This window comes from Nothobranchius furzeri, chromosome 13, assembly GCF_043380555.1.
Source record: "Nothobranchius furzeri strain GRZ-AD chromosome 13, NfurGRZ-RIMD1, whole genome shotgun sequence".
Taxonomy (NCBI): domain Eukaryota; kingdom Metazoa; phylum Chordata; class Actinopteri; order Cyprinodontiformes; family Nothobranchiidae; genus Nothobranchius; species Nothobranchius furzeri.
Window position 1 is genome coordinate 4,692,223 of NC_091753.1, and position 70,618 is coordinate 4,762,840.

Consider the following 70,618-nt stretch of genomic DNA (forward strand, 5'->3'; position numbering starts at 1 on the left):
CAAGGTCCAATCAGGCTGAAACGTTACAGGAAGGTAGAATCTATTGAGTTGTAAGTGATCTGAACGTTTAATGATGATAGCACTTTCCTAAGGGGGTCAAACCATGTCCCAAAGGTCACCGGATCTGGTGTCAATTTAAAGAAGTAGTCCAGTTACACATTTATGGGCTTATAACTTGGCTTCTGAAGGTCCTAGAGCGATCAGGTTTGTTTTAGTGTACTCCAATCAACAGCCCCTACAACCACAAAAAGGAATGGAGTCATTAGCACTTATGGCTTTTAAATGGCACCCAGAATTATGTTGCACGAAGCACAATTTCACATCATTCTGGGTTCATTTGTGTGAAAACAAGGTTCAATCAGGCTGAAACGTTACATGAAGGTAGAATCTATTGAGTTGTATGTGATCTGAAGGTTTCATGATGATAGCACTTTCCTAAGGGGGTCAAACCATGTCTCAAAGGTCAGCGGATCTGGCGTCAATTTAAAGAAGTAGTCCAGTTACACATTTGTGGGCTTATATCTTGGCTTCTGAATGTCCTAGAGCAATCAGGTTTGTTTTAGTGTACTCCAATCAACAGCCCCTAGAACCACAAAAAGGAATGGAGACATTAGCACTTATGGTTTTTAAATGGCACCCAGAATTATGTTGCACGAAGCACAATTTCACATCATTCTGGGTTCATTTGTGTGAAAACAAGGTCCAATCAGGCTGAATCGTTACAGGAAGGTAGAATCTATTGAGTTGTAAGTGATCTGAACGTTTCATGATGATAGCACTTTCCTAAGGGGGTCAAACCATGTCCCAAAGGTCACCGGATCTGGTGTCTAAAGAAGTAGTCCAGTTACACATTTGTGGGCTTATAACTTGGCTTCTGAATGTCCTAGAGAGATCAGGTTTGTTTTAGTATACTCCAATCAACAGCCCCTACAACCACAAAAAGGAATGGAGTCATTAGCACTTATGGTTTTTAAAAGGCACCCAGAATTATGTTGCACGAAGCACAATTTCACATCATTCTGGGTTCATTTGTGTGAAAACAAGGTCCAATCAGGCTGAAACGTTACAGGAAGGTAGAATCTATTGAGTTGTAAGTGATCTGAACGTTTCATGATGATAGCACTTTCCTAAGGGGGTCAAACAATGTCCCAAAGGTCACCGGATCTGGTGTCAATTTAAAGAAGTAGTCCAGTTACACATTTGTGGGCTTATAACTTGGCTTCTGAATGTCCTAGAGCGATCAGGTTTGCTTTAGTGTACTCCAATCAACAGCCCCTACAACCACAAACAGGAATGGAGACATTAGCACTTATGGTTTTTAAATGGCACCCAGAATTATGTTGCACGAAGCACAATTTCACATCATTCTGGGTTCATTTGTGTGAAAACAAGGTCCAATCAGGCTGAAACAATACAGGAAGGTAGAATCTATTGAGTTGTAAGTGATCTGAACGTTTCATGATGATCGCACTTTCCTAAGGGGGTCAAACCATGTCCCAAAGGTCACCGGATCTGGTGTCACTTTAAAGAAGTAGTCCAGTTACACATTTGTGGGCTTATAACTTGGCTTCTGAATGTCCTAGAGAGGTCAGGGTTGTTTTAGTGTACTCCAATCAACAGCCCCTACAACCACAAAAAGGAATGGAGTCATTAGCACTTATGGTTTGTAAATGGCACCCAGAATTATGTTGCACGAAGCACAATTTCACATCATTCTGGGTCCATTTGTGTGAAAACAAGGTCCAATCAGGCTGAAACGTTACAGGAAGGTAGAATCTATTGAGTTGTAAGTGATCTGAACGTTTCATGATGATAGCACTTTCCTAAGGGGGTCACACCATGTCCCAAAGGTCACCGGATCTGGTGTCAATTTAAAGTAGTCCAGTTACACATGTGTGGGCTTATAACTTGGCTTCTGAATGTCCTAGAGAGATCAGGTTTGTTTTAGTGTACTCCAATCAACAGCCCCTACAACCACAAAAAGGAATGGAGTCATTAGCACTTATGGTTTTTAAATGGCACCCAGAATTATGTTGCACGAAGCACAATTTCACATCATTCTGGGTCCATTTGTGTGAAAACAAGGTCCAATCAGGCTGAAACGCTACAAGAAGGTAGAATCTATTGAGTTGTAAGTGATCTGAACGTTTCATGATGATAGCACTTTCCTAAGGGGGTCAAACCATGTCCCAAAGGTCACCGGATCTGGTGTCAATTTAAAGAAGTAGTCCAGTTACACATTTGTGGGCTTATAACTTGGCTTCTGAATGTCCTAGAGAGATCAGGTTTATTTTAGTGTACTCCAATCAACAGCCCCTACAACCACAAAAAGAAATGGAGTCATTATCACTTATGGTTTGTAAATGGCACCCAGAATTATGTTGCACGAAAACCTATTTCACATCATTCTGGGTCCATTTGTGTGAAAACAAGGTCCAATCAGGCTGAAACGTTACAGGAAGGTAGAATCTATTGAGTTGTAAGTGATCTGAACGTTTCATGATGATAGCACTTTCCTAAGGGGGTCAAACCATGTCCCAAAGGTCACCGGATCTGGTGTCAATTTAAAGAAGTAGTCCAGTTACACATGTGTGGGCTTATAACTTGGCTTCTGAATGTCCTAGAGAGATCAAGTTTATTTAAGTGTACTCCAATCAACAGCCCCTACAACCACAAAAAGGAATGGAGTCATTAGCACTTATGGTTTGTAAATGGCACCCAGAACTATGTTGCACGAAGCACTATTTCACATCATTCTGGGTCCATTTGTGTGACAACAAGGTCCAATCAGGCTGAAACGTTACAAGAAGGTAGAATCTATTGAGTTGTAAGTGATCTGAACATTTCATGATGATAGCACTTTCCTAAGGGGGTCAAACCATGTCCCAAAGGTCACCGGATCTGGTGTCAATTTAAAGAAGTAGTCCAGTTACACCTTTGTGGGCTTATAACTTGGCTTCTGAATGTCCTAGAGAGGTTAGGTTTGTTTTAGTGTGTTCCAATCTACAGCCCCTACAACCACAAAAAGGAATGGAGTCATTAGCACTTATGGTTTGTAAATGGCACCCAGAATTATGTTGCACGAAGCACAATTTCACATCATTCTGGGTTCATTTGTGTGAAAACAAGGTCCAGTCAGGCTGAAACGTTACAGGAAGGTAGAATCTATTGAGTTGTAAGTGATCTGAACGTTTAATGATGATAGCACTTTCCTAAGGGGGTCAAACCATGTCCCAAAGGTCACCGGATCTGGTGTCAATTTAAATAAGTAGTCCAGTTACACATTTGTGGGCTTATAACTTGGCTTCTGAATGTCCTAGAGAGATCAGGTTTATTGTAGTGTACTCCAATCAACAGCCCCTACAACCACAAAAAGGAATGGAGTCATTAGCACTTATGGTTTGTAAATGGCACCCAGAATTATGTTGCACGAAGCACTATTTCACATCATTCTGGGTCCATTTGTGTGAAAACAAGGTCCAATCAGGCTGAAACGTTACAGGAAGGTAAAATCTATTGAGTTGTAAGTGATCTGAACGTTTAATGATGATAGCATTTTCCTAAGGGGGTCAAACCATGTCCCAAAGGTCACCTGATCTGGTGTCAATTTAAAGAAGTAGTCCAGTTACACATTTATGGGCTTATAACTTGGCTTCTGAAGGTCCTAGAGCGATCAGGTTTGTTTTAGTGTACTCCAATCAACAGCCCCTACAACCACAAAAAGAATGGAGTCATTAGCACTTATGGCTTTTAAATGGCACCCAGAATTATGTTGCACGAAGCACAATTTCACATCATTCTGGGTTCATTTGTGTGAAAACAATGTCCAATCAGGCTGAAACGTTACATGAAGGTAGAGTCTATTGAGTTGTATGTGATCTGAAGGTTTCATGATGATAGCACTTTCCTAAGGGGGTCAAACCATGTCCCAAAGGTCACCGGATCTGGTGTCTAAAGAAGTAGTCCAGTTACACATTTGTGGGCTTATAACTTGGCTTCTGAATGTCCTAGAGAGATCAGGTTTGTTTTAGTGTACTCCAATCAACAGCCCCTACAACCACAAAAAGGAATGGAGTCATTAGCACTTATGGTTTTTAAATGGCACCCAGAATTATGTTGCACGAAGCACAATTTCACATCATTCTGGGTCCATTTGTGTGAAAACAAGGTCCAATCAGGCTGAAACGCTACAAGAAGGTAGAATCTATTGAGTTGTAAGTGATCTGAACGTTTCAAGATGATCGCACATTCCTATAGGGGGTAAAACCATGTCCCAAAGGTCACCGGGCCTGGTGTCACTTTAAAGAAGTAGTCCAGTTACACATTTGTGGGCTTATAACTTGGCTTCTGAATGTCCTAGAGAGGTTAGGTTTGTTTTAGTGTACTCCAATCAACAGCCCCTACAACCACAAAAAGGAATGGAGTCATTAGCACTTATGGTTTGTAAATGGCACCCAGAATTATGTTGCACGAAGCACAATTTCACATCATTCTGGGTCCATTTGTGTGAAAACAAGGTCCAATCAGGCTGAAACGTTACAGGAAGGTAGAATCTATTGAGTTGTAAGTGATCTGAACGTTTCATGATGATAGCCCTTTCCTAAGGGGGTCAAACCATGTCCCAAAGGTCACCGGATCTGGTGTCAATTTAAAGAAGTAGTCCAGTTACATATTTGTGGGCTTATAACTTGGCTTCTGAATGTCCTAGAGAGATCAGGTCTATTTTAGTGTACTCCAATCAACAGCCCCTACAACCACAAAAAGGAATGGAGTCATTAGCACTTATGGTTTTTAAATGGCACCCAGAATTATGTTGCACGAAGCACAATTTCACATCATTCTGGGTCCATTTGTGTGAAAACAAGGTCCAATCAGGCTCAAACGTTACAGGAAGGTAGAATCTATTGAGTTGTAAGTGATCTGAACGTTTCATGATGATAGCACTTTCCTAAGGGGGTCAAACCATGTCCCAAAGGTCACCGGATCAGGTGTCACTTTAAAGAAGTAGTCCAGTTACACCTTTGTGGGCTTATAACTTGGCTTCTGAATGTCCTAGAGAGGTTAGGATTGTTTTAGTGTACTCCAATCAACAGCCCCTACAACCACAAAAAGGAATGGAGTCATTAGCACTTATGGTTTTTAAATGGCACCCAGAATTATGTTGCACGAAGCACAATTTCACATGATTCTGGGTCCATTTGTGTGAAAACAAGGTCCAATCAGGCTGAAACGTTACAGGAAGGTAGAATCTATTGAGTTGTAAGTGATCTGAACGTTTCATGATGATAGCACTTTCCTAAGGGGGTCAAACCATGTCCCAAAGGTCACCGGATCTGGTGTCAATTTAAAGAAGTAGTCCAGTTACACATGTGTGGAATTATAACTTGGCTTCTGAATGTCCTAGAGAGATCAAGTTTATTTTAGTGTACTCCAATCAAAAGCCCCTACAACCACAAAAAGGAATGGAGTCATTAGCACTTATGGTTTTTAAATGGCACCCAGAATTATGTTGCACGAAGCACTATTTCACATCATTCTGGGTCCATTTGTGTGAAAACAAGGTCCAATCAGGCTGAAACGTTACAAGAAGGTAGAATCTATTGAGTTGTAAGTGATCTGAACATTTCATGATGATAGCACTTTCCTAAGGGGGTCAAACCATGTCCCAAAGGTCACCGGATCTGGTGTCAATTTAAAGAAGTAGTCCAGTTACACCTTTGTGGGCTTATAACTTGGCTTCTGAATGTCCTAGAGAGGTTAGGTTTGTTTTAGTGTACTCCAATCTACAGCCCCTACAACCACAAAAAGGAATGGAGTCATTAGCACTTATGGTTTGTAAATGGCACCCAGAATTATGTTGCACGAAGCACAATTTCACATCATTCTGGGTTCATTTGTGTGAAAACAAGGTCCAATCAGGCTGAAACGTTACAGGAAGGTAGAATCTATTGAGTTGTAAGTGATCTGAACGTTTAATGATGATAGCACTTTCCTAAGGGGGTCAAACCATGTCCCAAAGGTCACCGGATCTGGTGTCAATTTAAATAAGTAGTCCAGTTACACATTTGTGGGCTTATAACTTGGCTTCTGAATGTCCTAGAGAGATCAGGTTTATTGTAGTGTACTCCAATCAACAGCCCCTACAACCACAAAAAGGAATGGAGTCATTAGCACTTATGGTTTGTAAATGGCACCCAGAATTATGTTGCACGAAGCACTATTTCACATCATTCTGGGTCCATTTGTGTGAAAACAAGGTCCAATCAGGCTGAAACGTTACAGGAAGGTAGAATCTATTGAGTTGTAAGTGATCTGAACGTTTAATGATGATAGCACTTTCCTAAGGGGGTCAAACCATGTCCCAAAGGTCACCGGATCTGGTGTCAATTTAAAGAAGTAGTCCAGTTACACATTTATGGGCTTATAACTTGGCTTCTGAAGGTCCTAGAGCGATCAGGTTTGTTTTAGTGTACTCCAATCAACATCCCCTACAACCACAAAAAGGAATGGAGTCATTAGCACTTATGGCTTTTAAATGGCACCCAGAATTATGTTGCACGAAGCACAATTTCACATCATTCTGGGTTCATTTGTGTGAAAACAAGGTTCAATCAGGCTGAAACGTTACATGAAGGTAGAATCTATTGAGTTGTATGTGATCTGAAGGTTTCATGATGATAGCACTTTCCTAAGGGGGTCAAACCATGTCTCAAAGGTCAGCGGATCTGGCGTCAATTTAAAGAAGTAGTCCAGTTACACATTTGTGGGCTTATATCTTGGCTTCTGAATGTCCTAGAGCGATCAGGTTTGTTTTAGTGTACTCCAATCAACAGCCCCTAGAACCACAAAAAGGAATGGAGACATTAGCACTTATGGTTTTTAAATGGCACCCAGAATTATGTTGCACGAAGCACAATTTCACATCATTCTGGGTTCATTTGTGTGAAAACAAGGTCCAATCAGGCTGAATCGTTACAGGAAGGTAGAATCTATTGAGTTGTAAGTGATCTGAACGTTTCATGATGATAGCACTTTCCTAAGGGGGTCAAACCATGTCCCAAAGGTCACCGGATCTGGTGTCTAAAGAAGTAGTCCAGTTACACATTTGTGGGCTTATAACTTGGCTTCTGAATGTCCTAGAGAGATCAGGTTTGTTTTAGTATACTCCAATCAACAGCCCCTACAACCACAAAAAGGAATGGAGTCATTAGCACTTATGGTTTTTAAAAGGCACCCAGAATTATGTTGCACGAAGCACAATTTCACATCATTCTGGGTTCATTTGTGTGAAAACAAGGTCCAATCAGGCTGAAACGTTACAGGAAGGTAGAATCTATTGAGTTGTAAGTGATCTGAACGTTTCATGATGATAGCACTTTCCTAAGGGGGTCAAACAATGTCCCAAAGGTCACCGGATCTGGTGTCAATTTAAAGAAGTAGTCCAGTTACACATTTGTGGGCTTATAACTTGGCTTCTGAATGTCCTAGAGCGATCAGGTTTGCTTTAGTGTACTCCAATCAACAGCCCCTACAACCACAAACAGGAATGGAGACATTAGCACTTATGGTTTTTAAATGGCACCCAGAATTATGTTGCACGAAGCACAATTTCACATCATTCTGGGTTCATTTGTGTGAAAACAAGGTCCAATCAGGCTGAAACAATACAGGAAGGTAGAATCTATTGAGTTGTAAGTGATCTGAACGTTTCATGATGATCGCACTTTCCTAAGGGGGTCAACCCATGTCCCAAAGGTCACCGGATCTGGTGTCACTTTAAAGAAGTAGTCCAGTTACACATTTGTGGGCTTATAACTTGGCTTCTGAATGTCCTAGAGAGGTCAGGGTTGTTTTAGTGTACTCCAATCAACAGCCCCTACAACCACAAAAAGGAATGGAGTCATTAGCACTTATGGTTTGTAAATGGCACCCAGAACTATGTTGCACGAAGCACTATTTCACATCATTCTGGGTCCATTTGTGTGACAACAAGGTCCAATCAGGCTGAAACGTTACAGGAAGGTAGAATCTATTGAGTTGTAAGTGATCTGAACGTTTCATGATGATAGCACTTTCCTAAGGGGGTCAAACCATGTCCCAAAGGTCACCGGATCTGGTGTCAATTTAAAGAAGTAGTCCAGTTACACATGTGTGGGCTTATAACTTGGCTTCTGAATGTCCTAGAGAGATCAAGTTTATTTTAGTGTACTCCAATCAACAGCCCCTACAACCACAAAAAGGAATGGAGTCATTAGCACTTATGGTTTGTAAATGGCACATAGAACTATGTTGCACGAAGCACTATTTCACATCATTCTGGGTCCATTTGTGTGACAACAAGGTCCAATCAGGCTGAAACGTTACAAGAAGGTAGAATCTATTGAGTTGTAAGTGATCTGAACATTTCATGATGATAGCACTTTCCTAAGGGGGTCAAACCATGTCCCAAAGGTCACCGGATCTGGTGTGAATTTAAAGAAGTAGTCCAGTTACACCTTTGTGGGCTTATAACTTGGCTTCTGAATGTCCTAGAGAGGTTAGGTTTGTTTTAGTGTACTCCAATCTACAGCCCCTACAACCACAAAAAGGAATGGAGTCATTAGCACTTATGGTTTGTAAATGGCACCCAGAATTATGTTGCACGAAGCACAATTTCACATCATTCTGGGTTCATTTGTGTGAAAACAAGGTCCAATCAGGCTGAAACGTTACAGGAAGGTAGAATCTATTGAGTTGTAAGTGATCTGAACGTTTAATGATGATAGCACTTTCCTAAGGGGGTCAAACCATGTCCCAAAGGTCACCGGATCTGGTGTCAATTTAAATAAGTAGTCCAGTTACACATTTGTGGGCTTATAACTTGGCTTCTGAATGTCCTAGAGAGATCAGGTTTATTGTAGTGTACTCCAATCAACAGCCCCTACAACCACAAAAAGGAATGGAGTCATTAGCACTTATGGTTTGTAAATGGCACCCAGAATTATGTTGCACGAAGCACTATTTCACATCATTCTGGGTCCATTTGTGTGAAAACAAGGTCCAATCAGGCTGAAACGTTACAGGAAGGTAGAATCTATTGAGTTGTAAGTGATCTGAACGTTTAATGATGATAGCATTTTCCTAAGGGGGTCAAACCATGTCCCAAAGGTCACCGGATCTGGTGTCAATTTAAAGAAGTAGTCCAGTTACACATTTATGGGCTTATAACTTGGCTTCTGAAGGTCCTAGAGCGATCAGGTTTGTTTTAGTGTACTCCAATCAACAGCCCCTACAACCACAAAAAGAATGGAGTCATTAGCACTTATGGCTTTTAAATGGCACCCAGAATTATGTTGCACGAAGCACAATTTCACATCATTCTGGGTTCATTTGTGTGAAAACAAGGTCCAATCAGGCTGAAACGTTACATGAAGGTAGAGTCTATTGAGTTGTATGTGATCTGAAGGTTTCATGATGATAGCACTTTCCTAAGGGGGTCAAACCATGTCCCAAAGGTCACCGGATCTGGTGTCTAAAGAAGTAGTCCAGTTACACATTTGTGGGCTTATAACTTGGCTTCTGAATGTCCTAGAGAGATCAGGTTTGTTTTAGTATACTCCAATCAACAGCCCCTACAACCACAAAAAGGAATGGAGTCATTAGCACTTATGGTTTTTAAATGGCACCCAGAATTATGTTGCACGAAGCACAATTTCACATCATTCTGGGTTCATTTGTGTGAAAACAAGGTCCAATCAGGCTGAAACGTTACAGGAAGGTAGAATCTATTGAGTTGTAAGTGATCTGAACGTTTCATGATGATAGCACTTTCCTAAGGGGGTCAAACAATGTCCCAAAGGTCACCGGATCTGGTGTCAATTTAAAGAAGTAGTCCAGTTACACATTTGTGGGCTTATAACTTGGCTTCTGAATGTCCTAGAGCGATCAGGTTTGCTTTAGTGTACTCCAATCAGCAGCCCCTACAACCACAAACAGGAATGGAGAAATTAGCACTTATGGTTTTTAAATGGCACCCAGAATTATGTTGCACAAAGCACAATTTCACATCATTCTGGGTTCATTTTTGTGAAAACAAGGTCCAATCAGGCTAAAACAATACAGGAAGGTAGAATCTATTGAGTTGTAAGTGATCTGAACGTTTCATGATGATCGCACTTTCCTAAGGGGGTCAAACCATGTCCCAAAGGTCACCGGATCTGGTGTCACTTTAAAGAAGTAGTCCAGTTACACATTTGTGGGCTTATAACTTGGCTTCTGAATGTCCTAGAGAGATCAGGTTTGTTTTAGTGTACTCCAATCAACAGCCCCTACAACCACAAAAAGGAATGGAGTCATTAGCACTTATGGTTTTTAAATGGCACCCAGAATTATGTTGCACGAAGCACAATTTCACATCATTCTGGGTCCATTTGTGTGAAAACAAGGTCCAATCAGGCTGAAACGCTACAAGAAGGTAGAATCTATTGAGTTGTAAGTGATCTGAACGTTTCAAGATGATCGCACATTCCTATAGGGGGTAAAACCATGTCCCAAAGGTCACCGGGCCTGGTGTCACTTTAAAGAAGTAGTCCAGTTACACATTTGTGGGCTTATAACTTGGCTTCTGAATGTCCTAGAGAGGTTAGGTTTGTTTTAGTGTACTCCAATCAACAGCCCCTACAACCACAAAAAGGAATGGAGTCATTAGCACTTATGGTTTGTAAATGGCACCCAGAATTATGTTGCACGAAGCACAATTTCACATCATTCTGGGTCCATTTGTGTGAAAACAAGGTCCAATCAGGCTGAAACGTTACAGGAAGGTAGAATCTATTGAGTTGTAAGTGATCTGAACGTTTCATGATGATAGCCCTTTCCTAAGGGGGTCAAACCATGTCCCAAAGGTCACCGGATCTGGTGTCAATTTAAAGAAGTAGTCCAGTTACATATTTGTGGGCTTATAACTTGGCTTCTGAATGTCCTAGAGAGATCAGGTCTATTTTAGTGTACTCCAATCAACAGCCCCTACAACCACAAAAAGGAATGGAGTCACTAGCACTTATGGTTTTTAAATGGCACCCAGAATTATGTTGCACGAAGCACAATTTCACATCATTCTGGGTCCATTTGTGTGAAAACAAGGTCCAATCAGGCTCAAACGTTACAGGAAGGTAGAATCTATTGAGTTGTAAGTGATCTGAACGTTTCATGATGATAGCACTTTCCTAAGGGGGTCAAACCATGTCCCAAAGGTCACCGGATCAGGTGTCACTTTAAAGAAGTAGTCCAGTTACACCTTTGTGGGCTTATAACTTGGCTTCTGAATGTCCTAGAGAGGTTAGGATTGTTTTAGTGTACTCCAATCAACAGCCCCTACAACCACAAAAATGAATGGAGTCATTAGCACTTATGGTTTTTAAATGGCACCCAGAATTATGTTGCACGAAGCACAATTTCACATGATTCTGGGTCCATTTGTGTGAAAACAAGGTCCAATCAGGCTGAAACGTTACAGGAAGGTAGAATCTATTGAGTTGTAAGTGATCTGAACGTTTCATGATGATAGCACTTTCCTAAGGGGGTCAAACCATGTCCCAAAGGTCACCGGATCTGGTGTCACTTTAAAGAAGTAGTCCAGTTACACATTTGTGGGCTTATAACTTGGCTTCTGAATGTCCTAGAGAGGTCAGGTTTGTTTTAGTGTAGTCCAATCAACAGCCCCTACAACCACAAAAAGGAATGGAGTCATTAGCACTTATGGTTTTTAAATGGCACCCAGAATTATGTTGCACGAAGCACAATTTCACATCATTCTGGGTCCATTTGTGTGAAAACAAGGTCCAATCAGGCTGAAACGCTACAAGAAGGTAGAATCTATTGAGTTGTAAGTGATCTGAACATTTCAAGATGATCGCACATTCCTATAGGGGGTAAAACCATGTCCCAAAGGTCACCGGGCCTGGTGTCACTTTAAAGAAGTAGTCCAGTTACACCTTTGTGGGCTTATAACTTGGCTTCTGAATGTCCTAGAGAGGTTAGGTTTGTTTTAGTGTACTCCAATCAACAGCCCCTACCACCACAAAAAGGAATGGAGTCATTAGCACTTATGGTTTGTAAATGGCACCCAGAATTATGTTGCACGAAGCACAATTTCACATCATTCTGGGTCCATTTGTGTGAAAACAAGGTCCAATCAGGCTGAAACGTTACAGGAAGGTAGAATCTATTGAGTTGTAAGGGATCTGAACGTTTCATGATGATAGCACTTTCATAAGGGGGTCAAACCATGTCCCAAAGGTCACCGGATCTGGTGTCAATTTAAAGAAGTAGTCCAGTTACACATTTGTGGGCTTATAACTTGGCTTCTGAATGTCCTAGAGATATCAGGTTTGTTTTAGTGTACTCCAATCAACAGCCCCTACAACCACAAAAAGGAATGGAGTCATTAGCACTTATGGTTTGTAAATGGCACCCAGAATTATGTTGCACGAAGCACAATTTCACATCATTCTGGGTCCATTTGTGTGAAAACGAGGTCCAATCAGGCTGAAACGTTACAGGAAGGTAGAATCTATTGAGTTGTAAGTGATCTGAACGTTTCATGATGATAGCCCTTTCCTAAGGGGGTCAAACCATGTCCCAAAGGTCACCGGATCTGGTGTCAATTTAAAGAAGTAGTCCAGTTACACATTTGTGGGCTTATAACTTGGCTTCTGAATGTCCTAGAGCGATCAGGTTTGCTTTAGTGTACTCCAATCAACAGCCCCTACAACCACAAAAAGGAATGGAGTCATTAGACTTATGGTTTTTAAATGGCACCCAGAATTATGTTGCACGAAGCAGAATTTCACATCATTCTGGGTTCATTTGTGTGAAAACAAGGTCCAATCAGGCTGAAACGTTACAGGAAGGTAGAATCTATTGAGTTGTAAGTGATCAGAACGTTTCATGATGATCGCACATTCCTATAGGGGGTCAAACCATGTCCCAAAGGTCACCGGATCTGGTGTCAATTTAAAGTAGTAGTCCAGTTACACATTTGTGGGCTTAAACCTTGGCTTCTGAATGTCCTAGAGCGATCAGGTTTTTTTTAGTGTACTCCAATCAACAGCCCCTACAACCACAAAAAGGAATGGAGACATTAGCACTCATGGTTTTTAAATGGCACCCAGAATTATGTTGCACGAAGCACAATTTCACATCATTCTGGGTTCATTTGTGTAAAAACAAGGTCCAATCAGGCTGAAACATTACAGGAAGGTAGAATCTATTAAGTTGTAAGTGATCTGAACGTTTCATGATGATAGCACTTCCCTAAGGGGGTCAAACCATGTCCCAAAGGTCACCGGATCTGGTGTCTAAAGAAGTAGTCCAGTTACAAATTTGTGGGCTTATAACTTGGCTTCTGAATGTCCTAGAGAGATCAGGTTTGTTTTAGTGTACTCCAGTCAACAGCCCCTACAACCACAAAAAGGAATGGAGTCATTAGCCTTATGGTTTGTAAATGGCACCCAGAATTATGTTGCACGAAGCACAATTTCACATCATTCTAGGTCCATTTGTGTGAAAACAAGGTCCAATCAGGCTGATTCCTATAGGAATGTGCGATCATCTTGAAATGTTCAGATCACTTACAACTCAATAGATTCTACCTTCTTGTAACGTTTCAGCCTGATTGGACCTCGTTTTCACACAAATGGACCCAGAATGATGTGAAATTGTGCTTCGTGCAACATAATTCTGGGTGCCATTTACAAACCATAAGTGCTAATGACTCCATTCCTTTTTGTGGTTGTAGGGGCTGTTGATTGGAGTACACTAAAACAAACCTGATATCTCTAGGACATTCAGAAGCCAAGTTATAAGCCCACAAATGTGTAACTGGACTACTTCTTTAAATTGACACCAGATCCGGTGACCTTTGGGACATTGTTTGACCCCCTTATGAAAGTGCTATCATCATGAAACGTTCAGATCCCTTACAACTCAATAGATTCTACCTTCCTGTAACGTTTCAGCCTGATTGGACCTTGTTTTCACACAAATGGACCCAGAATGATGTGAAATTGTGCTTCGTGCAACATAATTCTGGGTGCCATTTACAAACCATAAGTGCTAATGACTCCATTCCTTTTTGTGGTTGTAGGGGCTGTTGATTGGAGTACACTAAAACAAACCTAACCTCTCTAGGACATTCAGAAGCCAAGTTATAAGCCCACAAAGGTGTAACTGGACTACTTCTTTAAAGTGACACCAGGCCCGGTGACCTTTGGGACATGGTTTTACCCCCTATAGGAATGTGCGATCATCTTGAAATGTTCAGATCACTTACAACTCAATAGATTCTACCTTCTTGTAACGTTTCAGCCTGATTGGACCTTGTTTTCACACAAATGGACCCAGAATGATGTGAAATTGTGCTTCGTGCAACATAATTCTGGGTGCCATTTAAAAACCATAAGTGCTAATGTCTCCATTCCTTTTTGTGGTTGTAGGGGCTGTTGATTGGAGTACACTAAAGAAAACCTGATCGCTCTAGGACATTCAGAAGCCAAGTTATAAGCCCACAAATGTGTAACTGGACTACTTCTTTAAATTGACACCAGATCCGGTGACCTTTGGGACATGGTTTGACCCCCTTAGGAAAGTGGTATCATCATGAAACGTTCAGATCACTTACAACTCAATAGATTCTACCTTCCTGTAACGTTTCAGCCTGATTGGACCTTGTTTTCACACAAATGGACCCAGAATGATGTGAAATTGTGCTTCGTGCAACATAATTCTGGGTGCCATTTACAAACCATAAGTGCTAATGACTCCATTCCTTTTTGTGGTTGTAGGGGCTGTTGATTGGAGTACACTAAAACAAACCTGACCTCTCTAGGACATTCAGAAGCCAAGTTATAAGCCGACAAAGGTGTAACTGGACTACTTCTTTAAAGTGACACCAGGCCCGGTGACCTTTGGGACATGGTTTGACCCCCTATGGGAATGTGAGATCATCATGAAACGTTCAGATCACTTACAAATCAATAGATTCTACCTTCTTGTAATGTTTCAGCCTGATTGGACCTTGTTTTCACACAAATGGACCTAGAATGATGTGAAATTGTGCTTCGTGCAACATAATTCTGGGTGCCATTTACAAACCATAAGGCTAATGACTCCATTCCTTTTTGTGGTTGTAGGGGCTGTTGACTGGAGTACACTAAAACAAACCTGATCTCTCTAGGACATTCAGAAGCCAAGTTATAAGCCCACAAATTTGTAACTGGACTACTTCTTTAGACACCAGATCCGGTGACCTTTGGGACATGGTTTGACCCCCTTAGGGAAGTGCTATCATCATGAAACGTTCAGATCACTTACAACTTAATAGATTCTACCTTCCTGTAATGTTTCAGCCTGATTGGACCTTGTTTTTACACAAATGAACCCAGAATGATGTGAAATTGTGCTTCGTGCAACATAATTCTGGGTGCCATTTAAAAACCATGAGTGCTAATGTCTCCATTCCTTTTTGTGGTTGTAGGGGCTGTTGATTGGAGTACACTAAAGCAAACCTGATCGCTCTAGGACATTCAGAAGCCAAGTTATAAGCCCACAAATGTGTAACTGGACTACTTCTTTAAATTGACACCAGATCCGGTGACCTTTGGGACATGGTTTGACCCCCTTAGGAAAGGGCTATCATCATGAAACGTTCAGATCACTTACAACTCAATAGATTCTACCTTCCTGTAACGTTTCAGCCTGATTGGACCTTGTTTTCACACAAATGAACCCAGAATGATGTGAAATTGTGCTTCGTGCAACATAATTCTGGGTGCCATTTACAAACCATAAGTGCTAATGACTCCATTCCTTTTTGTGGTTGTAGGGGCTGTTGATTGGAGTACACTAAAACAAACCTGACCTCTCTAGGACATTCAGAAGCCAAGTTATAAGCCAACAAAGGTGTAACTGGACTACTTCTTTAAAGTGACACCAGGCCCGGTGACCTTTGGGACATGGTTTGACCCCCTAGAGGAATGTGCGATCATCATGAAACGTTCAGATCACTTACAACTCAATAGATTCTACCTTCTTGTAACGTTTCAGCCTGATTGGACCTCGTTTTCACACAAATGGACCCAGAATGATGTGAAATTGTGCTTCGTGCAACATAATTCTGGGTGCCATTTACAAACCATAAGTGCTAATGACTCCATTCCTTTTTGTGGTTGTAGGGGCTGTTGATTGGAGTACACTAAAACAAACCTGATATCTCTAGGACATTCAGAAGCCAAGTTATAAGCCCACAAATGTGTAACTGGACTACTTCTTTAAATTGACACCAGATCCGGTGACCTTTGGGACATGGTTTGACCCCCTTATGAAAGTGCTATCATCATGAAACGTTCAGATCCCTTACAACTCAATAGATTCTACCTTCCTGTAACGTTTCAGCCTGATTGGACCTTGTTTTCACACAAATGGACCCAGAATGATGTGAAATTGTGCTTCGTGCAACATAATTCTGGGTGCCATTTACAAACCATAAGTGCTAATGACTCCATTCCTTTTTGTGGTGGTAGGGGCTGTTGATTGGAGTACACTAAAACAAACCTAACCTCTCTAGGACATTCAGAAGCCAAGTTATAAGCCCACAAAGGTGTAACTGGACTACTTCTTTAAAGTGACACCAGGCCCGGTGACCTTTGGGACATGGTTTTACCCCCTATAGGAATGTGCGATCATCTTGAAATGTTCAGATCACTTACAACTCAATAGATTCTACCTTCTTGTAGCGTTTCAGCCTGATTGGACCTTGTTTTCACACAAATGGACCCAGAATGATGTGAAATTGTGCTTCGTGCAACATAATTCTGGGTGCCATTTAAAAACCATAAGTGCTAATGACTCCATTCCTTTTTGTGGTTGTAGGGGCTGTTGATTGGACTACACTAAAACAAACCTGACCTCTCTAGGACATTCAGAAGCCAAGTTATAAGCCCACAAATGTGTAACTGGGCTACTTTTTTAAAGTGACACCAGATCCGGTGACCTTTGGGACATGGTTTGACCCCCTTAGGAAAGTGCTATCATCATGAAACGTTCAGATCACTTACAACTCAATAGATTCTACCTTCCTGTAACGTTTCAGCCTGATTGGACCTTGTTTTCACACAAATGGACCCAGAATCATGTGAAATTGTGCTTCGTGCAACATAATTCTGGGTGCCATTTAAAAACCATAAGTGCTAATGACTCCATTCCTTTTTGTGGTTGTAGGGGCTGTTGATTGGAGTACACTAAAACAATCCTAACCTCTCTAGGACATTCAGAAGCCAAGTTATAAGCCCACAAAGGTGTAACTGGACTACTTCTTTAAAGTGACACCTGATCCGGTGACCTTTGGGACATGGTTTGACCCCCTTAGGAAAGTGCTATCATCATGAAACGTTCAGATCACTTACAACTCAATAGATTCTACCTTCCTGTAACGTTTGAGCCTGATTGGACCTTGTTTTCACACAAATGGACCCAGAATGATGTGAAATTGTGCTTCGTGCAACATAATTCTGGGTGCCATTTAAAAACCATAAGTGCTAGTGACTCCATTCCTTTTTGTGGTTGTAGGGGCTGTTGATTGGAGTACACTAAAATAGACCTGATCTCTCTAGGACATTCAGAAGCCAAGTTATAAGCCCACAAATATGTAACTGGACTACTTCTTTAAATTGACACCAGATCCGGTGACCTTTGGGACATGGTTTGACCCCCTTAGGAAAGGGCTATCATCATGAAACGTTCAGATCACTTACAACTCAATAGATTCTACCTTCCTGTAACGTTTCAGCCTGATTGGACCTTGTTTTCACACAAATGGACCCAGAATGATGTGAAATTGTGCTTCGTGCAACATAATTCTGGGTGCCATTTACAAACCATAAGTGCTAATGACTCCATTCCTTTTTGTGGTTGTAGGGGCTGTTGATTGGAGTACACTAAAACAAACCTAACCTCTCTAGGACATTCAGAAGCCAAGTTATAAGCCCACAAATGTGTAACTGGACTACTTCTTTAAAGTGACACCAGGCCCGGTGACCTTTGGGACATGGTTTTACCCCCTATAGGAATGTGCGATCATCTTGAAACGTTCAGATCACTTACAACTCAATAGATTCTACCTTCTTGTAGCGTTTCAGCCTGATTGGACCTTGTTTTCACACAAATGGACCCAGAATGATGTGAAATTGTGCTTCGTGCAACATAATTCTGGGTGCCATTTAAAAACCATAAGTGCTAATGACTCCATTCCTTTTTGTGGTTGTAGGGGCTGTTGATTGGAGTACACTAAAACAAACCTGATCTCTCTAGGACATTCAGAAGCCAAGTTATAAGCCCACAAATGTGTAACTGGACTACTTCTTTAAAGTGACACCAGATCCGGTGACCTTTGGGACATGGTTTGACCCCCTTAGGAAAGTGCGATCATCATGAAACGTTCAGATCACTTACAACTCAATAGATTCTACCTTCCTGTATTGTTTTAGCCTGATTGGACCTTGTTTTCACAAAAATGAACCCAGAATGATGTGAAATTGTGCTTTGTGCAACATAATTCTGGGTGCCATTTAAAAACCATAAGTGCTAATTTCTCCATTCCTGTTTGTGGTTGTAGGGGCTGCTGATTGGAGTACACTAAAGCAAACCTGATCGCTCTAGGACATTCAGAAGCCAAGTTATAAGCCCACAAATGTGTAACTGGACTACTTCTTTAAATTGACACCAGATCCGGTGACCTTTGGGACATTGTTTGACCCCCTTAGGAAAGTGCTATCATCATGAAACGTTCAGATCACTTACAACTCAATAGATTCTACCTTCCTGTAACGTTTCAGCCTGATTGGACCTTGTTTTCACACAAATGAACCCAGAATGATGTGAAATTGTGCTTCGTGCAACATAATTCTGGGTGCCATTTAAAAACCATAAGTGCTAATGACTCCATTCCTTTTTGTGGTTGTAGGGGCTGTTGATTGGAGTATACTAAAACAAACCTGATCTCTCTAGGACATTCAGAAGCCAAGTTATAAGCCCACAAATGTGTAACTGGACTACTTCTTTAGACACCAGATCCGGTGACCTTTGGGACATGGTTTGACCCCCTTAGGAAAGTGCTATCATCATGAAACCTTCAGATCACATACAACTCAATAGACTCTACCTTCATGTAACGTTTCAGCCTGATTGGACCTTGTTTTCACACAAATGAACCCAGAATGATGTGAAATTGTGCTTCGTGCAACATAATTCTGGGTGCCATTTAAAAGCCATAAGTGCTAATGACTCCATTCTTTTTGTGGTTGTAGGGGCTGTTGATTGGAGTACACTAAAACAAACCTGATCGCTCTAGGACCTTCAGAAGCCAAGTTATAAGCCCATAAATGTGTAACTGGACTACTTCTTTAAATTGACACCAGATCCGGTGACCTTTGGGACATGGTTTGACCCCCTTAGGAAAATGCTATCATCATTAAACGTTCAGATCACTTACAACTCAATAGATTCTACCTTCCTGTAACGTTTCAGCCTGATTGGACCTTGTTTTCACACAAATGGACCCAGAATGATGTGAAATAGTGCTTCGTGCAACATAATTCTGGGTGCCATTTACAAACCATAAGTGCTAATGACTCCATTCCTTTTTGTGGTTGTAGGGGCTGTTGATTGGAGTACACTACAATAAACCTGATTTCTCTAGGACATTCAGAAGCCAAGTTATAAGCCCACAAATGTGTAACTGGACTACTTATTTAAATTGACACCAGATCCGGTGACCTTTGGGACATGGTTTGACCCCCTTAGGAAAGTGCTATCATCATTAAACGTTCAGATCACTTACAACTCAATAGATTCTACCTTCCTGTAACGTTTCAGCCTGATTGGACCTTGTTTTCACACAAATGAACCCAGAATGATGTGAAATTGTGCTTCGTGCAACATAATTCTGGGTGCCATTTACAAACCATAAGTGCTAATGACTCCATTCCTTTTTGTGGTTGTAGGGGCTGTAGATTGGAGTACACTAAAACAAACCTAACCTCTCTAGGACATTCAGAAGCCAAGTTATAAGCCCACAAAGGTGTAACTGGACTACTTCTTTAAATTGACACCAGATCCGGTGACCTTTGGGACATGGTTTGACCCCCTTAGGAAAGTGCTATCATCATGAAATGTTCAGATCACTTACAACTCAATAGATTCTACCTTCTTGTAACGTTTCAGCCTGATTGGACCTTGTTGTCACACAAATGGACCCAGAATGATGTGAAATAGTGCTTCGTGCAACATAGTTCTATGTGCCATTTACAAACCATAAGTGCTAATGACTCCATTCCTTTTTGTGGTTGTAGGGGCTGTTGATTGGAGTACACTAAAATAAACTTGATCTCTCTAGGACATTCAGAAGCCAAGTTATAAGCCCACACATGTGTAACTGGACTACTTCTTTAAATTGACACCAGATCCGGTGACCTTTGGGACATGGTTTGACCCCCTTAGGAAAGTGCTATCATCATGAAACGTTCAGATCACTTACAACTCAATAGATTCTACCTTCCTGTAACGTTTCAGCCTGATTGGACCTTGTTGTCACACAAATGGACCCAGAATGATGTGAAATAGTGCTTCGTGCAACATAGTTCTGGGTGCCATTTACAAACCATAAGTGCTAATGACTCCATTCCTTTTTGTGGTTGTAGGGGCTGTTGATTGGAGTACACTAAAACAACCCTGACCTCTCTAGGACATTCAGAAGCCAAGTTATAAGCCCACAAATGTGTAACTGGACTACTTCTTTAAAGTGACACCAGATCCGGTGACCTTTGGGACATGGTTTGACCCCCTTAGGAAAGTGCGATCATCATGAAACGTTCAGATCACTTACAACTCAATAGATTCTACCTTCCTGTATTGTTTCAGCCTGATTGGACCTTGTTTTCACACAAATGAACCCAGAATGATGTGAAATTGTGCTTCGTGCAACATAATTCTGGGTGCCATTTAAAAACCATAAGTGCTAATGTCTCCATTCCTGTTTGTGGTTGTAGGGGCTGTTGATTGGAGTACACTAAAGCAAACCTGATCGCTCTAGGACATTCAGAAGCCAAGTTATAAGCCCACAAATGTGTAACTGGACTACTTCTTTAAATTGACACCAGATCCGGTGACCTTTGGGACATTGTTTGACCCCCTTAGGAAAGTGCTATCATCATGAAACGTTCAGATCACTTACAACTCAATAGATTCTACCTTCCTGTAACGTTTCAGCCTGATTGGACCTTGTTTTCACACAAATGAACCCAGAATGATGTGAAATTGTGCTTCGTGCAACATAATTCTGGGTGCCTTTTAAAAACCATAAGTGCTAATGACTCCATTCCTTTTTGTGGTTGTAGGGGCTGTTGATTGGAGTATACTAAAACAAACCTGATCTCTCTAGGACATTCAGAAGCCAAGTTATAAGCCCACAAATGTGTAACTGGACTACTTCTTTAGACACCAGATCCGGTGACCTTTGGGACATGGTTTGACCCCCTTAGGAAAGTGCTATCATCATGAAACGTTCAGATCACTTACAACTCAATAGATTCTACCTTCCTGTAACGATTCAGCCTGATTGGACCTTGTTTTCACACAAATGAACCCAGAATGATGTGAAATTGTGCTTCGTGCAACATAATTCTGGGTGCCATTTAAAAACCATAAGTGCTAATGTCTCCATTCCTTTTTGTGGTTCTAGGGGCTGTTGATTGGAGTACACTAAAACAAACCTGATCGCTCTAGGACATTCAGAAGCCAAGATATAAGCCCACAAATGTGTAACTGGACTACTTCTTTAAATTGACGCCAGATCCGCTGACCTTTGAGACATGGTTTGACCCCCTTAGGAAAGTGCTATCATCATGAAACCTTCAGATCACATACAACTCAATAGATTCTACCTTCATGTAACGTTTCAGCCTGATTGAACCTTGTTTTCACACAAATGAACCCAGAATGATGTGAAATTGTGCTTCGTGCAACATAATTCTGGGTGCCATTTAAAAGCCATAAGTGCTAATGACTCCATTCCTTTTTGTGGTTGTAGGGGCTGTTGATTGGAGTACACTAAAACAAACCTGATCGCTCTAGGACCTTCAGAAGCCAAGTTATAAGCCCATAAATGTGTAACTGGACTACTTCTTTAAATTGACACCAGATCCGGTGACCTTTGGGACATGGTTTGACCCCCTTAGGAAAGTGCTATCATCATTAAACGTTCAGATCACTTACAACTCAATAGATTCTACCTTCCTGTAACGTTTCAGCCTGATTGGACCTTGTTTTCACACAAATGGACCCAGAATGATGTGAAATAGTGCTTCGTGCAACATAATTCTGGGTGCCATTTACAAACCATAAGTGCTAATGACTCCATTCCTTTTTGTGGTTGTAGGGGCTGTTGATTGGAGTACACTACAATAAACCTGATCTCTCTAGGACATTCAGAAGCCAAGGTATAAGCCCACAAATGTGTAACTGGACTACTTATTTAAATTGACACCAGATCCGGTGACCTTTGGGACATGGTTTGACCCCCTTAGGAAAGTGCTATCATCATTAAACGTTCAGATCACTTACAACTCAATAGATTCTACCTTCCTGTAACGTTTCAGCCTGATTGGACCTTGTTTTCACACAAATGACCCCAGAATGATGTGAAATTGTGCTTCGTGCAACATAATTCTGGGTGCCATTTACAAACCATAAGTGCTAATGACTCCATTCCTTTTTGTGGTTGTAGGGGCTGTAGATTGGAGTACACTAAAACAAACCTAACCTCTCTAGGACATTCAGAAGCCAAGTTATAAGCCCACAAAGGTGTAACTGGACTACTTCTTTAAATTGACACCAGATCCGGTGACCTTTGGGACATGGTTTGACCCCCTTAGGAAAGTGCTATCATCATGAAATGTTCAGATCACTTACAACTCAATAGATTCTACCTTCTTGTAACGTTTCAGCCTGATTGGACCTTGTTTTCACACAAATGGACCCAGAATGATGTGAAATAGTGCTTCGTGCAACATAATTCTGGGTGCCATTTACAAACCATAAGTGCTAATGACTCCATTCCTTTTTGTGGTTGTAGGGGCTTTTGATTGGAGTACACTAAAATAAACTTGATCTCTCTAGGACATTCAGAAGCCAAGTTATAATTCCACACATGTGTAACTGGACTACTTCTTTAAATTGACACCAGATCCGGTGACCTTTGGGACATGGTTTGACCCCCTTAGGAAAGTGCTATCATCATGAAACGTTCAGATCACTTACAACTCAATAGATTCTACCTTCCTGTAACGTTTCAGCCTGATTGGACCTTGTTTTCACACAAATGGACCCAGAATGATGTGAAATAGTGCTTCGTGCAACATAATTCTGGGTGCCATTTACAAACCATAAGTGATAATGACTCCATTCCTTTTTGTGGTTGTAGGGGCTGTTGATTTCGGGGCGCGTCTTGCTTGGGCCTCTCTCCTGGAGGCGCTCAGTCAGACCGAGTGCTGACATAAGGCAAGATGCTCCTCGGGGCGCGTCTTGCTGTGGCCTCTCTCCTGGAGGCGCTCAATCAGACCCAGTGGTGACACGTGGCAAGACGCTCCTCGGGGCGCGTCTTGCTTGGGCCTCTCTCCTGGAGGCGCTCAGTCAGACCCAGTGGTGACATGTGGCAACATGCTCCTCGGGGCGCGTATTGCTTGGGCCTCTCTCCTGGAGGCCCTCTGTCAGACCCATTGTTGACATGTGGTAAGACGCTCCTCGGGGCGCTTCTTGCTTGGGCCTCTCTCCTGGAGGCGCTCAGTCAGACTGAGTAGTGACATGTGGCATGACGCTCCTCGGGGCGCGTCTTGCTTGGGCCTCTCTCCTGGAGGCGCTCAGTCAGACCCAGTGGTGACATGTGGCAAGACACTCCTCGGGAGCGTCTTGCTTGGGCCTCTCTCCTGGAGGCCCTCTGTCAGCCCCATTGTTGATATGTGGCAAGACGCTCCTCGGGGCGCGTCTTGCTGGGGCTTCTCTCCTAGAGGCGTTCAGTCAGACCGAGTGCCGACATGTGGCAAGACGCTTCGCGGGACGCGTCTTGCTTGGGCTTCTCTCCTCGAGGCCCTCAGTCAGACTCATTGTTGACATGTGGCAAGACGCTCCTCGGGGCGCGTTTTGCTTGGGCCTCTCTCCTGGAGGCGCTCAGTCAGACCCAGTGGTGACATGTGGCAAGACGCTCCTCGGGGCGCATCTTGCTTGGGCCTCTCTCCTGGAGGCGCTCAGTCAGAACCAGTGGTGACATTTGACAAGACGCTCCTCGGGGCGCGTCTTGCTTGGGCTTCTCTCATGGAGGCCCTCAGTCAGACCCATTGTTGATATGTGGCAAGACGCTCCTCGGGGCGCGTCTTTCTTGGGCCTCTCTCCTGGAGGCGCTCAGTCAGACCGAGTGCTGACATGTGGCAAGACGCTCCTCGGGGCGCGTCTTGCTTGGGCTTCTCTCATGGAGGCCCTCAGTCAGACCCATTGTTGATATGTGGCAAGACGCTCCTCGGGGCGAGTCTTGCTTGGGCCTCTCTCCTGGAGGTGCTCAGTCAGACCCAGTGTTGACATGGTGCAAGACGCTCCTCGGGGCGCGTCTTGCTTGGGCTTCTCTCTTGGAGGCCCTCAGTCAGACCCATTGTTGACATGTGGCAAGACGCTCCACGGACCGCGTCTTGCTTGGGCTTCTCTCCTGGAGGCCCTCAGTCAGACCCATTGTTGACATGTGGCAAGACGCTCCTCGGGGCGCGTCTTGCTTGGGCCTCTCTCCTGGAGGCGCTCAGTCAGACCGAGTGCTGACATAAGGCAAGACGCTCCTCGGGGCGCGTCTTGCTGGGGCCTCTCTCCTGGAGGCGCTCAGTCAGACCCAGTGCTTACATGTGGCAAGACGCTCCTCGGGGCGCGTCTTGCTTGGGCCTCTCTCCTGGAGGCGCTCAGTCAGACCCAGTGGTGACATGTGGCAAGACGCTCCTCGGGGCGCGTCTTGCTTGGGCCTCTCTCCTGGAGACGCTCAGTCAGAACAAGTGTTGACACGTGACAAGACGCTCCTCGGGGCGCGTCTTGCTTGGGCTTCTCTCATGGAGGCCCTCAGTCAGACCCATTGTTGATATGTGGCAAGACGCTCCTCGGGGCGCGTCTTGCTTGGGCCTCTCTCCTGGAGGCGCTCAGTCAGACCGAGTTCTGACATGTGGCAAGACGCTCCTCGGGGCGCGTCTTGCTTGGGCTTCTCTCATGGATGCCCTCAGTCAGAGCCATTGTTGATATGTGGCAAGACGCTCCTCGGGGCGAGTCTTGCTTGGGCCTCTCTCCTGGAGGTGCTCAGTCAGACCCAGTGTTGACATGGTGCAAGACGCTCCTCGGGGCGCATCTTGCTTGGGCTTCTCTCTTGGAGGATCTCAGTCAGACCCATTGTTGACATGTGGCAAGACGCTCCTCGGGGCGCGTCTTGCTTGGACCTCTCTCCTGGAGGCGCTCAGTCAGACCGAGTGCTGACATAAGGCAAGACGCTCCTCGGGGCGCGTCTTGCTGGGGCCTCTCTCCTGGAGGCGCTCAGTCAGACCCAGTGCTTACATGTGGCAAGACACTCCTCGGGGCGCGTCTTGCTTGGGCCTCTCTCCTGGAGACTCTCAGTCAGACCCAGTGTTGACACGTGACAAGACGCTCCTCTGGGCGCGTCTTGCTTGGGCTTCTCTCATGGAGGCCCTCAGTCAGACCCATTGTTGTTATGTGGCAAGACGCTCCTCGGGGCGCGTCTTGCTTGGGCCTCTCTCCTGGAGGCGCTCAGTCAGACCGAGTGCTGACATGTGGCAAGACGCTCCTCGGGGCGCGTCTTGCTTGGGCTTCTCTCCTGGAGGCCCTCAGTCAGACCCATTGTTTACATGTGGCAAGACGCTCCTCGGGGCGCATCTTGCTTGGGCCTCTCTCCTGGAGGCCCTCTGTCAGCCCCAGTGATGACACGTGGCAAGACGCTCCTCGGGGCGCGTCTTGCTTGGGCCTCTCTCCTGGAGGCGCTCAGTCAGACCCAGTGGTGACATGTGGCAAGACGCTCCTCGGGGCGCGTCTTGCTTGGGCTTCTCTCATGGAGGCCCTCAGTCAGACCCATTGTTGATATGTGGCAAGACGCTCCTCGGGGCGCGTCTTGCTTGGGCCTCTCTCCTGGAGGCGCTCAGTCAGACCGAGTGCTGACATGTGGCAAGACGCTCCTCGGGGCGCGTCTTGCTTGGGCTTCTCTCCTGGAGGCCCTCAGTCAGACCCATTGTTTACATGTGGCAAGACGCTCCTTTGGGCGCATCTTGCTTGGGCTTCTCTCCTGGAGGCCCTCAGTCGGACGCATTGTTGACATGTGGCAAGACGCTCCTCGGGGCGCGTCTTGCTGGGGCTTCTCTCCTGAAGGCGTTCAGTCAGACCCAGTTCTGACATGTGGCAAGACGCTCCTCGGGACGCGTCTTGCTTGGGCTTCTCTCCTGGAGGCCCTCAGTCAGACCCATTGTTGACATGTGGCAAGACGCTCCTCGGGGCGCGTCTTGCTTGGGCCTCTCTCCTGGAGGCGCTCAGTCAGACCGAGTGCTGACATGTGGCAAGACGCTCCTCGGGGCGCGTCTTGCTTGGGCTTCTCTCCTGGAGGCCCTCAGTCAGACCCATTGTTTACATGTGGCAAGACGCTCCTTTGGGCGCATCTTGCTTGGGCTTCTCTCCTGGAGGCCCTCAGTCAGACGCATTGTTGACATTTGGCAAGACGCTCCTCGGGGCGCGTCTTGCTGGGGCTTCTCTCCTGAAGGCGTTCAGTCAGACCCAGTTCTGACATGTGGCAAGACGCTCCTCGGGACGCGTCTTGCTTGGGCTTCTCTCCTGGAGGCCCTCAGTCAGACCCATTGTTGACATGTGGCAAGACGCTCCTCGGGGCGCGTCTTGCTTGGGCCTCTCTCCTGGAGGCGCTCAGTCAGACCCAGTGGTGACATGTGGCAAGACGCTCCTCGGGGCACGTCTTGCTTGGGCCTCTCTCCTGGAGGCGCTCAGTCAGACCGAGTGCTGACATAAGGCAAGACGCTCCTCGGGGTGCGTCTTGCTGGGGCCTCTCTCCAGGAGGTGCTCAGTCAGACCCAGTGCTTACATGTGGCAAGACGCTCCTCGGGGCGCGTCTTGCTTGGGCCTCTCTCCTGGAGACGCTCAGTCAGACCCAGTGTTGACACGTGACAAGACGCTCCTCGGGGCGCGTCTTGCTTGGGCTTCTCTCATGCAGGCCCTCAGTCAGACCCATTGTTGATATGTGGCAAGACGCTCCTCGGGGCGCGTCTTGCTTGGGCCTCTCTCCTGGAGGCGCTCAGTCAGACCGAGTGCTGACATGTGGCAAGACGCTCCTCGGGGAGCGTCTTGCTTGGGCTTCTCTCCTGGAGGCCCTCAGTCAGACCCATTGTTTACATGTGGCAAGACGCTCCTCGGGGCGCATCTTGCTTGGGCCTCTCTCCTGGAGGCCCTCTGTCAGCCCCAGTGTTGACATGTGTCGAGACGCTCCTCGGGGTGCGTCTTGCTTGGGCCTCTCTCCTGGAGGCGCTCAGTCAGACCGAGTGCTGACATGTGGCAAGACGCTCCTCGGGGCGCGTCTTGCTTGGGCTTCTATCCTGGAGGCCCTCAGTCAGACCCATTGTTGACATGTGGCAAGACACTCCTCGGGACGCGTCTTGCTTGGGCTTCTCTCCTGGAGGCCCTCAGTCAGACTCATTGTTGACATGTGGCAAGACACTCCTCGGGACGCGTCTTGCTTGGGTCCTCTCTCCTGGAGGCGCTCAGTCAGACCGAGTGCTGACATAAGGCAAGACGCTCCTCGGGGCGCGTCTTGCCGGGGCCTCTCTCCTGGAGGCGCTCAGTCAGACCCAGTGCTTACATGTGGCAAGACGCTCCTCGGGGCGCGTCTTGCTGGGGCTTCTCTCCTGGAGGCGTTCAGTCAGACCGAGTGCTGACAGGTGGCAAGACACTCCTCGGGATGCGTCTTGCTTGGGCTTCTCTCCTGGAGGCCCTCAGTCAGACTCATTGTTGACATGTGGCAAGACGCTCCTCGGGGCGCGTCTTGCTTGGGCCTCTCTCCTAGAGGCCCTCAGTCAGACCCAGTGGTGACATGTGGCAAGACGCTCCTCGGGGCGAGTCTTGCTTGGGCCTCTCTCCTGGAGGTGCTCAGTCAGACCCAGTGTTGACATGGTGCAAGACGCTCCTCGGGGCGTGTCTTGCTTGGGCTTCTCTCATGGAGGCCCTCAGTCAGACCCATTGTTTATATGTGGCAAGACGCTCCTCGGGGCGAGTCTTGCTTGGGCCTCTCTCCTGGAGGTGCTCAGTCAGACCCAGTGTTGACATGGTGCAAGACGCTCCTCGGGGCGCGTCTTGCTTGGGCTTCTCTCTTGGAGGCCCTCAGTCAGACCCATTGTTTACATGTGGCAAGACGCTCCTCGGGGCGCATCTTGCTTGGGCCTCTCTCCTGGAGGCCCTCTGTCAGCCCCAGTGTTGACATGTGTCAAGACGCTCCCCGGGGTACGTCTTGCTTGGGCCTCTCTCCTGGAGTCGCTCAGTCAGACCGAGTGCTGACATGTGGCAAGACGCTCCTCGGGGCGCGTCTTGCTTGGGCTTCTCTCCTGGAGGCCCTCAGTCAGACCCATTGTTGACATGTGGCAAGACGCTCCGCGGGGCGCGTCTTGCTTGGGCCTCTCTCCTGGAGGCGCTCAGTCAGACCGAGTGCTGACATAAGGCAAGACGCTCCTCGGGGCGCGTCTTGCTGGGGCCTCTCTCCTGGAGGCGCTCAGTCAGACCCAGTGCTTACATGTGGCAAGACGCTCCTCGGGGCGTGTCTTGCTGGGGCTTCTCTCCTGGTGGCGTTCAGTCAGACCGAGTGCTGACATGTGGCAAGACGCTCCTCGGGGCGCGTCTTGTTTGGGCTTCTCTCCTGGAGGCGCTCAGTCAGACCGAGTGCTGACATGTGGCAAGACGCTCCTCGGGGCGCGTCTTGCTGGGGCTTCTCTCCTGGAGGCGCTCAGTCAGAACCAGTGCTTACATGTGGCAAGACGCTCCTCGGGGCGCGTCTTGCTTGGGCCTCTCTCCTGGAGGCGCTCAGTCAGACCCAGTGCTGACATGTGGCAAGACGCTCCTCGGGGCGCGTCTTGCTTGGGCCTCTCTCCTGGAGACGCTCAGTCAGACCCAGTGTTGACACGTGGCAAGACGCTCCTCGGGGCGCGTCTTGCTTGGGCCTCTCTCCTGGAGGCGCTCAGTCAGACCCAGTGGTGACATGTGGCAAGACGCTCCTCGGGGCGCGTCTTGCTTGGGCTTCTCTCATGGAGGCCCTCAGTCAGACCCATTGTTGACATGTGGCAAGACGCTCCTCGGGGCGCGTCTTGCTTGGGCCTCTCTCCTGGAGGCGCTCAGTCAGACCCAGTGGTGACATGTTGGCAAGACGCTCCTCGGGGCGCGTCTTGCTTGGGCCTCTCTCCTGCAGGCGCTCAGTCAGACCCAGTGGTGACATGTGACAAGACGCTCCTCGGGGCGCGACTTGCCTGGGCTTCTCTCATGGAGGCCCTCAGTCAGATCCATTGTTGATATGTGGCAAGACGCTCCTCGGGGCGCGTCTTGCTTTGGCCTCTCTCCTGGAGGAGCTCAGTCAGACCGAGTGCTGACATGTGGCAAGACGCTCCTCGGGGCGCGTCTTGCTGGGGCTTCTCTCCTAGAGGCGTTCAGTCAGACCGAGTGCTGACATGTGGCAAGACGCTCCTCGGGGCGCGTCTTGCTTGGGCTTCTCTCCTGGAGGCCCTCAGTCAGACTCATTGTTGACATGTGGCAAGATGCTCCTCGGGGCGCGTCTTGCTTGGGGCCTCTCTCCTGCAGGCGCACAGTCAGACAGAGTGCTGACATGTGGCCAGACGCTCCTCGGGGCGCGGCTTGCTGGGGCCTCTCTCCTGGAGGCGCTCAGTCAGACCGAGTGCTGACGTGTGGCAAGACGCTCCTCAGGGCGCGTCTTGCTTGGGCTTCTCTCCTGGAGGCCCTCAGTCAGACCCATTGTTTACATGTGGCAAGACGCTCCTCGGGGCGCATCTTGCTTGGGCCTCTCTCCTGGAGGCCCTCTGTCAGCCCCAGTGTTGACATGTGTCAAGACGCTCCTCGGGGCGAGTCTTGCTTGGGCCTCTCTCCTGGAGGTGCTCAGTCAGACCCAGTGTTGACATGGTGCAAGACGCTCCTCGGGGCGCGTCTTGCTTGGGCTTCTCTCTTGGAGGCCCTCAGTCAGACCCATTGTTGACATGTGGCAAGACGCTCCTCGGGGCGCGTCCTGCTTGGGCTTCTCTCCTGGAGGCCCTCAGTCAGACCCATTGTTGACATGTGGCAAGACGCTCCTCGGGGCGCGTCTTGCTTGGGCCTGTCTCCTGGAGGCGCTCAGTCAGACCGAGTGCTGACATAAGGCAAGACGCTCCTCGGGGCGCGTCTTGCTGGGGCCTCTCTCCTGGAGGCGCTCAGTCAGACCCAGTGCTAACATGTGGCAAGACGCTCCTCGGGGCGCGTCTTGCTTGGGCCTCTCTCCTGGAGGTGCTCAGTCAGACCGAGTGCTGACATAAGGCAAGACGCTCCTTTGGGCGCGTCTTGCTGGGGCCTCTCTCCTGGAGGCGCTCAGTCAGACCCAGTGCTTACATGTGGCAAGACGCTCCTCGGGGCGTGTCTTGCTGGGGCTTCTCTCCTGGAGGCGTTCAGTCAGACCGAGTGCTGACATGTGGCAAGACGCTCCTCGGGGCGCGTCTTGCTTGGGCTTCTCTCCTGGAGGCGCTCAGTCAGACCGAGTGCTGACATGTGGCAAGACGCTCCTCGGGGCGCGTCTTGCTGGGGCTTCTCTCCTGGAGGCGCTCAGTCAGACCCAGTGCTTACATGTGGCAAGACGCTCCTCGGGGCGCGTCTTGCTTGGGCCTCTCTCCTGGAGGCGCTCAGTCAGACCCAGTGCTGACATGTGGCAAGACGCTCCTCGGGGCGCGTCTTGCTCGTGCCTCTCTCCTGGAGACGCTCAGTCAGACCCAGTGTTGACACGTGGCAAGACGCTCCTCGGGGCGCGTCTTGCTTGGGCCTCTCTCCTGGAGGCGCTCAGTCAGACCCAGTGGTGACATGTGGCAAGACGCTCCTCGGGGCGCGTCTTGCTTGGGCTTCTCTCATGGAGGCCCTCAGTCAGACCCATTGTTGACATGTGGCAAGACGCTCCTCGGGGCGCGTCTTGCTTGGGCCTCTCTCCTGGAGGCGCTCAGTCAGACCCAGTGGTGACATGTTGGCAAGACGCTCCTCGGGGCGCGTCTTGCTTGGGCCTCTCTCCTGCAGGCGCTCAGTCAGACCCAGTGGTGACATGTGACAAGACGCTCCTCGGGGCGCGACTTGCTTGGGCTTCTCTCATGGAGGCCCTCAGTCAGATCCATTGTTGATATGTGGCAAGACGCTCCTCGGGGCGCGTCTTGCTGGGGCCTCTCTCCTGGAGGCGCTCAGTCAGACCCAGTGCTTACATGTGGCAAGACGCTCCTCGGGGCGCGTCTTGCTTGGGCCTCTCTCCTGGAGGCGCTCAGTCAGACCGAGTGCTGACATAAGGCAAGACGCTCCTCGGGGCGCGTCTTGCTGGGGCCTCTCTCCTGGAGGCGCTCAGTCAGACCCAGTGCTTACATGTGGCAAGACGCTCCTCGGGGCGTGTCTTGCTGGGGCTTCTCTCCTGGAGGCGTTCAGTCAGACCGAGTGCTGACATGTGGCAAGACGCTCCTCGGGGCGCGTCTTGCTTGGGCTTCTCTCCTGGAGGCGCGCAGTCAGACCGAGTGCTGACATGTGGCAAGACGCTCCTCGGGGCGCGTCTTGCTGGGGCTTCTCTCCTGGAGGCGCTCAGTCAGACCCAGTGCTTACATGTGGCAAGACGCTCCTCGGGGCGCGTCTTGCTTGGGCCTCTCTCCTGGAGGTGCTCAGTCAGACCGAGTGCTGACATGTGGCAAGACGCTCCTCGGGGCGCGTCTTGCTTGGGCTTCTCTCCTGGAGGCCCTCAGTCAGACCCATTGTTTACATGTGGCAAGACGCTCCTCGGGGCGCGTCTTGCTTGGGCCTCTCTCCTGGAGACGCTCAGTCAGACCCAGTGGTGACATGTGGCAAGACGCTCCTCGGGGCGCGTCTTGCTTGGGCTTCTCTCATGGAGGCCCTCAGTCAGACCCATTGTTGATATGTGGCAAGACGCTCCTCGGGGCGCGTCTTGCTTGGGCCTCTCTCCTGGAGGCGCTCAGTCAGACCGAGTGCTGACATGTGGCAAGACGCTCCTCGGGGCGCGTCTTGCTTGGGCTTCTCTCCTGGAGGCCCTCAGTCAGAACCATTGTTTACATGTGGCAAGACGCTCCTTTGGGCGCATCTTGCTTGGGCTTCTCTCCTGGAGGCCCTCAGTCAGACGCATTGTTGACATGTGGCAAGACGCTCCTCGGGGCGCGTCTTGCTGGGGCTTCTCTCCTGAAGGCGTTCAGTCAGACCCAGTTCTGACATGTGGCAAGACGCTCCTCGGGACGCGTCTTGCTTGGGCTTCTCTCCTGGAGGCCCTCAGTCAGACCCATTGTTGACATGTGGCAAGACGCTCCTCGGGGCGCGTCTTGCTTGGGCCTCTCTCCTGGAGGCGCTCAGTCAGACCGAGTGCTGACATGTGGCAAGACGCTCCTCGGGGCGCGTCTTGCTTGGGCTTCTCTCCTGGAGGCCCTCAGTCAGACCCATTGTTTACATGTGGCAAGACGCTCCTTTGGGAGCATCTTGCTTGGGCTTCTCTCCTGGAGGCCCTCAGTCAGACCCATTGTTTACATGTGGCAAGACGCTCCTTTGGGCGCATCTTGCTTGGGCTTCTCTCCTGGAGGCCCTCAGTCAGACGCATTGTTGACATGTGGCAAGACGCTCCTCGGGGCGCGTCTTGCTGGGGCTTCTCTCCTGAAGGCGTTCAGTCAGACCCAGTTCTGACATGTGGCAAGACGCTCCTCGGGACGCGTCTTGCTTGGGCTTCTCTCCTGGAGGCCCTCAGTCAGACCCATTGTTGACATGTGGCAAGACGCTCCTCGGGGCGCGTCTTGCTTGGGCCTCTCTCCTGGAGGCGCTCAGTCAGACCCAGTGGTGACATGTGGCAAGACGCTCCTCGGGGCACGTCTTGCTTGGGCCTCTCTCCTGGAGGCGCTCAGTCAGACCGAGTGCTGACATAAGGCAAGACGCTCCTCGGGGTGCGTCTTGCTGGGGCCTCTCTCCAGGAGGTGCTCAGTCAGACCCAGTGCTTACATGTGGCAAGACGCTCCTCGGGGCGCGTCTTGCTTGGGCCTCTCTCCTGGAGACGCTCAGTCAGACCCAGTGTTTACACGTGACAAGACGCTCCTCGGGGCGCGTCTTGCTTGGGCTTCTCTCATGCAGGCCCTCAGTCAGACCCATTGTTGATATGTGGCAAGACGCTCCTCGGGGCGCGTCTTGCTTGGGCCTCTCTCCTGGAGGCGCTCAGTCAGACCGAGTGCTGACATGTGGCAAGACGCTCCTCGGGGCGCGTCTTGCTTGGGCTTCTCTCCTGGAGGCCCTCAGTCAGACCCATTGTTTACATGTGGCAAGACGCTCCTCGGGGCGCATCTTGCTTGGGCCTCTCTCCTGGAGGCCCTCTGTCAGCCCCAGTGTTGACATGTGTCAAGACGCTCCTCGGGGTGCGTCTTGCTTGGGCCTCTCTCCTGGAGGCGCTCAGTCAGACCGAGTGCTGACATGTGGCAAGACGCTCCTCGGGGCGCGTCTTGCTTGGGCTTCTATCCTGGAGGCCCTCAGTCAGACCCATTGTTGACATGTGGCAAGACACTCCTCGGGACGCGTCTTGCTTGGGCTTCTCTCCTGGAGGCCCTCAGTCAGACTCATTGTTGACATGTGGCAAGACACTCCTCGGGACGCGTCTTGCTTGGGTCCTCTCTCCTGGAGGCGCTCAGTCAGACCGAGTGCTGACATAAGGCAAGACGCTCCTCGGGGCGCGTCTTGCCGGGGCCTCTCTCCTGGAGGCGCTCAGTCAGACCCAGTGCTTACATGTGGCAAGACGCTCCTCGGGGCGCGTCTTGCTGGGGCTTCTCTCCTGGAGGCGTTCAGTCAGACCGAGTGCTGACATGTGGCAAGACACTCCTCGGGATGCGTCTTGCTTGGGCTTCTCTCCTGGAGGCCCTCAGTCAGACTCATTCTTGACATGTGGCAAGACGCTCCTCGGGGCGCGTCTTGCTTGGGCCTCTCTCCTAGAGGCGCTCAGTCAGACCCAGTGGTGACATGTGGCAAGACGCTCCTCGGGGCGCGTCTTGCTTGGGCCTCTCCCCTGGAGACGCTCAGTCAGTCCCAGTGTTGACACGTGACAAGACGCTCCTCGGGGCGCGTCTTGCTTGGGCTTCTCTCATGGAGGCCCTCAGTCAGACCCATTGATGATATGTGGCAAGACGCTCCTCGGGGCGCGTCTTGCTTGGGCCTCTCTCCTGGAGGCGCTCAGTCAGACCGAGTGCTGACATGTGGCAAGACGCTCCTCGGGGCGCGTCTTGCTTGGGCTTCTCTCATGGAGGCCCTCAGTCAGACCCATTGTTGACATGTGGCAAGACGCTCCTCGGGGCGAGTCTTGCTTGGGCCTCTCTCCTGGAGGTGCTCAGTCAGACCCAGTGTTGACATGGTGCAAGACGCTCCTCGGGGCGTGTCTTGCTTGGGCTTCTCTCTTGGAGGCCCTCAGTCAGACCCATTGTTGACATGTGGCAAGACGCTCCTTGGGGCGCATCTTGCTTGGGCCTCTCTCCTGGAGGCCCTCTGTCAGCCCCAGTGTTGACATGTGTCAAGACGCTACTCGGGGTGCGTCTTGCTTGGGCCTCTCTCCTGGAGTCGCTCAGTCAGACCGAGTGCTGATATGTGGCAAGATGCTCCTCTTGACGCGTCTTGCTTGGGCTTCTCTCATGGAGGCCCTCAGTCAGACCCATTGTTGATATGTGGCAAGACGCTCCTCGGGGCGAGTCTTGCTTGGGCCTCTCTCCTGGAGGTGCTCAGTCAGACCCAGTGTTGACATGGTGCAAGACGCTCCTCGGGGCGCGTCTTGCTTGGGCTTCTCTCTTGGAGGCCCTCAGTCAGACCCATTGTTTACATGTGGCAAGACGCTCCTCGGGGCGCATCTTGCTTGGGCCTCTCTCCTGGAGGCCCTCTGTCAGACCCAGTGGTGACATGTGGCAAGACGCTCCTCGGGGCACGTCTTGCTTGGGCCTCTCTCCTGGAGGCGCTCAGTCAGACCGAGTGCTGACATAAGGCAAGACGCTCCTCGGGGTGCGTCTTGCTGGGGCCTCTCTCCAGGAGGTGCTCAGTCAGACCCAGTGCTTACATGTGGCAAGACGCTCCTCGGGGCGCGTCTTGCTTGGGCCTCTCTCCTGGAGACGCTCAGTCAGACCCAGTGTTTACACGTGACAAGACGCTCCTCGGGGCGCGTCTTGCTTGGGCTTCTCTCATGCAGGCCCTCAGTCAGACCCATTGTTGATATGTGGCAAGACGCTCCTCGGGGCGCGTCTTGCTTGGGCCTCTCTCCTGGAGGCGCTCAGTCAGACCGAGTGCTGACATGTGGCAAGACGCTCCTCGGGGCGCGTCTTGCTTGGGCTTCTCTCCTGGAGGCCCTCAGTCAGACCCATTGTTTACATGTGGCAAGACGCTCCTCGGGGCGCATCTTGCTTGGGCCTCTCTCCTGGAGGCCCTCTGTCAGCCCCAGTGTTGACATGTGTCAAGACGCTCCTCGGGGTGCGTCTTGCTTGGGCCTCTCTCCTGGAGGCGCTCAGTCAGACCGAGTGCTGACATGTGGCAAGACGCTCCTCGGGGCGCGTCTTGCTTGGGCTTCTATCCTGGAGGCCCTCAGTCAGACCCATTGTTGACATGTGGCAAGACACTCCTCGGGACGCGTCTTGCTTGGGCTTCTCTCCTGGAGGCCCTCAGTCAGACTCATTGTTGACATGTGGCAAGACACTCCTCGGGACGCGTCTTGCTTGGGTCCTCTCTCCTGGAGGCGCTCAGTCAGACCGAGTGCTGACATAAGGCAAGACGCTCCTCGGGGCGCGTCTTGCCGGGGCCTCTCTCCTGGAGGCGCTCAGTCAGACCCAGTGCTTACATGTGGCAAGACGCTCCTCGGGGCGCGTCTTGCTGGGGCTTCTCTCCTGGAGGCGTTCAGTCAGACCGAGTGCTGACATGTGGCAAGACACTCCTCGGGATGCGTCTTGCTTGGGCTTCTCTCCTGGAGGCCCTCAGTCAGACTCATTGTTGACATGTGGCAAGACGCTCCTCGGGGCGCGTCTTGCTTGGGCCTCTCTCCTAGAGGCGCTCAGTCAGACCCAGTGGTGACATGTGGCAAGACGCTCCTCGGGGCGCGTCTTGCTTGGGCCTCTCCCCTGGAGACGCTCAGTCAGTCCCAGTGTTGACACGTGACAAGACGCTCCTCGGGGCGCGTCTTGCTTGGGCTTCTCTCATGGAGGCCCTCAGTCAGACCCATTGATGATATGTGGCAAGACGCTCCTCGGGGCGCGTCTTGCTTGGGCCTCTCTCCTGGAGGCGCTCAGTCATACCGAGTGCTGACATGTGGCAAGACGCTCCTCGGGGCGCGTCTTGCTTGGGCTTCTCTCATGGATGCCCTCAGTCAGACCCATTGTTGACATGTGGCAAGACGCTCCTCGGGGCGAGTCTTGCTTGGGCCTCTCTCCTGGAGGTGCTCAGTCAGACCCAGTGTTGACATGGTGCAAGACGCTCCTCGGGGCGTGTCTTGCTTGGGCTTCTCTCTTGGAGGCCCTCAGTCAGACCCATTGTTGACATGTGGCAAGACGCTCCTTGGGGCGCATCTTGCTTGGGCCTCTCTCCTGGAGGCCCTCTGTCAGCCCCAGTGTTGACATGTGTCAAGACGCTACTCGGGGTGCGTCTTGCTTGGGCCTCTCTCCTGGAGTCGCTCAGTCAGACCGAGTGCTGATATGTGGCAAGATGCTCCTCGTGGCGCGTCTTGCTTGGGCTTCTCTCATGGAGGCCCTCAGTCAGACCCATTGTTGATATGTGGCAAGACGCTCCTCGGGGCGAGTCTTGCTTGGGCCTCTCTCCTGGAGGTGCTCAGTCAGACCCAGTGTTGACATGGTGCAAGACGCTCCTCGGGGCGCGTCTTGCTTGGGCTTCTCTCTTGGAGGCCCTCAGTCAGACCCATTGTTTACATGTGGCAAGACGCTCCTCGGGGCGCATCTTGCTTGGGCCTCTCTCCTGGAGGCCCTCTGTCAGCCCCAGTGTTGACATGTGTCAAGACGCTCCCCGGGGTACGTCTTGCTTGGGCCTCTCTCCTGGAGTCGCTCAGTCAGACCGAGTGCTGACATGTGGCAAGACGCTCCTCGGGGCGCGTCTTGCTTGGGCTTCTCTCCTGGAGGCCCTCAGTCAGACCCATTGTTGACATGTGGCAAGACGCTCCGCGGGGCGCGTCTTGCTTGGGCCTCTCTCCTGGAGGCGCTCAGTCAGACCGAGTGCTGACATAAGGCAAGACGCTCCTCGGGGCGCGTCTTGCTGGGGCCTCTCTCCTGGAGGCGCTCAGTCAGACCCAGTGCTTACATGTGGCAAGACGCTCCTCGGGGCGTGTCTTGCTGGGGCTTCTCTCATGGAGGCGTTCAGTCAGACCGAGTGCTGACATGTGGCAAGACGCTCCTCGGGGCGCGTCTTGCTTGGGCTTCTCTCCTGGAGGCGCTCAGTCAGACCGAGTGCTGACATGTGGCAAGACGCTCCTCGGGGCGCGTCTTGCTGGGGCTTCTCTCCTGGAGGCGCTCAGTCAGAACCAGTGCTTACATGTGGCAAGACGCTCCTCGGGGCGCGTCTTGCTTGGGCCTCTCTCCTGGAGGCGCTCAGTCAGACCCAGTGCTGACATGTGGCAAGACGCTCCTCGGGGCGCGTCTTGCTTGGGCCTCTCTCCTGGAGACGCTCAGTCAGACCCAGTGTTGACACGTGGCAAGACGCTCCTCGGGGCGCGTCTTGCTTGGGCCTCTCTCCTGGAGGCGCTCAGTCAGACCCAGTGGTGACATGTGGCAAGACGCTCCTCGGGGCGCGTCTTGCTTGGGCTTCTCTCATGGAGGCCCTCAGTCAGACCCATTGTTGACATGTGGCAAGACGCTCCCCGGGGTACGTCTTGCTTGGGCCTCTCTCCTGGAGTCGCTCAGTCAGACCGAGTGCTGACATGTGGCAAGACGCTCCTCGGGGCGCGTCTTGCTTGGGCTTCTCTCCTGGAGGCCCTCAGTCAGACCCATTGTTGACATGTGGCAAGACGCTCCTCGGGGCGCGTCTTGCTGGGGCTTCTCTCCTGGAGGCGTTCAGTCAGACCGAGTGCTGACATGTGGCAAGACACTCCTCGGGATGCGTCTTGCTTGGGCTTCTCTCCTGGAGGCCCTCAGTCAGACTCATTCTTGACATGTGGCAAGACGCTCCTCGGGGCGCGTCTTGCTTGGGCCTCTCTCCTAGAGGCGCTCAGTCAGACCCAGTGGTGACATGTGGCAAGACGCTCCTCGGGGCGCGTCTTGCTTGGGCCTCTCCCCTGGAGACGCTCAGTCAGTCCCAGTGTTGACACGTGACAAGACGCTCCTCGGGGCGCGTCTTGCTTGGGCTTCTCTCATGGAGGCCCTCAGTCAGACCCATTGATGATATGTGGCAAGACGCTCCTCGGGGCGCGTCTTGCTTGGGCCTCTCTCCTGGAGGCGCTCAGTCAGACCGAGTGCTGACATGTGGCAAGACGCTCCTCGGGGCGCGTCTTGCTTGGGCTTCTCTCATGGAGGCCCTCAGTCAGACCCATTGTTGACATGTGGCAAGACGCTCCTCGGGGCGAGTCTTGCTTGGGCCTCTCTCCTGGAGGTGCTCAGTCAGACCCAGTGTTGACATGGTGCAAGACGCTCCTCGGGGCGTGTCTTGCTTGGGCTTCTCTCTTGGAGGCCCTCAGTCAGACCCATTGTTGACATGTGGCAAGACGCTCCTTGGGGCGCATCTTGCTTGGGCCTCTCTCCTGGAGGCCCTCTGTCAGCCCCAGTGTTGACATGTGTCAAGACGCTACTCGGGGTGCGTCTTGCTTGGGCCTCTCTCCTGGAGTCGCTCAGTCAGACCGAGTGCTGATATGTGGCAAGATGCTCCTCTTGACGCGTCTTGCTTGGGCTTCTCTCATGGAGGCCCTCAGTCAGACCCATTGTTGATATGTGGCAAGACGCTCCTCGGGGCGAGTCTTGCTTGGGCCTCTCTCCTGGAGGTGCTCAGTCAGACCCAGTGTTGACATGGTGCAAGACGCTCCTCGGGGCGCGTCTTGCTTGGGCTTCTCTCTTGGAGGCCCTCAGTCAGACCCATTGTTTACATGTGGCAAGACGCTCCTCGGGGCGCATCTTGCTTGGGCCTCTCTCCTGGAGGCCCTCTGTCAGACCCAGTGGTGACATGTGGCAAGACGCTCCTCGGGGCACGTCTTGCTTGGGCCTCTCTCCTGGAGGCGCTCAGTCAGACCGAGTGCTGACATAAGGCAAGACGCTCCTCGGGGTGCGTCTTGCTGGGGCCTCTCTCCAGGAGGTGCTCAGTCAGACCCAGTGCTTACATGTGGCAAGACGCTCCTCGGGGCGCGTCTTGCTTGGGCCTCTCTCCTGGAGACGCTCAGTCAGACCCAGTGTTTACACGTGACAAGACGCTCCTCGGGGCGTGTCTTGCTTGGGCTTCTCTCATGCAGGCCCTCAGTCAGACCCATTGTTGATATGTGGCAAGACGCTCCTCGGGGCGCGTCTTGCTTGGGCCTCTCTCCTGGAGGCGCTCAGTCAGACCGAGTGCTGACATGTGGCAAGACGCTCCTCGGGGCGCGTCTTGCTTGGGCTTCTCTCCTGGAGGCCCTCAGTCAGACCCATTGTTTACATGTGGCAAGACGCTCCTCGGGGCGCATCTTGCTTGGGCCTCTCTCCTGGAGGCCCTCTGTCAGCCCCAGTGTTGACATGTGTCAAGACGCTCCTCGGGGTGCGTCTTGCTTGGGCCTCTCTCCTGGAGGCGCTCAGTCAGACCGAGTGCTGACATGTGGCAAGACGCTCCTCGGGGCGCGTCTTGCTTGGGCTTCTATCCTGGAGGCCCTCAGTCAGACCCATTGTTGACATGTGGCAAGACACTCCTCGGGACGCGTCTTGCTTGGGCTTCTCTCCTGGAGGCCCTCAGTCAGACTCATTGTTGACATGTGGCAAGACACTCCTCGGGACGCGTCTTGCTTGGGTCCTCTCTCCTGGAGGCGCTCAGTCAGACCGAGTGCTGACATAAGGCAAGACGCTCCTCGGGGCGCGTCTTGCCGGGGCCTCTCTCCTGGAGGCGCTCAGTCAGACCCAGTGCTTACATGTGGCAAGACGCTCCTCGGGGCGCGTCTTGCTGGGGCTTCTCTCCTGGAGGCGTTCAGTCAGACCGAGTGCTGACATGTGGCAAGACACTCCTCGGGATGCGTCTTGCTTGGGCTTCTCTCCTGGAGGCCCTCAGTCAGACTCATTGTTGACATGTGGCAAGACGCTCCTCGGGGCGCGTCTTGCTTGGGCCTCTCTCCTAGAGGCGCTCAGTCAGACCCAGTGGTGACATGTGGCAAGACGCTCCTCGGGGCGCGTCTTGCTTGGGCCTCTCCCCTGGAGACGCTCAGTCAGTCCCAGTGTTGACACGTGACAAGACGCTCCTCGGGGCGCGTCTTGCTTGGGCTTCTCTCATGGAGGCCCTCAGTCAGACCCATTGATGATATGTGGCAAGACGCTCCTCGGGGCGCGTCTTGCTTGGGCCTCTCTCCTGGAGGCGCTCAGTCATACCGAGTGCTGACATGTGGCAAGACGCTCCTCGGGGCGCGTCTTGCTTGGGCTTCTCTCATGGAGGCCCTCAGTCAGACCCATTGTTGACATGTGGCAAGACGCTCCTCGGGGCGAGTCTTGCTTGGGCCTCTCTCCTGGAGGTGCTCAGTCAGACCCAGTGTTGACATGGTGCAAGACGCTCCTCGGGGCGTGTCTTGCTTGGGCTTCTCTCTTGGAGGCCCTCAGTCAGACCCATTGTTGACATGTGGCAAGACGCTCCTTGGGGCGCATCTTGCTTGGGCCTCTCTCCTGGAGGCCCTCTGTCAGCCCCAGTGTTGACATGTGTCAAGACGCTACTCGGGGTGCGTCTTGCTTGGGCCTCTCTCCTGGAGTCGCTCAGTCAGACCGAGTGCTGATATGTGGCAAGATGCTCCTCGTGGCGCGTCTTGCTTGGGCTTCTCTCATGGAGGCCCTCAGTCAGACCCATTGTTGATATGTGGCAAGACGCTCCTCGGGGCGAGTCTTGCTTGGGCCTCTCTCCTGGAGGTGCTCAGTCAGACCCAGTGTTGACATGGTGCAAGACGCTCCTCGGGGCGCGTCTTGCTTGGGCTTCTCTCTTGGAGGCCCTCAGTCAGACCCATTGTTTACATGTGGCAAGACGCTCCTCGGGGCGCATCTTGCTTGGGCCTCTCTCCTGGAGGCCCTCTGTCAGCCCCAGTGTTGACATGTGTCAAGACGCTCCCCGGGGTACGTCTTGCTTGGGCCTCTCTCCTGGAGTCGCTCAGTCAGACCGAGTGCTGACATGTGGCAAGACGCTCCTCGGGGCGCGTCTTGCTTGGGCTTCTCTCCTGGAGGCCCTCAGTCAGACCCATTGTTGACATGTGGCAAGACGCTCCGCGGGGCGCGTCTTGCTTGGGCCTCTCTCCTGGAGGCGCTCAGTCAGACCGAGTGCTGACATAAGGCAAGACGCTCCTCGGGGCGCGTCTTGCTGGGGCCTCTCTCCTGGAGGCGCTCAGTCAGACCCAGTGCTTACATGTGGCAAGACGCTCCTCGGGGCGTGTCTTGCTGGGGCTTCTCTCATGGAGGCGTTCAGTCAGACCGAGTGCTGACATGTGGCAAGACGCTCCTCGGGGCGCGTCTTGCTTGGGCTTCTCTCCTGGAGGCGCTCAGTCAGACCGAGTGCTGACATGTGGCAAGACGCTCCTCGGGGCGCGTCTTGCTGGGGCTTCTCTCCTGGAGGCGCTCAGTCAGAACCAGTGCTTACATGTGGCAAGACGCTCCTCGGGGCGCGTCTTGCTTGGGCCTCTCTCCTGGAGGCGCTCAGTCAGACCCAGTGCTGACATGTGGCAAGACACTCCTCGGGGCGCGTCTTGCTTGGGCCTCTCTCCTGGAGACGCTCAGTCAGACCCAGTGTTGACACGTGGCAAGACGCTCCTCGGGGCGCGTCTTGCTTGGGCCTCTCTCCTGGAGGCGCTCAGTCAGACCCAGTGGTGACATGTGGCAAGACGCTCCTCGGGGCGCGTCTTGCTTGGGCTTCTCTCATGGAGGCCCTCAGTCAGACCCATTGTTGACATGTGGCAAGACGCTCCCCGGGGTACGTCTTGCTTGGGCCTCTCTCCTGGAGTCGCTCAGTCAGACCGAGTGCTGACATGTGGCAAGACGCTCCTCGGGGCGCGTCTTGCTTGGGCTTCTCTCCTGGAGGCCCTCAGTCAGACCCATTGTTGACATGTGGCAAGACGCTCCGCGGGGCGCGTCTTGCTTGGGCCTCTCTCCTGGAGGCGCTCAGTCAGACCGAGTGCTGACATAAGGCAAGACGCTCCTCGGGGCGCGTCTTGCTGGGGCCTCTCTCCTGGAGGCGCTCAGTCAGACCCAGTGCTTACATGTGGCAAGACGCTCCTCGGGGCGTGTCTTGCTGGGGCTTCTCTCCTGGAGGCGTTCAGTCAGACCGAGTGCTGACATGTGGCAAGACGCTCCTCGGGGCGCGTCTTGCTTGGGCTTCTCTCCTGGAGGCGCTCAGTCAGACCGAGTGCTGACATGTGGCAAGACGCTCCTCGGGGCGCGTCTTGCTGGGGCTTCTCTCCTGGAGGCGCTCAGTCAGAACCAGTGCTTACATGTGGCAAGACGCTCCTCGGGGCGCGTCTTGCTTGGGCCTCTCTCCTGGAGGCGCTCAGTCAGACCCAGTGCTGACATGTGGCAAGACGCTCCTCGGGGCGCGTCTTGCTTGGGCCTCTCTCCTGGAGACGCTCAGTCAGACCCAGTGTTGACACGTGGCAAGACGCTCCTCGGGGCGCGTCTTGCTTGGGCCTCTCTCCTGGAGGCGCTCAGTCAGACCCAGTGGTGACATGTGGCAAGACGCTCCTCGGGGCGCGTCTTGCTTGGGCTTCTCTCATGGAGGCCCTCAGTCAGACCCATTGTTGACATGTGGCAAGACGCTCCTCGGGGCGCGTCTTGCTTGGGCCTCTCTCCTGGAGGCGCTCAGTCAGACCCAGTGGTGACATGTTGGCAAGACGCTCCTCGGGGCGCGTCTTGCTTGGGCCTCTCTCCTGCAGGCGCTCAGTCAGACCCAGTGGTGACATGTGACAAGACGCTCCTCGGGGCGCGACTTGCCTGGGCTTCTCTCATGGAGGCCCTCAGTCAGATCCATTGTTGATATGTGGCAAGACGCTCCTCGGGGCGCGTCTTGCTTGGGCCTCTCTCCTGGAGGAGCTCAGTCAGACCGAGTGCTGACATGTGGCAAGACGCTCCTCGGGGCGCGTCTTGCTGGGGCTTCTCTCCTAGAGGCGTTCAGTCAGACCGAGTGCTGACATGTGGCAAGACGCTCCTCGGGGCGCGTCTTGCTTGGGCTTCTCTCCTGGAGGCCCTCAGTCAGACTCATTGTTGACATGTGGCAAGATGCTCCTCGGGGCGCTTCTTGCTTGGGGCCTCTCTCCTGGAGGCGCACAGTCAGACAGAGTGCTGACATGTGGCCAGACGCTCCTCGGGGCGCGTCTTGCTGGGGCCTCTCTCCTGGAGGCGCTCAGTCAGACCGAGTGCTGACGTGTGGCAAGACGCTCCTCGGGGCGCGTCTTGCTTGGGCTTCTCTCCTGGAGGCCCTCAGTCAGACCCATTGTTTACATGTGGCAAGACGCTCCTCGGGGCGCATCTTGCTTGGGCCTCTCTCCTGGAGGCCCTCTGTCAGCCCCAGTGTTGACATGTGTCAAGACGCTCCTCGGGGCGAGTCTTGCTTGGGCCTCTCTCCTGGAGGTGCTCAGTCAGACCCAGTGTTGACATGGTGCAAGACGCTCCTCGGGGCGCGTCTTGCTTGGGCTTCTCTCTTGGAGGCCCTCAGTCAGACCCATTGTTGACATGTGGCAAGACGCTCCTCGGGGCGCGTCTTGCTTGGGCTTCTCTCCTGGAGGCCCTCAGTCAGACCCATTGTTGACATGTGGCAAGACGCTCCTCGGGGCGCGTCTTGCTTGGGCCTCTCTCCTGGAGGCGCTCAGTCAGACCGAGTGCTGACATAAGGCAAGACGCTCCTCGGGGCGCGTCTTGCTGGGGCCTCTCTCCTGGAGGCGCTCAGTCAGACCCAGTGCTAACATGTGGCAAGACGCTCCTCGGGGCGCGTCTTGCTTGGGCCTCTCTCCTGGAGGCGCTCAGTCAGACCGAGTGCTGACATAAGGCAAGACGCTCCTCGGGGCGTGTCTTGCTGGGGCCTCTCTCCTGGAGGCGCTCAGTCAGACCCAGTGCTTACATGTGGCAAGACGCTCCTCGGGGCGTGTCTTGCTGGGGCTTCTCTCCTGGAGGCGTTCAGTCAGACCGAGTGCTGACATGTGGCAAGACGCTCCTCGGGGCGCGTCTTGCTTGGGCTTCTGTCCTGGAGGCGCTCAGTCAGACCGAGTGCTGACATGTGGCAAGACGCTCCTCGGGGCGCGTCTTGCTGGGGCTTCTCTCCTGGAGGCGCTCAGTCAGAACCAGTGCTTACATGTGGCAAGACGCTCCTCGGGGCGCGTCTTGCTTGGGCCTCTCTCCTGGAGGCGCTCAGTCAGACCCAGTGCTGACATGTGGCAAGACGCTCCTCGGGGCGCGTCTTGCTTGGGCCTCTCTCCTGGAGACGCTCAGTCAGACCCAGTGTTGACACGTGGCAAGACGCTCCTCGGGGCGCGTCTTGCTTGGGCCTCTCTCCTGGAGGCGCTCAGTCAGACCCAGTGGTGACATGTGGCAAGACGCTCCTCGGGGCGCGTCTTGCTTGGGCTTCTCTCATGGAGGCCCTCAGTCAGACCCATTGTTGACATGTGGCAAGACGCTCCTCGGGGCGCGTCTTGCTTGGGCCTCTCTCCTGGAGGCGCTCAGTCAGACCCAGTGGTGACATGTTGGCAAGACGCTCCTCGGGGCGCGTCTTGCTTGGGCCTCTCTCCTGCAGGCGCTCAGTCAGACCCAGTGGTGACATGTGACAAGACGCTCCTCGGGGCGCGACTTGCCTGGGCTTCTCTCATGGAGCCCCTCAGTCAGATCCATTGTTGATATGTGGCAAGACGCTCCTCGGGGCGCGTCTTGCTTGGGCCTCTCTCCTGGAGGAGCTCAGTCAGACCGAGTGCTGACATGTGGCAAGACGCTCCTCGGGGCGCGTCTTGCTGGGGCTTCTCTCCTAGAGGCGTTCAGTCAGACCGAGTGCTGACATGTGGCAAGACGCTCCTCGGGGCGCGTCTTGCTTGGGCTTCTCTCCTGGAGGCCCTCAGTCAGACTCATTGTTGACATGTGGCAAGATGCTCCTCGGGGCGCTTCTTGCTTGGGGCCTCTCTCCTGGAGGCGCACAGTCAGACAGAGTGCTGACATGTGGCCAGACGCTCCTCGGGGCGGGTCTTGCTGGGGCCTCTCTCCTGGAGGCGCTCAGTCAGACCGAGTGCTGACGTGTGGCAAGACGCTCCTCGGGGCGCGTCTTGCTTGGGCTTCTCTCCTGGAGGCCCTCAGTCAGACCCATTGTTTACATGTGGCAAGACGCTCCTCGGGGCGCATCTTGCTTGGGCCTCTCTCCTGGAGGCCCTCTGTCAGCCCCAGTGTTGACATGTGTCAAGACGCTCCTCGGGGCGAGTCTTGCTTGGGCCTCTCTCCTGGAGGTGCTCAGTCAGACCCAGTGTTGACATGGTGCAAGACGCTCCTCGGGGCGCGTCTTGCTTGGGCTTCTCTCTTGGAGGCCCTCAGTCAGACCCATTGTTGACATGTGGCAAGACGCTCCTCGGGGCGCGTCTTGCTTGGGCTTCTCTCCTGGAGGCCCTCAGTCAGACCCATTGTTGACATGTGGCAAGACGCTCCTCGGGGCGCGTCTTGCTTGGGCCTCTCTCCTGGAGGCGCTCAGTCAGACCGAGTGCTGACATAAGGCAAGACGCTCCTCGGGGCGCGTCTTGCTGGGGCCTCTCTCCTGGAGGCGCTCAGTCAGACCCAGTGCTAACATGTGGCAAGACGCTCCTCGGGGCGCGTCTTGCTTGGGCCTCTCTCCTGGAGGCGCTCAGTCAGACCGAGTGCTGACATAAGGCAAGACGCTCCTCGGGGCGTGTCTTGCTGGGGCCTCTCTCCTGGAGGCGCTCAGTCAGACCCAGTGCTTACATGTGGCAAGACGCTCCTCGGGGCGTGTCTTGCTGGGGCTTCTCTCCTGGAGGCGTTCAGTCAGACCGAGTGCTGACATGTGGCAAGACGCTCCTCGGGGCGCGTCTTGCTTGGGTTTCTTTCCTGGAGGCGCTCAGTCAGACCGAGTGCTGACATGTGGCAAGACGCTCCTCGGGGCGCGTCTTGCTGGGGCTTCTCTCCTGGAGGCGCTCAGTCGGACCCAGTGCTTACATGTGGCAAGACGCTCCTCGGGGCGCGTCTTGCTTGGGCCTCTCTCCTGGAGGCGCTCAGTCAGACCCAGTGGTGACATGTGGCAAGACGCTCCTCGGGGCGCGTCTTGCTTTGGCTTCTCTCATGGAGGCCCTCAGTCAGACCCATTGCTGATATGTGGCAAGACGCTCCTCGGGGCGCGTCTTGCTTGGGCCTCTCTCCTGGAGACGCTCAGTCAGACCCAGTGTTGACACGTGGCAAGACGCTCCTCGGGGCGCATCTTGCTTGGGCCTCTCTCCTGGAGGCGCTCAGTCAGACCGAGTGCTGACATGTGGCAAGACGCTCCTCGGGGCGCGTCTTGCTTGGGCTTCTCTCCTGGAGGCCCTCAGTCAGACCCATTGTTTACATGTGGCAAGACGCTCCTTTGGGCGCATCTTGCTTGGGCTTCTCTCCTGGAGGCCCTCAGTCAGACCCATTGTTGACATGTGGCAAGACGCTCCTCGGGGCGCGTCTTGCTTGGGCCTCTCTCCTGGAGGCGCTCAGTCAGACCGAGTGCTGACATAAGGGAAGACGCTCCTCGGGGCGCGTCTTGCTGGGGCCTCTCTCCTGGAGGCGCTCAGTCAGACCCAGTGCTTACATGTGGCAAGACGCTCCTCGGGGCGCGTCTTGCTGGGGCTTCTCTCCTGGAGGCGTTCAGTCAGGCCGAGTGCTGACATGTGGCAAGACGCTCCTCGGGACGCGTCTTGCTTGGGCTTCTCTCCTGGAGGCCCTCAGTCAGACTCATTGTTGACATGTGGCAAGACGTTCCTCGGGGCGCGTCTTGCTTGGGCCTCTCTCCTGGAGGCGCTCAGTCTGACCCAGTGGTGACATGTGGCAAGACGCTCCTCGGGGCGCGTCTTGCTTGGGCCTCTCTCCTGGAGGCGCTCAGTCAGACCCAGTGGTGACATGTGACAAGACGCTCCTCGGGGCGCGTCTTGCTTGGGCTTCTCTCATGGAGGCCCTCAGTCAGATCCATTGTTGATATGTGGCAAGACGCTCCTCGGGGCGCGTCTTGCTTGGGCCTCTCTCCTGGAGGAGCTCAGTCAGACCGAGTGCTGACATGTGGCAAGACGCTCCTCGGGGCGCGCCTTGCTGGGGCTTCTCTCCTAGAGGCGTTCAGTCAGACCCAGTGCTGACATGTGGCAAGACGCTCCTCGGGGCGCGTCTTGCTTGGGCTTCTCTCCTGGAGGCCCTCAGTCAGACTCATTGTTGACATGTGGCAAGATGCTCCTCGGGGCGCGTCTTGCTTGGGGCCTCTCTCCTGGAGGCGCACAGTCAGACAGAGTGCTGACATGTGGCCAGACGCTCCTCGGGGCGCGTCTTGCTGGGGCCTCTCTCCTTGAGGCGCTCTGTCAGACCGAGTGCTGACATGTGGCAAGACGCTCCTCGGGGCGCGTCTTGCTTGGGCTTCTCTCCTGGAGGCCCTCAGTCAGACCCATTGTTTACATGTGGCAAGACGCTCCTCGGGGCGCAACTTGCTTGGGCCTCTCTCCTGGAGGCCGTCTGTCAGCCCCAGTGTTGACATGTGTCAAGACGCTCCTCGGGGCGAGTCTTGTTCGGGCCTCTCTCCTGGAGGTGCTCAGTCAGACCCAGTGTTGACATGTTGCAAGACGCTCCTCGGGGCGCATCTTGCTTGGGCTTCTCTCTTGGAGGCCCTCAGTCAGACCCATTGTTGACATGTGGCCAGACGCTCCTCGGGGCGCGTCTTGCTTGGGCTTCTGTCCTGGAGGCCCTCAGTCAGACCCATTGTTGACATGTGGCAAGACGCTCCTCGGGGCGCGTCTTGCTTGGGCCTCTCTCCTGGAGGCGCTCAGTCAGACCGAGTGCTGACATAAGGCAAGACGCTCCTCGGTGCGCGTCTTGCTGGGGCCTCTCTCCTGGAGGCACTCAGTCAGACCCAGTGCTTACATGTGGCAAGACGCTCCTCGGGGTGTGTCTTGCTGGGGCTTCTCTCCTGGAGGCGTTCAGTCAGACCGAGTGCTGACATGTGGCAAGGAGCTCCTCGGGGCGCGTCTTGCTTGGGCTTCTCTCCTGGAGGCGTTCAGTCAGACCGAGTGCTGACATGTGGTAAGACGCTCCTCGGGGCGCGTCTTGCTGGGGCTTCTCTCCTGGAGGCGCTCGGTCAGACCCAGTGGTGACATGTGACAAGACGCTCCTCGGGGCGCGTCTTGCTTGGGCTTCTCTCATGGAGGCCCTCAGTCAGATCCATTGTTGATATGTGGCAAGACGCTCCTCGGGGCGCGTCTTGCTTGGGCCTCTCTCCTGGGCGGAGCTCAGTCAGACCGAGTGCTGACATGTGGCAAGACGCTCCTCGGGGCGCGTCTTGCTGGGGCTTCTCTCCTGGAGGCGTTCAGTCAGACCGAGTGCTGACATGTGGCAAGACGCTCCTCGGGGCGCGTCTTGCTTGGGCTTCTCTCCTGGAGGCCCTCAGTCAGAATCTTTGTTGACATGTGGCAAGATGCTCCTCGGGGCGCATCTTGATTGGGTCCTCTCTCCTGGAGGCGCTCAGTCAGACAGAGTGCTGACATGTGGCCAGACGCTCCTCGGGGCGCGTCTTGCTGGGGCCTCTCTCCTGGAGGGGCTCAGTCAGACCGAGTGCTGACATGTGGCAAGACGCTCCTCGGGGCGCGTCTTGCTTGGGCTTCTCTCCTGGAGGCCCTCAGTGAGACCCATTGTTTACATGTGGCAAGACGCTCCTCGGGGCGCATCTTGCTTGGGCCTCTCTCCTGGAGGCCCTCTGTCAGCCCCAGTGTCGACATGAGTCAAGACGCTCCTCGGGGCGAGTCTTGCTTGGGCCTCTCTCCTGGAGGTGCTCAGTCAGACCCAGTGTTGACATGGTGCAAGAAGCTCCTCGGGGCGCATCTTGCTTGGGCTTCTCTCTTGGAGGCCCTCAGTCAGACCCATTGTTGACATGTGGCAAGACGCTCCTCGGGGCGCGTCTTGCTTGGGCTTCTCTCCTGGAGGTGCTCAGTCAGACCCAGTGTTGACATGGTGCAAGAAGCTCCTCGGGGCGCATCTTGCTTGGGCTTCTCTCTTGGAGGCCCTCAGTCAGACCCATTGTTGACATGTGGCAAGACGCTCCTCGGGGCGCGTCTTGCTTGGGCCTCTCTCCTGGAGGCGCTCAGTCAGACCGAGTGCTGACATAAGGCAAGACGCTCCTCGGGGCGCGTCTTGCTGGGGCCTCTCTCCTGGAGGCGCTCAGTCAGACCCAGTGCTTACATGTGGCAAGACGCTCCTCGGGGTGTGTCTTGCTGGGGCTTCTCTCCTGGAGGCGTTCAGTCAGACCGAGTGCTGACATGTGGCAAGGAGCTCCTCGGGGCGCGTCTTGCTTGGGCTTCTCTCCTGGAGGCGTTCAGTCAGACCGAGTGCTGACATGTGGTAAGACGCTCCTCGGGGCGCGTCTTGCTGGGGTTTCTCTCCTGGAGGCGCTCAGTCAGACCCAGTGCTTACATGTGGCAAGACGCTCCTCGGGGCGAGTCTTGCTTGGGCCTCTCTCCTGGAGGTGCTCAGTCAGACCCAGTGTTGACATGGTGCAAGACGCTCCTCGGGGCGCGTCTTGCTGGGGTTTCTCTCCTGGAGGCCCTCAGTCAGACCCATTGTTGACATGTGGCAAGATGCTCCTCGGGGCGCGTCTTGCTTGGGCTTCTCTCATGGAGGCCCTCAGTCAGACCCATTGTTGATATGTGGCAAGACGCTCCTCGGGGCGAGTCTTGCTTGGGCCTCTCTCCTGGAGGTGCTCAGTCAGACCCAGTGTTGACATGGTGCAAGACGCTCCTCGGGGCGCGTCTTGCTTGGGCTTCTCTCTTGGAGGCCCTCAGTCAGACCCATTGTTTACATGTGGCAAGACGCTCCTCGGGGCGCATCTTGCTTGGGCCTCTCTCCTGGAGGCCCTCTGTCAGCCCCAGTGTTGACATGTGTCAAGACGCTCCCCGGGGTGCGTCTTGCTTGGGCCTCTCTCCTGGAGTCGCTCAGTCAGACCGAGTGCTGACATGTGGCAAGACGCTCCTCGGGGCGCGTCTTGCTTGGGCTTCTCTCCTGGAGGCCCTCAGTCAGACCCATTGTTGACATGTGGCAAGACGCTCCGCGGGGCGCGTCTTGCTTGGGCCTCTCTCCTGGAGGCGCTCAGTCAGACCCAGTGCTTACATGTGGCAAGACGCTCCTCGGGGTGTGTCTTGCTGGGGCTTCTCTCCTGGAGGCGTTCAGTCAGACCGAGTGCTGACATGTGGCAAGGAGCTCCTCGGGGCGCGTCTTGCTTGGGCTTCTCTCCTGGAGGCGTTCGGTCAGACCGAGTGCTGACATGTGGTAAGACGCTCCTCGGGGCGCGTCTTGCTGGGGCTTCTCTCCTGGAGGCGCTCGGTCAGACCCAGTGGTGACATGTGACAAGACGCTCCTCGGGGCGCGTCTTGCTTGGGCTTCTCTCATGGAGGCCCTCAGTCAGATCCATTGTTGATATGTGGCAAGACGCTCCTCGGGGCGCGTCTTGCTTGGGCCTCTCTCCTGGGCGGAGCTCAGTCAGACCGAGTGCTGACATGTGGCAAGACGCTCCTCGGGGCGCGTCTTGCTGGGGCTTCTCTCCTGGAGGCGTTCAGTCAGACCGAGTGCTGACATGTGGCAAGACGCTCCTCGGGGCGCGTCTTGCTTGGGCTTCTCTCCTGGAGGCCCTCAGTCAGAATCTTTGTTGACATGTGGCAAGATGCTCCTCGGGGCGCGTCTTGATTGGGGCCTCTCTCCTGGAGGCGCACAGTCAGACAGAGTGCTGACATGTGGCCAGACGCTCCTCAGGGCGCGTCTTGCTGGGGCCTCTCTCCTGGAGGGGCTCAGTCAGACCGAGTGCTGACATGTGGCAAGACGCTCCTCGGGGCGCGTCTTGCTTGGGCTTCTCTCCTGGAGGCCCTCAGTGAGACCCATTGTTTACATGTGGCAAGACGCTCCTCGGGGCGCATCTTGCTTGGGCCTCTCTCCTGGAGGCCCTCTGTCAGCCCCAGTGTCGACATGAGTCAAGACGCTCCTCGGGGCGAGTCTTGCTTGGGCCTCTCTCCTGGAGGTGCTCAGTCAGACCCAGTGTTGACATGGTGACAGAAGCTCCTCGGGGCGCATCTTGCTTGGGCTTCTCTCTTGGAGGCCCTCAGTCAGACCCATTGTTGACATGTGGCAAGACGCTCCTCGGGGCGCGTCTTGCTTGGGCTTCTCTCCTGGAGGCCCTCAGTCAGACCCATTGTTGACATGTGGCAAGACGCTCCTCGGGGCGCGTCTTGCTTGGGCCTCTCTCCTGGAGGCGCTCAGTCAGACCGAGTGCTGACATAAGGCAAGACGCTCCTCGGGGCGCGTCTTGCTGGGGCCTCTCTCCTGGAGGCGCTCAGTCAGACCCAGTGCTTACATGTGGCAAGACGCTCCTCGGGGTGTGTCTTGCTGGGGCTTCTCTCCTGGAGGCGTTCAGTCAGACCGAGTGCTGACATGTGGCAAGGAGCTCCTCGGGGCGCGTCTTGCTTGGGCTTCTCTCCTGGAGGCGTTCAGTCAGACCGAGTGCTGACATGTGGTAAGACGCTCCTCGGGGCGCGTCTTGCTGGGGTTTCTCTCCTGGAGGCGCTCAGTCAGACCCAGTGCTTACATGTGGCAAGACGCTCCTCGGGGCGCGTCTTGCTTGGGCCTCTCTCCTTGAGGCGCTCAGTCAGACCCAGTGGTGACATGTGGCAAGACGCTCCTCGGGGCGCGTCATGCTTGGGCCTCTCTCCTGGAGACGCTCAGTCAGACCCAGTGTTGACACGTGGCAGGACGCTCCTCGGGGCGCGTCTTGCTTGGGGCTTCTCTCCTGGAGGCGCTCAGTCAGACCCAGTGTTGACATGTGACAAGACGCTCCTCGGGGCGCGTCTTGCTTGGGCCTCTCTCCTGGAGGCGCTCAGTCAGACCAAGTGCTGACATGCAGCAAGACGCTCCTCAGGGCGCGTCTTGCTTGGGCTTCTCTCCTGGAGGCCCTCAGTCAGACCCATTGTTGACATGTGGCAAGATGCTCCTCGGGGCGCGTCTTGCTTGGGCTTCTCTCATTGAGGCCCTCAGTCAGACCCATTGTTGATATGTGGCAAGACGCTCCTCGGGGCGAGTCTTGCTTGGGCCTCTCTCCTGGAGGTGCTCAGTCAGACCCAGTGTTGACATGGTGCAAGACGCTCCTCGGGGCGCGTCTTGCTTGGGCTTCTCTCTTGGAGGCCCTCAGTCAGACCCATTGTTTACATGTGGCAAGACGCTGCTCGGGGCGCATCTTGCTTGGGCCTCTCTTCTGGAGGCCCTCTGTCAGCCCCAGTGTTGACATGTGTCAAGACGCTCCCCGGGTTGCGTCTTGCTTGGGCCTCTCTCCTGGAGTCGCTCAGTCAGACCGAGTGCTGACATGTGGCAAGACGCTCCTCGGGGCGCGTCTTGCTTGGGCTTCTCTCCTGGAGGCCCTCAGTCAGACCCATTGTTGACATGTGGCAAGACGCTCCGCGGGGCGCGTCTTGCTTGGGCCTCTCTCCTGGAGGCGCTCAGTCAGACCGAGTGCTGACATAAGGCAAGACGCTCCTCGCGGCGCGTCTTGCTGGGGCCTCTCTCCTGGAGGCGCTCAGTCAGACCCAGTGCTTACATGTGGCAAGACGCTCCTCGGGGCGTGTCTTGCTGGGGCTTCTCTCCTGGAGGCGTTCAGTCAGACCGAGTGCTGACATGTGGCAAGACGCTCCTCGGGGCGCGTCTTGCTTGGGCTTCTCTCCTGGAGGCGTTCAGTCAGACCGAGTGCTGACATGTGGTAAGACGCTCCTCGGGGCGCGTCTTGCTGGGGCTTCTCTCCTGGAGGCGCTCAGTCAGACCCAGTGCTTACATGTGGCAAGACGCTCCTCGGGGGGCGTCTTGCTTGGGCCTCTCTCCTGGAGGCGCTCAGTCAGACCCAGTGCTGACATGTGGCAAGACGCTCCTCGGGGCGCGTCTTGCTTGGGCCTTTCTCCCGGAGACGCTCAGTCAGACCCAGTGTTGACACGTGTCAAGACGCTCCTCGGGGCGCGTCTTGCTTGGGCTTCTCTCATGGAGGCCCTCAGTCAGACCCATTGCTGATATGTGGCAAGACGCTCCTCGGGGCGCGTCTTGCTTGGACCTCTCTCCTGGAGGCGCTCAGTCAGACCGAGTGCTGACATGTGGCAAGCCGCTCCTCGGGGCGCGTCTTGCTTGGGCTTCTCTCCTGGAGGCCCTCAGTCAGACCCATTGTTTACATGTGGCAAGACGCTCCTTTGGGCGCATCTTGCTTGGGCTTCTCTCCTGGAGGCCCTCAGTCAGACCCATTGTTGACATGTGGCAAGACGCTCCTCGTGGCGCGTCTTGCTTGGGCCTCTCTCCTGGAGGCGCTCAGTCAGACCGAGTGCTGACATAAGGCAAGACGCTCCTCGGGGCGCGTCTTGCTGGGGCCTCTCTCCTGGAGGCGCTCAGTCAGACCCAGTGCTTACATGTGGCAAGACGCTCCTCGGGGCGCGTCTTGCTGGGGCTTCTCTTCTGGAGGCGTTCAGTCATCCCGAGTGCTGACATGTGGCAAGACGCTCCTCGGGACGCGTCTTGCATGGGCTTCTCTCCTGGAGGCCCTCAGTCAGACTCATTGTTGACATGTGGCAAGACGCTCCTCGGGGCGCGTCTTGCTTGGGCCTCTCTCCTGGAGGCGCTCAGTCAGACCCAGTGGTGACATGTGTTAAGACGCTCCTCGGGGCGCGTCTTGCTTGGGCCTCTCTCCTGGAGGCGCTCAGTCAGACCCAGTGGTGACATGTGACAAGACGCTCCTCGGGGCGCTTCTTGCTTGGGCTTCTCTCATGGAGGCCCTCAGTCAGATCCATTGTTGATATGTGGCAAGACGCTCCTCGGGGCGCGTCTTGCTTGGGCCTCTCTCCTGGAGGAGCTCAGTCAGACCGAGTGCAGACATGTGGCAAGACGCTCCTCGGGGCGCGTCTTGCTGGGGCTTCTCTCCTAGAGGCGTTCAGTCAGACCGAGGGCTGACATGTGGCAAGACGCTCCTCGGGGCGCGTCTTGCTTGGGCTTCTCTCCTGGAGGCCCTCAGTCAGACTCATTGTTGACATGTGGCAAGATGCTCCTCGGGGCGCGTCTTGCTTGGCGCCTCTCTCCTGGAGGCGCACAGTCAGACAGAGTGATGACATGTGGCCAGACGCTCCTCGGGGCGCGTCTTGCTGGGGCCTCTCTCCTGGAGGCGCTCAGTCAGACCGAGTGCTGACATGTGGCAAGACGCTCCTCGGGGCGCGTCTTGCTTGGGCCTCTCTCCTGGAGGCCCTCTGTCAGCCCCAGTGTTGACATGTGTCAAGACGCTCCTCGGGGCGAGTCTTGCTTGGGCCTCTCTCCTGGAGGTGGTCAGTCAGACCCAGTGCTGACATGTGGCAAGGAGCTCCTCGGGGCGCGTCTTGCTTGGGCTTCTCTCTTGGAGGCGTTCAGTCAGACCCATTGTTGACATGTGGTAAGACACTCCTCGGGGCGCGTCTTGCTTGGGCCTCTCTCCTGGAGGCCCTCTGTCAGACCCATTGTTGACATGTGGCAAGACGCTCCTCGGGGCGCGTCTTGCTTGGGCCTCTCTCCTGGAGGCGCTCAGTCAGACCCAGTGGTGACATGTGGCAACATGCTCCTCGGGGCGCGTATTGCTTGGGCCTCTCTCCTGGAGGCCCTCTGTCAGACCCATTGTTGACATGTGGCAAGACGCTCCTCGGGGCGCGTCTTGCTGGGGCCTCTCTCCTGGAGGCGCTCAGTCAGACCCAGTGCTTACATGTGGCAAGATGCTCCTCGGGGCGTGTCTTGCTGGGGCTTCTCTCCTGGAGGCGTTCAGTCAGACCGAGTGCTGACATGTGGCAAGACGCTCCTCGGGGCGCGTCTTGCTTGGGCCTCTCTCCTGGAGGCGCTTAGTCAGACCCAGTGCTGACATGTGGCAAGACGCTCCTCGGGGCGCGTCTTGCTTGGGCCTCTCTCCTGGAAGCACTCAGTCAGACCCAGTGGTGACATGTGGCAAGACGCTCCTCGGGGCGCGTCTTGCTTGGGCTTCTCTCATGGAGGCCCTCAGTCAGACCCATTGCTGATATGTGGCAAGACGCTCCTCGTGGCGCGTCTTGCTTGGGCCTCTCTCCTGGAGGCGCTCAGTCAGACCGAGTGCTGAGATAAGGCAAGACGCTCCTCGGGGCGCGTCTTGCTGGGGCCTCTCTCCTGGAGGCGCTCAGTCAGACCCAGTGCTTACATGTGGCAAGACGCTCCTCGGGGCGCGTCTTGCTGGGGCTTCTCTTCTGGAGGCGTTCAGTCAGACCGAGTGCTGACATGTGGCAAGACGCTCCTCGGGACGCGTCTTGCTTGGGCTTCTCTCCTGGAGGCCCTCAGTCAGACTCATTGTTGACATGTGGCAAGATGCTCCTCGGGGCGCGTCTTGCTTGGGCCTCTCTCCTGGAGGCGCTCAGTCAGACCGAGTGCTGACATGTTGCAAGACGCTCCTCGGGGCGCGTCTTGCTGGGGCTTCTCTCCTAGAGGCGTTCAGTCAGACCGAGTGCTGACATGTGGCAAGACGCTCCTCGGGGCGCGTCTTGCTTGGGCTTCTCTCCTGGAGGCCCTCAGTCAGACTCATTGTTGACATGTGGCAAGATGCTCCTCGGGGCGCGTCTTGCTTGGGGCCTCTCTCCTGGAGGCGCACAGTCAGACAGAGTGATGACATGTGGCCAGACGCTCCTCGGGTCGCGTCTTGCTGGGGCCTCTCTCCTGGAGGCGCTCAGTCAGACCGAGTGCTGACATGTGGCAAGACGCTCCTCGGGGCGCGTCTTGCTTGGGCTTCTCTCCTGGAGGCCCTCAGTCAGACCCATTGTTTACATGTGGCAAGACGCTCCTCGGGGCGCATCTTGCTTGGGCCTCTCTCCTGGAGGCCCTCTGTCAGCCCCAGTGTTGACATGTGTCAAGACGCTCCTCGGGGCGAGTCTTGCTTGGGCCTCTCTCCTGGAGGTGGTCAGTCAGACCCAGTGCTGAAAGGTGGCAAGGAGCTCCTCGGTGCGCGTCTTGCTTGGGCTTCTCTCTTGGAGGCGTTCAGTCAGACCCATTGTTGACATGTGGTAAGACACTCCTCGGGGCGCGTCTTGCTTGGGCCTCTCTCCTGGAGGCCCTCTGTCAGACCCATTGTTGACATGTGGCAAGACGCTCCTCGGGGCGCGTCTTGCTTGGGCCTCTCTCCTGGAGGCGCTCAGTCAGACCCAGTGGTGACATGTGGCAACATGCTCCTCGGGGCGCGTATTGCTTGGGCCTCTCTCCTGGAGGCCCTCTGTCAGACCCATTGTTGACATGTGGCAAGACGCTCCTCGGGGCGCGTCTTGCTTGGGCTTCTCTCCTGGAGGCCCTCAGTCAGACCCATTGTTGACATGTGGCAAGACGCTCCTCGGGGCGCGTCTTGCTTGGGCCTCTCTCCTGGAGGCGCTCAGACAGACTGAGTGCTGACATAAGGCAAGACGCTCCTCGGGGCCCGTCTTGCTGGGGCCTCTCTCCTGGAGGCGCTCAGTCAGACCCAGTGCTTACATGTGGCAAGACGCTCCTCGGGGTGTGTCTTGCTGGGGCTTCTCTCCTGGAGGCGTTCAGTCAGACCGAGTGCTGACATGTGGCAAGGAGCTCCTCGGGGCGCGTCTTGCTTGGGCTTCTCTCCTGGAGGCGTTCAGTCAGACCGAGTGCTGACATGTGGTAAGACGCTCCTCGGGGCGCGACTTGCTGGGGCTTCTCTCCTGGAGGCGCTCAGTCAGACCCAGTGCTTACATGTGGCAAGACGCTCCTAGGGGCGCGTCTTGCTTGGGCCTCTCTCCTGGAGGCGCTCAGTCAGACCCAGTGGTGACATGTGGCAAGACGCTCCTCGGGGCGCGTCTTGCTTGGGCCTCTCTCCTGGAGACGCTCAGTCAGACCCAGTGTTGACACGTGGCAAGACGCTCCTCGAGGCGCGTCTTGCTTGGGGCCTCTCTCCTGGAGGCGCACAGTCAGACAGAGTGCTGACATGTGGCCAGACGCTCCTCGGGGCACGTCTTGCTGGGGCTTCTCTCCTGGAGGCGCTCAGTCAGACCCAGTGTTGACATGTGACAAGACGCTCCTCGGGGCGCGTCTTGCTGGGGCTTCTCTCCTGGAGGCGTTCAGTCAGACCGAGTGCTGACATGTGGCAAGACGCTCCTCGGGGCTCGTCTTGCTTGGGCTTCTCTCCTGGAGGCCCTCAGTCAGACTCATTGTTGACATGTGGCAAGACGCTCCTCGGGGCGCGTCTTGCTTGGGCCTCTCTACTGGAGGCGCACAGACAGACAGAGTGCTGACTTGTGGCAAGACGCTCCTCGGGGCGCGTCTTGCTTGGGCTTATCTCCTGGAGGCCCTAAGTTCAGAACCATTGTTGACATGTGGCAAGACGCTCGTCGGGGCGCGTCTTGCTTGGGCTTCTCTCCTGGAGGCCCTCAGTCAGACCCATTGTTGACATGTGGCAAGACGCTCCTCGGGGCGCATCTTGCTTGGGCCACTCTCCTGGAGGCGCTCAGTCAGAACGAGTGCTGACTTGTGGCAAGACACTCCTCGGGGCGCGTCTTGCTTGGGCTTCTCTCCTGGAGGCCCTCAGTCAGACTCATTGTTGACATGTGGCAAGACGCTCCTCAGGGCGCGTCTTGCTTGGGCCTCTCTCCTGGAGGCCCTTTGTCAGACCCAGTGTTGACATGTGGCAAGACGCTCCTCGGGGCGCGTCTTGCTTGGGCCTCTCTCCTGGAGGTGCTCAGTCAGACCCAGTGTTGACATGTGGCAAGACTCTCCTCGGGGTGCGTCTTGCTTGGGCCTCTCTCCTGGAGGTGCTCAGTCAGACCCAGTGTTGACATGTGGCAAGACGCTCCTCGGGGCGCGTCTTGCTTGGGCTTCTCTCCTGGAGGCCCTCAGTCAGACCCATTGTTGACATGTGGCAAGACGCTCCTTGGGGTGCGTCTTGCTTGGGCCTCTCTCCTGGAGGTGCTCAGTCAGACCCAGTGTTGACATGTGGCAAGACGCTCCTCGGGGCGCGTCTTGCTTGGGCTTCTCTCCTGGAGGCCCTCAGTCAGACCCATTGTTGACATGTGGCAAGACGCTCCTTGGGGTGCGTCTTGCTGTGGCCTCTCTCCTGGAGGCGCTCAGTCAGACCGAGTGCTGACATGTGGCAAGACGCTCCTCGGGGCGCGTCTTGCTGTGGCCTCTCTCCTGGAGGCGCTCAATCAGACCCAGTGGTGACACGTGGCAAGACGCTCCTCGGGGCGCGTCTTGCTTGGGCCTCTCTCCTGGAGGCGCTCAGTCAGACCCAGTGGTGACATGTGGCAACATGCTCCTCGGGGCGCGTATTGCTTGGGCCTCTCTCCTGGAGGCCCTCTGTCAGACCCATTGTTGACATGTGGTAAGACGCTCCTCGGGGCGCTTCTTGCTTGGGCCTCTCTCCTGGAGGCGCTCAGTCAGACTGAGTAGTGACATATGGCATGACGCTCCTCGGGGCGCGTCTTGCTTGGGCCTCTCTCCTGGAGGCGCTCAGTCAGACCCAGTGGTGACATGTGGCAAGACACTCCTCGGGAGCGTCTTGCTTGGGCCTCTCTCCTGGAGGCCCTCTGTCAGCCCCATTGTTGATATGTGGCAAGACGCTCCTCGGGGCGCGTCTTGCTGGGGCTTCTCTCCTAGAGGCGTTCAGTCAGACCGAGTGCCGACATGTGGCAAGACGCTTCGCGGGACGCGTCTTGCTTGGGCTTCTCTCCTCGAGGCCCTCAGTCAGACTCATTGTTGACATGTGGCAAGACGCTCCTCGGGGCGCGTTTTGCTTGGGCCTCTCTCCTGGAGGCGCTCAGTCAGACCCAGTGGTGACATGTGGCAAGACGCTCCTCGGGGCGCATCTTGCTTGGGCCTCTCTCCTGGAGGCGCTCAGTCAGAACCAGTGGTGACATTTGACAAGACGCTCCTCGGGGCGCGTCTTGCTTGGGCTTCTCTCATGGAGGCCCTCAGTCAGACCCATTGTTGATATGTGGCAAGACGCTCCTCGGGGCGCGTCTTTCTTGGGCCTCTCTCCTGGAGGCGCTCAGTCAGACCGAGTGCTGACATGTGGCAAGACGCTCCTCGGGGCGCGTCTTGCTTGGGCTTCTCTCCTGGAGGCCCTCAGTCAGACCCATTGTTTACATGTGGCAAGACGCTCCTTTGGGCGCATCTTGCTTGGGCTTCTCTCCTGGAGGCCCTCAGTCAGACGCATTGTTGACATGTGGCAAGACGCTCCTCGGGGCGCGTCTTGCTGGGGCTTCTCTCCTGAAGGCGTTCAGTCAGACCCAGTTCTGACATGTGGCAAGACGCTCCTCGGGACGCGTCTTGCTTGGGCTTCTCTCCTGGAGGCCCTCAGTCAGACCGAGTTCTGACATGTGGCAAGACGCTCCTCGGGGCGCGTCTTGCTTGGGCCTCTCTCCTGGAGGCGCTCAGTCAGACCCAGTGGTGACATGTGGCAAGACGCTCCTCGGGGCACGTCTTGCTTGGGCCTCTCTCCTGGAGGCGCTCAGTCAGACCGAGTGCTGACATAAGGCAAGACGCTCCTCGGGGTGCGTCTTGCTGGGGCCTCTCTCCAGGAGGTGCTCAGTCAGACCCAGTGCTTACATGTGGCAAGACGCTCCTCGGGGCGCGTCTTGCTTGGGCCTCTCTCCTGGAGATGCTCAGTCAGACCCAGTGTTGACACGTGACAAGACGCTCCTCGGGGCGCGTCTTGCTTGGGCTTCTCTCATGCAGGCCCTCAGTCAGACCCATTGTTGATATGTGGCAAGACGCTCCTCGGGGCGCGTCTTGCTTGGGCCTCTCTCCTGGAGGCGCTCAGTCAGACCGAGTGCTGACATGTGGCAAGACGCTCCTCGGGGCGCGTCTTGCTTGGGCTTCTCTCCTGGAGGCCCTCAGTCAGACCCATTGTTTACATGTGGCAAGACGCTCCTCGGGGCGCATCTTGCTTGGGCCTCTCTCCTGGAGGCCCTCTGTCAGCCCTAGTGTTGACATGTGTCAAGACGCTCCTCGGGGTGCGTCTTGCTTGGGCCTCTCTCCTGGAGGCGCTCAGTCAGACCGAGTGCTGACATGTGGCAAGACGCTCCTCGGGGCGCGTCTTGCTTGGGCTTCTATCCTGGAGGCCCTCAGTCAGACCCATTGTTGACATGTGGCAAGACACTCCTCGGGACGCGTCTTGCTTGGGCTTCTCTCCTGGAGGCCCTCAGTCAGACTCATTGTTGACATGTGGCAAGACACTCCTCGGGACGCGTCTTGCTTGGGTCCTCTCTCCTGGAGGCGCTCAGTCAGACCGAGTGCTGACATAAGGCAAGACGCTCCTCGGGGCGCATCTTGCCGGGGCCTCTCTCCTGGAGGCGCTCAGTCAGACCCAGTGCTTACATGTGGCAAGACGCTCCTCGGGGCGCGTCTTGCTGGGGCTTCTCTCCTGGAGGCGTTCAGTCAGACCGAGTGCTGACAGGTGGCAAGACACTCCTCGGGATGCGTCTTGCTTGGGCTTCTCTCCTGGAGGCCCTCAGTCAGACTCATTGTTGACATGTGGCAAGACGCTCCTCGGGGCGCGTCTTGCTTGGGCCTCTCTCCTAGAGGCGCTCAGTCAGACCCAGTGGTGACATGTGGCAAGACGCTCCTCGGGGCGCGTCTTGCTTGGGCCTCTCCCCTGGAGAAGCTCAGTCAGTCCCAGTGTTGACACGTGACAAGACGCTCCTCGGGGCGCGTCTTGCTTGGGCTTCTCTCATGGAGGCCCTCAGTCAGACCCATTGTTGATATGTGGCAAGACACTCCTCGGGGCGCGTCTTGCTTGGGCCTCTCTCCTGGAGGCGCTCAGTCAGACCGAGTGCTGACATGTGGCAAGACGCTCCTCGGGGCGCGTCTTGCTTGGGCTTCTCTCATGGAGGCCCTCAGTCAGACCCATTGTTGACATGTGGCAAGACGCTCCTCGGGGCGAGTCTTGCTTGGGCCTCTCTCCTGGAGGTGCTCAGTCAGACCCAGTGTTGACATGGTGCAAGACGCTCCTCGGGGCGTGTCTTGCTTGGGCTTCTCTCTTGGAGGCCCTCAGTCAGACCCATTGTTGACATGTGGCAAGACGCTCCTTGGGGCGCATCTTGCTTGGGCCTCTCTCCTGGAGGCCCTCTGTCAGCCCCAGTGTTGACATGTGTCAAGACGCTACTCGGGGTGCGTCTTGCTTGGGCCTCTCTCCTAAAGTCGCTCAGTCAGACCGAGTGCTGATATGTGGCAAGATGCTCCTCGTGGCGCGTCTTGCTTGTGCTTCTCTCATGGAGGCCCTCAGTCAGACCCATTGTTGATATGTGGCAAGACGCTCCTCGGGGCGAGTCTTGCTTGGGCCTCTCTCCTGGAGGTGCTCAGTCAGACCCAGTGTTGACATGGTGCAAGACGCTCCTCGGGGCGCGTCTTGCTTGGGCTTCTCTCTTGGAGGCCCTCAGTCAGACCCATTGTTTACATGTGGCAAGACGCTCCTCGGGGCGCATCTTGCTTGGGCCTCTCTCCTGGAGGCCCTCTGTCAGCCCCAGTGTTGACATGTGTCAAGACGCTCCCCGGGGTACGTCTTGCTTGGGCCTCTCTCCTGGAGTCGCTCAGTCAGACCGAGTGCTGACATGTGGCAAGACGCTCCTCGGGGCGCGTCTTGCTTGGGCTTCTCTCCTGGAGGCCCTCAGTCAGACCCATTGTTGACATGTGTCAAGACGCTCCGCGGGGCGCGTCTTGCTTGGGCCTCTCTCCTGGAGGCGCTCAGTCAGACCGAGTGCTGACATAAGGCAAGACGCTCCTCGGGGCGCGTCTTGCTGGGGCCTCTCTCCTGGAGGCGCTCAGTCAGACCCAGTGCTTACATGTGGCAAGACGCTCCTCGGGGCGTGTCTTGCTGGGGCCTCTCTCCTGGAGGCGCTCAGTCAGACCCAGTGCTGACATGTGGCAAGACGCTCCTCGGGGCGCGTCTTGCTTGGGCCTCTCTCCTGGAGACGCTCAGTCAGACCCAGTGTTGACACGTGGCAAGACGCTCCTCGGGGCGTGTCTTGCTGGGGCCTCTCTCCTGGAGGCGCTCAGTCAGACCCAGTGCTGACATGTGGCAAGACGCTCCTCGGGGCGCGTCTTGCTTGGGCCTCTCTCCTGGAGGCGCTCAGTCAGACCCAGTGGTGACATGTGGCAAGACGCTCCTCGGGGCGCGTCTTGCTTGGGCCTCTCTCCTGGAGGCGCTCAGTCAGACCCAGTGGTGACATGTGGCAAGACGCTCCTCGGGGCGCGTCTTGCTTGGGCCTCTCTCCTGGAGGCGCTCAGTCAGACCCAGTGGTGACATGTGACAAGACGCTCCTCGGGGCGCGACTTGCCTGGGCTTCTCTCATGGAGGCCCTCAGTCAGATCCATTGTTGATATGTGGCAAGACGCTCCTCGGGGCGCGTCTTGCTTTGGCCTCTCTCCTGGAGGAGCTCAGTCAGACCGAGTGCTGACATGTGGCAAGACGCTCCTCGGGGCGCGTCTTGCTGGGGCTTCTCTCCTAGAGGCGTTCAGTCAGACCGAGTGCTGACATGTGGCAAGACGCTCCTCGGGGCGCGTCTTGCTTGGGCTTCTCTCCTGGAGGCCCTCAGTCAGACTCATTGTTGACATGTGGCAAGATGCTCCTCGGGGCGCGTCTTGCTTGGGGCCTCTCTCCTGCAGGCGCACAGTCAGACAGAGTGCTGACATGTGGCCAGACGCTCCTCGGGGCGCGTCTTGCTGGGGCCTCTCTCCTGGAGGCGCTCAGTCAGACCGAGTGCTGACGTGTGGCAAGACGCTCCTCGGGGCGCGTCTTGCTTGGGCTTCTCTCCTGGAGGCCCTCAGTCAGACCCATTGTTTACATGTGGCAAGACGCTCCTCGGGGCGCATCTTGCTTGGGCCTCTCTCCTGGAGGCCCTCTGTCAGCCCCAGTGTTGACATGTGTCAAGACGCTCCTCGGGGCGAGTCTTGCTTGGGCCTCTCTCCTGGAGGTGCTCGGTCAGACCCAGTGTTGACATGGTGCAAGACGCTCCTCGGGGCGCGTCTTGCTTGGGCTTCTCTCTTGGAGGCCCTCAGTCAGACCCATTGTTGACATGTGGCAAGACGCTCCTCGGGGCGCGTCCTGCTTGGGCTTCTCTCCTGGAGGCCCTCAGTCAGACCCATTGTTGACATGTGGCAAGACGCTCCTCGGGGCGCGTCTTGCTTGGGCCTCTCTCCTGGAGGCGCTCAGTCAGACCGAGTGCTGACATAAGGCAAGACGCTCCTCGGGGCGCGTCTTGCTGGGGCCTCTCTCCTGGAGGCGCTCAGTCAGACCCAGTGCTAACATGTGGCAAGACGCTCCTCGGGGCGCGTCTTGCTTGGGCCTCTCTCCTGGAGGCGCTCAGTCAGACCGAGTGCTGACATAAGGCAAGACGCTCCTCGGGGCGCGTCTTGCTGGGGCCTCTCTCCTGGAGGCGCTCAGTCAGACCCAGTGCTTACATGTGGCAAGACGCTCCTCGGGGCGTGTCTTGCTGGGGCTTCTCTCCTGGAGGCGTTCAGTCAGACCGAGTGCTGACATGTGGCAAGACGCTCCTCGGGGCGCGTCTTGCTTGGGCTTCTCTCCTGGAGGCGCTCAGTCAGACCGAGTCCTGACATGTGGCAAGACGCTCCTCGGGGCGCGTCTTGCTGGGGCTTCTCTCCTGGAGGCGCTCAGTCAGACCCAGTGCTTACATGTGGCAAGACGCTCCTCGGGGCGCGTCTTGCTTGGGCCTCTCTCCTGGAGGCGCTCAGTCAGACCCAGTGCTGACATGTGGCAAGACGCTCCTCGGGGCGCGTCTTGCTTGGGCCTCTCTCCTGGAGACGCTCAGTCAGACCCAGTGTTGACACGTGGCAAGACGCTCCTCGGGGCGCGTCTTGCTTGGGCCTCTCTCCTGGAGGCGCTCAGTCAGACCCAGTGGTGACATGTGGCAAGACGCTCCTCGGGGCGCGTCTTGCTTGGGCTTCTCTCATGGAGGCCCTCAGTCAGACCCATTGTTGACATGTGGCAAGACGCTCCTCGGGGCGCGTCTTGCTTGGGCCTCTCTCCTGGAGGCGCTCAGTCAGACCCAGTGGTGACATGTTGGCAAGACGCTCCTCGGGGCGCGTCTTGCTTGGGCCTCTCTCCTGCAGGCGCTCAGTCAGACCCAGTGGTGACATGTGACAAGACGCTCCTCGGGGCGCGACTTGCTTGGGCTTCTCTCATGGAGGCCCTCAGTCAGATCCATTGTTGATATGTGGCAAGACGCTCCTCGGGGCGCGTCTTGCTGGGGCCTCTCTCCTGGAGGCGCTCAGTCAGACCCAGTGCTTACATGTGGCAAGACGCTCCTCGGGACGCGTCTTGCTTGGGCCTCTCTCCTGGAGGCGCTCAGTCAGACCGAGTGCTGACATAAGGCAAGACGCTCCTCGGGGTGCGTCTTGCTGGGGCCTCTCTCCTGGAGGCGCTCAGTCAGACCCAGTGCTTACATGTGGCAAGACGCTCCTCGGGGCGTGTCTTGCTGGGGCTTCTCTCCTGGAGGCGTTCAGTCAGACCGAGTGCTGACATGTGGCAAGACGCTCCTCGGGGCGCGTCTTGCTTGGGCTTCTCTCCTGGAGGCGCTCAGTCAGACCGAGTGCTGACATGTGGCAAGACGCTCCTCGGGGCGCGTCTTGCTGGGGCTTCTCTCCTGGAGGCGCTCAGTCAGACCCAGTGCTTACATGTGGCAAGACGCTCCTCGGGGCGCGTCTTGCTTGGGCCTCTCTCCTGGAGGCGCTCAGTCAGACCCAGTGCTGGCATGTGGCAAGACGCTCCTCGGGGCGCGTCTTGCTGGGGCTTCTCTCCTGGAGGCCCTCAGTCAGACCCATTGTTGACATGTGGCAAGACGCTCCTCGGGGCGCGTCTTGCTTGGGCCTCTCTCCTGGAGGCGCTCAGTCAGACCCAGTGGTGACATGTGGCAAGACGCTCCTCGGGGCGCGTCTTGCTTGGGCTTCTCTCATGGAGGCCCTCAGTCAGACCCATTGTTGTTATGTGGCAAGACGCTCCTCGGGGCGCGTCTTGCTTGGGCCTCTCTCCTGGAGGCGCTCAGTCAGACCCAGTGGTGACATGTGGCAAGACGCTCCTCGGGGCGCGTCTTGCTTGGGCCTCTCTCCTGGAGGCGCTCAGTCAGACCCAGTGGTGACATGTGACAAGACGCTCCTCGGGGCGCGACTTGCCTGGGCTTCTCTCATGGAGGCCCTCAGTCAGATCCATTGTTGATATGTGGCAAGACGCTCCTCGGGGCGCGTCTTGCTTTGGCCTCTCTCCTGGAGGAGCTCAGTCAGACCGAGTGCTGACATGTGGCAAGACGCTCCTCGGGGCGCGTCTTGCTGGGGCTTCTCTCCTAGAGGCGTTCAGTCAGACCGAGTGCTGACATGTGGCAAGACGCTCCTCGGGGCGCGTCTTGCTTGGGCTTCTCTCCTGGAGGCCCTCAGTCAGACTCATTGTTGACATGTGGCAAGATGCTCCTCGGGGCGCGTCTTGCTTGGGGCCTCTCTCCTGCAGGCGCACAGTCAGACAGAGTGCTGACATGTGGCCAGACGCTCCTCGGGGCGCGTCTTGCTGGGGCCTCTCTCCTGGAGGCGCTCAGTCAGACCGAGTGCTGACATGTGGCAAGACGCTCCTCGGGGCGCGTCTTGCTTGGGCTTCTCTCCTGGAGGCCCTCAGTCAGACCCATTGTTTACATGTGGCAAGACGCTCCTCGGGGCGCATCTTGCTTGGGCCTCTCTCCTGGAGGCCCTCTGTCAGCCCCAGTGTTGACATGTGTCAAGACGCTCCTCGGGGCGAGTCTTGCTTGGGCCTCTCTCCTGGAGGTGCTCGGTCAGACCCAGTGTTGACATGGTGCAAGACGCTCCTCGGGGCGCGTCTTGCTTGGGCTTCTCTCTTGGAGGCCCTCAGTCAGACCCATTGTTGACATGTGGCAAGACGCTCCTCGGGGCGCGTCCTGCTTGGGCTTCTCTCCTGGAGGCCCTCAGTCAGACCCATTGTTGACATGTGGCAAGACGCTCCTCGGGGCGCGTCTTGCTTGGGCCTCTCTCCTGGAGGCGCTCAGTCAGACCGAGTGCTGACATAAGGCAAGACGCTCCTCGGGGCGCGTCTTGCTGGGGCCTCTCTCCTGGAGGCGCTCAGTCAGACCCAGTGCTAACATGTGGCAAGACGCTCCTCGGGGCGCGTCTTGCTTGGGCCTCTCTCCTGGAGGCGCTCAGTCAGACCGAGTGCTGACATAAGGCAAGACGCTCCTCGGGGCGCGTCTTGCTGGGGCCTCTCTCCTGGAGGCGCTCAGTCAGACCCAGTGCTTACATGTGGCAAGACGCTCCTCGGGGCGTGTCTTGCTGGGGCTTCTCTCCTGGAGGCGTTCAGTCAGACCGAGTGCTGACATGTGGCAAGACGCTCCTCGGGGCGCGTCTTGCTTGGGCTTCTCTCCTGGAGGCGCTCAGTCAGACCGAGTCCTGACATGTGGCAAGACGCTCCTCGGGGCGCGTCTTGCTGGGGCTTCTCTCCTGGAGGCGCTCAGTCAGACCCAGTGCTTACATGTGGCAAGACGCTCCTCGGGGCGCGTCTTGCTTGGGCCTCTCTCCTGGAGGCGCTCAGTCAGACCCAGTGCTGACATGTGGCAAGACGCTCCTCGGGGCGCGTCTTGCTTGGGCCTCTCTCCTGGAGACGCTCAGTCAGACCCAGTGTTGACACGTGGCAAGACGCTCCTCGGGGCGCGTCTTGCTTGGGCCTCTCTCCTGGAGGCGCTCAGTCAGACCCAGTGGTGACATGTGGCAAGACGCTCCTCGGGGCGCGTCTTGCTTGGGCTTCTCTCATGGAGGCCCTCAGTCAGACCCATTGTTGACATGTGGCAAGACGCTCCTCGGGGCGCGTCTTGCTTGGGCCTCTCTCCTGGAGGCGCTCAGTCAGACCCAGTGGTGACATGTTGGCAAGACGCTCCTCGGGGCGCGTCTTGCTTGGGCCTCTCTCCTGCAGGCGCTCAGTCAGACCCAGTGGTGACATGTGACAAGACGCTCCTCGGGGCGCGACTTGCTTGGGCTTCTCTCATGGAGGCCCTCAGTCAGATCCATTGTTGATATGTGGCAAGACGCTCCTCGGGGCGCGTCTTGCTGGGGCCTCTCTCCTGGAGGCGCTCAGTCAGACCCAGTGCTTACATGTGGCAAGACGCTCCTCGGGGCGCGTCTTGCTTGGGCCTCTCTCCTGGAGGCGCTCAGTCAGACCGAGTGCTGACATAAGGCAAGACGCTCCTCGGGGTGCGTCTTGCTGGGGCCTCTCTCCTGGAGGCGCTCAGTCAGACCCAGTGCTTACATGTGGCAAGACGCTCCTCGGGGCGTGTCTTGCTGGGGCTTCTCTCCTGGAGGCGTTCAGTCAGACCGAGTGCTGACATGTGGCAAGACGCTCCTCGGGGCGCGTCTTGCTTGGGCTTCTCTCCTGGAGGCGCTCAGTCAGACCGAGTGCTGACATGTGGCAAGACGCTCCTCGGGGCGCGTCTTGCTGGGGCTTCTCTCCTGGAGGCGCTCAGTCAGACCCAGTGCTTACATGTGGCAAGACGCTCCTCGGGGCGCGTCTTGCTTGGGCCTCTCTCCTGGAGGCGCTCAGTCAGACCCAGTGCTGACATGTGGCAAGACGCTCCTCGGGGCGCGTCTTGCTGGGGCTTCTCTCCTGGAGGCCCTCAGTCAGACCCATTGTTGACATGTGGCAAGACGCTCCTCGGGGCGCGTCTTGCTTGGGCCTCTCTCCTGGAGGCGCTCAGTCAGACCCAGTGGTGACATGTGGCAAGACGCTCCTCGGGGCGCGTCTTGCTTGGGCTTCTCTCATGGAGGCCCTCAGTCAGACCCATTGTTGTTATGTGGCAAGACGCTCCTCGGGGCGCGTCTTGCTTGGGCCTCTCTCCTGGAGGTGCTCAGTCAGACCGAGTGCTGACATGTGGCAAGACGCTCCTCGGGGCGCGTCTTGCTTCGGCTTCTCTCCTGGAGGCCCTCAGTCAGACCCATTGTTTACATGTGGCAAGACGCTCCTCGGGGCGCATCTTGCTTGGGCCTCTCTCCTGGAGGCCCTCTGTCAGCCCCAGTGTTGACACGTGGCAAGACGCTCCTCGGGGCGCGTCTTGCTTGGGCCTCTCTCCTGGAGGCGCTCAGTCAGACCCAGTGGTGACATGTGGCAAGACGCTCCTCGGGGCGCGTCTTGCTTGGGCTTCTCTCATGGAGGCCCTCAGTCAGACCCATTGTTGATATGTGGCAAGACGCTCCTCGGGGCGCGTCTTGCTTGGGCCTCTCTCCTGGAGGCGCTCAGTCAGACCGAGTGCTGACATGTGGCAAGACGCTCCTCGGGGCGTGTCTTGCTTGGGCTTCTCTCCTGGAGGCCCTCAGTCAGACCCATTGTTTACATGTGGCAAGACGCTCCTTTGGGCGCATCTTGCTTGGGCTTCTCTCCTGGAGGCCCTCAGTCAGACGCATTGTTGACATGTGGCAAGACGCTCCTCGGGGCGCGTCTTGCTGGGGCTTCTCTCCTGAAGGCGTTCAGTCAGACCCAGTTCTGACATGTGGCAAGACGCTCCTCGGGACGCGTCTTGCTTGGGCTTCTCTCCTGGAGGCCCTCAGTCAGACCCATTGTTGACATGTGGCAAGACGCTCCTCGGGGCGCGTCTTGCTTGGGCCTCTCTCCTGGAGGCGCTCAGTCAGACCGAGTGCTGACATGTGGCAAGACGCTCCTCGGGGCGCGTCTTGCTTGGGCTTCTCTCCTGGAGGCCCTCAGTCAGACCCATTGTTTACATGTGGCAAGACGCTCCTTTGGGCGCATCTTGCTTGGGCTTCTCTCCTGGAGGCCCTCAGTCAGACGCATTGTTGACATGTGGCAAGACGCTCCTCGGGGCGCGTCTTGCTGGGGCTTCTCTCCTGAAGGCGTTCAGTCAGACCCAGTTCTGACATGTGGCAAGACGCTCCTCGGGACGCGTCTTGCTTGGGCTTCTCTCCTGGAGGCCCTCAGTCAGACCCATTGTTGACATGTGGCAAGACGCTCCTCGGGGCGCGTCTTGCTTGGGCCTCTCTCCTGGAGGCGCTCAGTCAGACCCAGTGGTGACATGTGGCAAGACGCTCCTCGGGGCACGTCTTGCTTGGGCCTCTCTCCTGGAGGCGCTCAGTCAGACCGAGTGCTGACATAAGGCAAGACGCTCCTCGGGGTGCGTCTTGCTGGGGCCTCTCTCCAGGAGGTGCTCAGTCAGACCCAGTGCTTACATGTGGCAAGACGCTCCTCGGGGCGCGTCTTGCTTGGGCCTCTCTCCTGGAGACGCTCAGTCAGACCCAGTGTTTACACGTGACAAGACGCTCCTCGGGGCGCGTCTTGCTTGGGCTTCTCTCATGCAGGCCCTCAGTCAGACCCATTGTTGATATGTGGCAAGACGCTCCTCGGGGCGCGTCTTGCTTGGGCCTCTCTCCTGGAGGCGCTCAGTCAGACCGAGTCTGACATGTGGCAAGACGCTCCTCGGGGCGCGTCTTGCTTGGGCTTCTCTCCTGGAGGCCCTCAGTCAGACCCATTGTTTACATGTGGCAAGACGCTCCTCGGGGCGCATCTTGCTTGGCCCTCTCTCCTGGAGGCGCTCTGTCAGCCCCAGTGTTGACATGTGTCAAGACGCTCCTCGGGGTGCGTCTTGCTTGGGCCTCTCTCCTGGAGGCGCTCAGTCAGACCGAGTGCTGACATGTGGCAAGACGCTCCTCGGGGCGCGTCTTGCTTGGGCTTCTATCCTGGAGGCCCTCAGTCAGACCCATTGTTGACATGTGGCAAGACACTCCTCGGGACGCGTCTTGCTTGGGCTTCTCTCCTGGAGGCCCTCAGTCAGACTCATTGTTGACATGTGGCAAGACACTCCTCGGGACGCGTCTTGCTTGGGTCC